Source organism: Buteo buteo, chromosome 5, assembly GCF_964188355.1.
Source record: "Buteo buteo chromosome 5, bButBut1.hap1.1, whole genome shotgun sequence".
NCBI lineage: Eukaryota > Metazoa > Chordata > Aves > Accipitriformes > Accipitridae > Buteo > Buteo buteo.
In genome coordinates this window covers 30,126,935-30,199,023 of record NC_134175.1, presented here as the reverse complement: position 1 = coordinate 30,199,023, position 72,089 = coordinate 30,126,935, and the positions used below count along the sequence as shown (strand labels likewise).

General features: G+C 39.3%; 1 protein-coding gene across 2 annotated transcripts; it reads right to left on the bottom strand.

Annotated features, from left to right (window-relative positions):
- Positions 1-32,547: 32,547 nt before the first annotated feature.
- On the bottom strand, positions 32,548-68,777 carry SP3 (Sp3 transcription factor). 2 transcript variants are annotated; one of them, XM_075028428.1, is made up of 8 exons: positions 68,161-68,776; positions 67,701-67,825; positions 67,406-67,522; positions 56,995-57,085; positions 55,723-56,889; positions 43,604-43,796; positions 36,584-36,780; positions 32,548-34,307 (listed from the first exon to the last, which is right to left on the bottom strand). In XM_075028428.1, exons 1-8 carry the CDS (start codon positions 68,165-68,167, stop codon positions 33,991-33,993), a joined length of 2,214 nt encoding a protein of 737 aa, XP_074884529.1. In that variant the 5' UTR covers positions 68,168-68,776; the 3' UTR covers positions 32,548-33,990. The 2 variants fall into 2 exon arrangements, with proteins under 2 accessions (XP_074884529.1, XP_074884528.1); XM_075028427.1 differs by having other exon boundaries at positions 55,723-57,085; positions 68,161-68,777.
- Positions 68,778-72,089: the final 3,312 nt, after the last annotated feature.

Below are 72,089 nucleotides of genomic sequence, written 5' to 3'. Positions count from 1 at the left end.
GGTGGCAAGCCTTTCCACTACCTTACTAAATATCTGCAAATTTGCAGAAAATTCATTGAACAATAAATAAAGAACGGCAATTTTATTCTAAAACATCTTACTTTAAACCCTGCATTTTCCCCAGAAGTTATTTTGCTAAAATAACTTTGAACTATTTTACTAATTAATTGCCTTTGGGGGGGGGAGGGGCTTGAAAAGTAAACTAGGAATTACATTAGGAACTGTACATAGAATCCAATTTTACAGTTACATTTATTGCCTCTTCATATGTAAGATTAATGTTTTGTGTGAAATGTAATGGCATTGAGGAAGAGATTATTAAGAATGGAATGATGGGAATGAATTTAGTAAAGCTATTAAAAATTGAATATAGGAAAATAAAAATAACAGAAAAATCTAGGTACCTTTAGTATGAATGGAAGAAAAATGAACACAGAAGAAAATATAACTGTTTATGTATATATATATATATAAAAAAATAGATATCAAAACAGATATATGAATTATTTCTATAACTAGCTATTAGAATAAACTTTATCTTTGCTCAGTTTGTAGGAGTGGTTCTGAGAGACAGTTAAGAATGGTGGCTGGAACAGCACTGTGAAAGACCCATATCATACCACTGGAAATCAGACTAGACAACATGCCCCCCCCCAGTCTTTTCAGAAGGTACGAAGTACTTGGGGGAGGATGGCGAAACTCTCTTAACTTGCATTAACCATTGTAGACCCATTCCAAAACACAGGACACTGGAATAGTGATCTGTAAATGTGAGGAAACACTTTGAAGTAGCATTGTGAGACAGTGCTGCAGTCTTGCAAGCGTCATTGGCCGGGAACTGATGCTTTTTTAGACATCCTCAGTAGCTCTTAAACGACAACAATGGATCAAAAAGCCAGTGGCACAAAGCTCCAAGGAAACCATTCGGGCAGAAAACAGCTGTCCTAAAGCACTGGACAACCATTGGTCATAGTTTCTCCACATACCCAAATAATTCAGAGATCTTGATGAACTGAGATGACAAAAATTCTTTTTCCTTCCATCTAGTTGTGCCTTTCAGTTAACATCACTTGGAAAAATTGCTATAGGAGGTAATCCTAGAAACTCTTAGTTGTTGTGTAACTGCCTTTTGAGGCTGTGACAATCCAGTTTGTTCCTGGAATTACTCACAGTCTTCTTACTATGTAAATGTAGTTATAATTATTCCCATGATACTGTGGGAAATGGCACTCAAGCTACCCCTTCTTCAGATGTCAAGTCTGCAAAAGACAAATTTCAGATGCCTTGTGGACAAATTCAGGAAATACAACCAAAAAGCTTATAGTGTGATTTTATATCATTTTCTCCAATATCATGTTTGCTGTATTTGAATATGTATTACCAGCAGAAACCTCAGTTTCTGGCAGTTTGTGGTTAAATATCCCATAGAAGCTAACTCACTTGTTCTATTCTGAACTCACTATATTCATGCTGACAGCCCAAATTACAGTATTTTATTATATTGCATCTTTACTGTGTATTTTATTTATCTCTGTTGTGCCTTCTAGTTTTTGGCATCTATTCAAACCTTTACCTGTGTTCTCCTGCTGTTCTGGGTCTTTTTTGTCACTTCTTTTGCTTTGTACTCAGAGCAGTATCTTTTACTTTCTTATGCTACGAAGTTCATTAGTTTAGAGAGCTTAAGCAGTCTCTCAATGACACCAGATTGTGCTTTTGAATTGCTACACAGCTGCAAAGATAGCCTCTGTATTAAATCACTGATTTTGACAACCTGTGAAACACTGCTCGTGAATATGTTCCTTATGGCATAAAGTCAGCTTAATTTAGCAGTTAAATTTTTAAGTGAAATGCCACAGTAAATATGTATATTACCTATAAGCAATTCAAAATCCATCTGGTTTGCGCACTGTCCATTTACTGTTTGTTAGAACCTCATGTCTTGGTTCTTTATGTCTCTTCACAGGTTCTGACAATATAGCATTCATAAAAATTAGAACTTTTCATGGGGCATCTAAGTTTGCCCCCTGCTGTAACAGCTACATTGACTTCATTGTTTCTGAATTTCCTTGAAAGAGGACATTTTTCCTAGATCTGAAAAGCTTTAACAATTAATGCATTCATTTGGCAATACATTCCATTGTGTAGCTCTTACGAGCTAAGTACTTTGTCTTCAATTAACTTTGGTTTTCCTCTAGAGTCTGAGATTACGGCCCAGTCTCACCATGGGCATAAGACAACATGCTTCTCTTCACTTCAACAGTTACACAGATACAAACAGTTAGTGAGCTTCATTCAGTGACATTTAACTTTATTATTCTTCATAGCCATTGCAAACCCTTGTCTTCTTTTTAATGTTTGCAAAGAGATTTTTATCAACAAATTTTTATGTAATTGTGTGCCTCTCTGGAAGACCATTTCTAAATAGTAGCTTTTGAGGAAAGAGTTCTTATCCATTTTTGTTTGGGTGAGATTTTATAAGGGTCATAAGCACCTGCATTTTGTAAAACTAAAAGGAATGTAGGTGGTAATGGCCCTCTCTTTCTTCTGAAACTTCCTACCACAGGTTTGAAATCTTATATATCAGAAGTGAATTAGAGAGAACTTGAATCTACAACAATTATGTCAGAGAAAGTCCTATGTTTTACTGCAATACTTTTTACGGGACTAGTGAGTTATTTTGCTGAACACATCTGCTGGATAAAAATCCATGCTGTAAAGAGTTAGCTTCTCCCTGCACCAATTACTTTCATCAGAATCACCCTTCTTCAACAGAGAGTACATACTTCCCATATTCCTCAGTCAGCCATATCCTCCTGTCAATCGTCTGCTTTCTTCCTCAACCACAGTACAATTTTCATTTCCCCCCATGTTTTCCTTTCCTCCCAACAGTTCTCTGTTCTGTCTTTTCTCCATTACATGTGGTATGTTTGTATGCTTATACAAACTCCTCCTACCTCTTGATTTTAAGATGCATCTACTTTTATATTTGTTGTACTTGTTGGGATACATTTGTACAGCGCTGACAGTAAACCTCTTCTGTCTCAGCAGGAAGCTGTTCCTCAGAGCAATTACACCTGATGGCTTGCTTTCCATTTTCCTTCAGCTTCTTAAGAAATTGTGTTTTCTGAAACCCTATGAGTTCTTCCTTAGAGTCTTACATAACTCAATGTATTCAACCATCTCTTTTCCATCCATCTTCTGTTTTCCATCATGTTTTTCATTTTGTTAGATATTTGGCTCATTTACTCATACATTATCTACTCTGATACTTTATATTTTTCCTCACTATTTTAATTGTTATTTTCTTAAAAGTTTCCAGAGTTTACATGAGATCAAGGTACACAACTCCCACTAATTTTAGTAACTCCCATTGACTTTAATGTGAGTTTTGTGGCTAACTCCCTGGCAACTCTGAAAATACAGGGTCTGGTGGGTATAATTTATTTTTTGTACCTTCTTTCAACAGGAGTTTAGAATCACTTATTTAAAAGAATAATCTTTTAAAAGCTTTTTCTGTTTTTGTGATCTCACATTATTACAACTTTTAATATCTGAGGGACCAAAGAAGACATTTTCATGTAAGTTAGAGCTCATGTATTAGAGCTCTGCATGTCCAGATTCAGAACAAATTAAGGAAGATTAGTCATTTTCCCTTGAGTCATAGCCAAATTTTGCCCTTGCTTTTATCGTTGCAGTCTATGGTGGTCTTCTCTTGTCTATTGCAGATGAGCACACATCATGAATAATGAATGAGTTTGCCGTCAAAAATATGCAAATCTTGTTCTTCATTTCAGTATTTGGACATATAAATTTCAATTTCCTAAATCCTCTCTTCTAACTTGAGCTATTAATGATGCTAAGACAATTATCTAACTCTACCAGACTGCCTATTGTTCATCCAACGGAAACTCCTATTTTTACCAGAACGTCAAACTATTTCTGTAATTTTTCATGTATAATTTTCTTATTCTTCCACAGAGTTTCTGTATCTTAAGTAGTAGCCAGGGTGTCTACAGCTATAAGACAAGGAAGCTTTGTCTGAAAAAGTAATGTATTCTTATAGACCATCTGATATAACTAAGAATAGGTGAGCTTTTAGGCTCACACTTCACCTATATCTTAATCTTGTGTTCTTTCCAACAAGACTAAAATCCACTGTCACACTTCGGTCATCTAAAAAAAATTGTCCTTTTCTTCATGTATCTCTAAAGGCAGTTTCTCCAAACCTGGGTATTTTTGTACCCATTTTTCATTCCAGACATCAAGCCGGTTCTCACATAGCTACAATTTCTAGTGCAATTGAAGGCAGCAGGTTTTAGCTACTTGTTGTATTTGCTTTTAAAGTCAATCCAGCAGTTTACAAAATATGAAACTGAACATTAGAAATACCTACCGTAAATGAGAACGTGAAGTCTTTATTCAAGGCCAGACTGTGATTATCCTTTATGTAATTTCAAGGGAAAAAAATAATGGAAGGATTTTATATCATAATATACTGGCAGCCAACTGCTGCTGTGGTCCTGAATACTTCCTATGAAGCTAAAGACCAAGGCGTTGGCAGACCCCTGAGTCACCTTCCCAGACCAGTAAGGAAGCTGGCCATGGAGAAGAGAATTCAGATTCCAAAAAGGCCAGTGTACTTTAATGCATAAAACTTTTTGCATCCCATTTCAGAGAGGTAATACATACAGTACCACTTACTGTAAGCAAACAACAGGATTACATTCACTGTCTACCATTGCTTCTTAGTCCAATAAGCTATGATTAGAGTCAAGGTCACCATACATCCCTCCATATAAAGGGACTTGCAACCATAGTGACTGATATGCTATGCATCTTGTCTTCAAACTACTGCAAGGTTGTGTTCTAAACAGTTTTTCAGTTATTAGCATTGATTTTAGTTGGGGCTGAGGAGATGTATCTCATTTGTCCATATTTTTCAGTCTTTCTTTCCCTACTTTTTCTTTAATGAGGAGAGATTTACTCCGTGTGAAAGAAAGCTTTATATAAAGTTGAGAGCATTTATCTGGTAACAGAAGTCTTGGGCATTGAAAAAAGAATATTTGCCAAAATTATTCATTTCCCAATATTTTGTATTTAATTACATGAAGGCTAAAAGCTGCACATGAACCAAATATAAATAAATTTTAAAAATCAAGCTATACAAGTACAAAAAGAAAAAAAAAAGATAAAAACCCAAACCTGTAGGTGTGGAAAGCAGGCTAGCTGCAGCATGATTTGTTTTTATTCTGCCACTCTTATTCACACTATGTCAAATTTTAGCTCTGAGTCCTGAAAATTGCTCAAGGCAGCTAAGTTTTCATTGGAGGTCTGCCTGGAGCATTTTTCAGGATCAGGGCCTGCCTCATCAGGTGGTCCTACCAACATGGATAACACTAGTTCAAAGTACAATTCTAATACAAATTAATCACAGCACGTACTCAAATATTTATCAAAATGCTTCCCAACCTAGTAATTTCCAACTATAGAATTTTGAGATATGAAATAGATTAAATATTTTACCTTAGAAACAGATTCCAGTCCTTTTGACTCTTGAAATGCAGGATTTAATATTGTTCCTAAGTGGTGACCATTCATCTGCCAAGTGAATCTTACATAATGAGTGAGCTTCCTGCATTACAAATGTATGGAAAGTTCTATCTCAGAATTCAATTACAAGTATCAATACTTGCTATTCAGAGCAACAGCTCCAAAATAAAGCTCTTTAATTTTAGATTATAATTGAAAGTGTAACCAAATTATTGTATATTCTGTCGCTTTTGGCACCACTGACAGATACAGGAACTAATCCTGCACCTGCTACTCACATTAACACTAATGCAAGTAATCCCATTCAGATTAAGAATGTGTAAATGAAGATTATTCTTGTAAGTAAAAATTACAAGATAGGGTGGATAAATCCCCTGAAATTGAATGATACAATCCATTTATTTAGTTTCTTTCTTTAAGGTATATGGTTTCACATGCCCAGTTGAAGCTAAAAGTACAACTGAGAATACAAGACCCTAAGTAACAGATACTGCACAAGGTGCAGTCAGCAGCCCTGACACCAGTTGTTGAGCTTGTGAAAAAAGCAGCTCCAAAGACCTCCCTGCATCCCTCAGTTCATGTTCTCCCACATGCTCATAGTCTAGGAGGCTTCTGACTCAAGCATAGGGCTCAACCTTATGAACTATTACTTAAGCAGGTAGAGCCTGCTGCCATGACCAGTCCCATTAGAGGGAATGAGGCAGAAACAAATGTTGGCAGGATTGCACCTAGAATTTTCTTCTCTATTTTTCTGCCTCAGTTTAGATCCTCACTCCACCACTACTCAGTTACAGCACAGGTGACTTACCAAGAAATGGTATTAGAACCAAGATAGTAACATCAAAGGAGCATTTGAGTAAGAAAAAGTTTTAAAACTCATATCACCATTCCTCTTAAAAAGGGCTGAATAAAAATGCTATGGATAAAAACCGGTTAGATTTAGACTAGTTTTCCTGGTACTTTCAAACATTTGCATTCTTAAAATCTTCTCATACACAGCTCCACAGTCAGTACTAGACCATTGTAACCACAATCCTCCTGCTGGATAGCCAGGAATGTAATGAGCACAGCTGAGCTGGCAAAGAGAGGAATTCACTTGTGTAGACCCAGAGCTTACTTCCCAGTCAACTTCCCATGATTTCCACTCACCCTGAGCCATCAGTCATGCCTCGATCTGCCTCTGTGGCATGGGGACTTCTTGCCAGCCCTTACTAACAGTCCACTGCTGTGTGAAATCATCAGTCCTTCAAATGGCAAGGTAAAGGCAATTAGTTTGTAAAGTTAAAAGTAGAGTTTTGTGGATTGACTCCCTAATCCGTGTCATCGCTCTCAGAAGGCTAAGTATTTTTATACAATTTGTTTAAAAAATAAGCAAGCCATATCTAGATCGAGCCTGTGTCTTCTGTGCAAGAGTAATAACCACATTTCACCCAAAATTAAATAAGTCCATCGTGTAAATGAAGGACTCCCTAAGCACACATTAGCAAGAGAAACCATAGCAATCTATCATTTAAATGATCCCTGAACAACAGGATCTGTAAGTAATTTTGATAGAACAGATTGTGACAGCTTCATAGGAATTATTACAAGTTGCATAGGCAAAAATCTACAGAATAAAAGGAATCAAAATAGGATGTAGGCTGTTGTGTCAATTCACATATGATCAAGCATTGAAAGTAGCCTTGCTGAAATCAGTGAAAGGGTTCACTAGAATAAAAAGACACAGTGATGGTACAGGAATGACTAAAGGGTCACATATGAGCTAACCATACTAAGAAAAACAAATGAAGATTTTGTTGTTAAATGAAAATATAAATAAACCAAACAGATTCTTCTCATCTTTCAGAAAAAGCAAAATTAAGCACTGTACTCCTCATCATGTATAAAAACAGTATGCACATATGTGTATTAGCTTGACTGGCCTCCCAGTCAACCTATCAGTCCTGTGATTTAACTGTGTAAGAAAAGAAAATCTAGATTTTAAAATTTTTTTTAGAAGAAAATAAGTCCAAGTTATTAATGCATGGCATGGTCTGGTACAGGTGGAAGTAGGTGTGCTGCCATTATTTGGGCTATAAATCTTTTACCCTCACCTCCTTCATTTGTCCTTGTATAGCATCTTACACACAGATAGTCACAAGAAATCTGCCAAGTAGGGCAGTGTTAGAAAACTGTACTAGCCTTCCCCTTGAGGAACAATTCTGGTTTTAAGAAAATATTTCTCCATTTTACAGAACTCTCAAACAAGACACTTAATGAAATACTTCAAAGATAGCGAGAGAAGATAGCAAAATATGGCTCTCTCCTCTCAACTTCTCTGCAAAAGAACTAAGAAGTTGCTGTCTGTGAAAGTGAATAACTGGAATTTATCTGTCCGCCCATACCTAGTGAATAGTCAGAAAAGAAATAATTTAGAATAGTTCAGAAATGTTTGTCCACGGTAGTTTAGCCTTTCATGTCAACACTTCTTTTACTACTGACATTAGTGTATCTTGTCAATAGAAAGGTGTTTACATTTTGACAATTTTGCATGGGTAAAAAGAAACAACAGAAAGTTAAAAAGGATGAGCTGAAAGGAAGAAAAGTTAGTATGCCAATGACCTAGCAAAAGGCCAGTTTTGTACTTACAATGTGCTGCCTAAATTTCAGCATCTTGATGTTAAATAAATACTTCATTTATGTTCCCTCTCCTCTGCTCAGGGATCACTCCATGTGTAAAAAACAAAAGCAATTCAGACAAAGACCATTTCATCAGTACCTCATTGCGCTTGACAAAAGCTAGTGATTGAGCCTTCCTCTCCCTCCTACTAAGTTCAGTGGGAGCTTTGCCACAAAGTTCATGGGATTTAGAGGTGTCTCAATTCCCAGCACTGCTGCGAGGTACAAGTATGGTTTACAACTTTAATGCATTACAGGAAACCTAGGCCACAAGATGGTGTTCTGAATGCACATTAGAAGCCAGACACCCCAGATCCCAACACACGTTGATAATGACTGATTTACCTAAATTGTAACACCTCTTTTCCACATTTTTTTGAAACTTTGATGTCCCTCAGTGTTACTATTCACCAACTTCAAACAACTTTTGTAAAGCAAACTGAAAAAGAAGAAAGGCATATAACTTAGTAAAATATGATAATAATTAAACAACATGGTACACTGCATATAACAGTTGCTTCTACAGAAAGTGCTCTATGGAAATGTTACAGCATTTGTATTTTCTAACCCATTGTAATCCAGTGGGCTGTGTTTAATTTTCTGTGTTTGCCTTCCAACGCCCATGAAACTCTTCCCTCATGCAGTGAACACCTTTCCTCTCTGACTCCCAATCACTATCTTCTCCAACTGAGAAGGTCAGTAGCTGGTGTAAAAAGCTTTAGGGAACAGCAGAAGAGTCTGAGACATCAAAGCTTCTTCTATCCTCTTTCACCAATAAAATGTTTAATTTTGGTGACTTCAGCAAAAGTGACTCCAATCACTGACAGCGGCTTCATTCATGTGCCACTAACACTGGAAAATGTCTTTGCTTTTTTTACCCAAGAAATAGGTGTGTTTGCTAAAAAACACAGATTGAGACAATGCAAAAATGACCACCCAATTAGTAAACAGTTTGGGCTAGCTACAAAATTTTGACTTTGGTGCCATTTGTAAAATAGCATTAGTGTTGGCAACCTACTCCTTGTACCTTCCATCATATAAAAACTAGAGCACTCAGTCAAGAATTTGCAGGCATTTGAAGTCACATATTTGTCCCATACTTGCCCCCTTCAGGGAGTGCCCTCTCTGAGAATCTTTTCCCCACTCTCTCCCTGGGCTTTCAGGCAGAAATTTCAAGAAATCAGTTGTCCTTCAATAACTTTTCTTCCATTAAGCTATCAAAACTCAAAATTAATTTTCCTAATTCAGGCAGTCCCCAACACATTTACAAAATTTAAATACAATTGTAATAAAAACAAAAAGCAAAAAAGGTGAGTGCTGTAGAATGCAAACCTGATAATGTAGTGATTTTATCCTGCCAAAGAGAAGGGATTACTTGGCACCAGGTCACAAGCTCAGTGCAGAGACAAAAGCAAGACCACAGCAGCTAGGGTCAGACTCAAGAATTTAAGTCTTCACTGAAAATCCAACTGTGTTTGATTTCCAGACACAAGTTCTTCTGCTCTCTGCTTCAGGGCAGTCAAATGCAATTCAGCTTTGGTCCAGAAACCCCATATTGTCACAGCGTATATTAGTTCAGGAAAAAAAGAAGCACTAAAACAGCTGTGGAGGTTTTGGACTGAAGTTGCCTTCTGTCCAGAGCTCAGAAGAACTTGTGTCTGTTAAAATCAGTCTACACAGGCAGAGAGTGCTTGACTCACTTATAGTTAAATGTTCTTCTTCCCTGATAACTTTGAAATTAATTTTACTGTACTAAAGCTACTTTTTTGAAAACAGACCATAGCAACAATATGATTATGGGACAATTTTGATTGATCAAATTTCAACTCCTGCAAACAAACCATTTTCAAAAGTAAAGTCCTTCTTCCCCGTAACTGCTAATTACAGCCAAAACATCTTGGCTTTCCTTGTCTCAGCTGAACATACACATTGTTTTTCTGACAATTTATGCAGCACAGGGTGGACTATGTTCCTAGTCCACTGCTTTTTTTTTATGTCTTACATTTAAATTTTATTTAATTTTGTATACGGTTTAAATATTACAGTGATTACACTACCCAAATATGCAGCAACATTTCAAAAATTTCATTAAACTGAGAAAATACCATTGCAGAAGCAAAGTCCCACTGTTTAACAGCTTCCCCCTTTTCTAGGGCTCTAAGGAGTTGGCATCCTCTAAGTATAAAAAACATTCTTAAAACTTCTGAATGCATACACTTTGTTGGACATTTTCGATTCCTTCTTCTAGGTGTATTTTGAAAATCTCTACATAAGCTTATTGCAATTTCTAAAAATACATGTAATTATTCCCATAAGTTTGAAATCTTGCACTTCTGTATTTCAAAATATAAGATTGCAGTTAATCATATAGCTGTGCAATATCAGCCTGTGATAGTGATGATATCCCTGTAAAATAAACAATGAACAAGTAAAAATTGTTTTGCTCTTCAGAGCTTGATGTATAATAATTAATACTAATTTTGTTCTAGCAGGGCATGAAATACAGAAAAACATATAAATCTTGACAGAAAAACTGACCAGAGATGCATGTCCATTACTATGACAGTCAGGGCACATACTTAGTGATATCAAGGAGATCTGTGATGGAGTAAGCTGAATAAATAAAACAAGTTTCTAGAGCAGGAAGGGAGGTAGAAGCAGTACCATTTGAGGCTTTGAGAAGGATCTTTCGTATAAAACCCCCCATGGATTGGCATCAACCTGAAAGTATTTTCTTTCATTCTGAAGATTTTTATCCTCCTTCTTTTTCTAAATAAATGAAAAATGCCATGCAAGAAAAGGGGGGGAGGAGAGAGGGCAGAAACCTTTTTGGGGTTGGTTTTAATTTCTGAAAACAGAGCAATTCAGCTTAAAAACAAACAAACAAACAAACCAAAACAAACAAACCCCCCCACACACACAAAAAAAACCAAAAACAAAAACAAACAAAAAAAACCAAAAAAAAACAAAAAACAAAACCTATGGTCAAATATTCAATATCAGAGGTTCTGACTTTTTCCCAACAAAAATGTTTGCCAACATTGAGCAAAAGTTAGGAATGGTTTGAATTTTTCAAAGATCCTTTTTAGATGAGTACACTATGAACAGTAAAAAACATCATCCTACCCTTAGAGCTATCTTTTCCTCAACATCGTGCAAGATGTAGTAAATATTTACATCCTCATGCTTCACTCTACTCCCCTGTATAATGATATGCTGCCATACCTACACTGTCTTTATCTAAAGTCTGATTCATTAATGATTGTAAGGCACACTAAGAGGCTCACTTAAAAGCATAGTATCAGAAACAGCTTTTGCAAAGAGCATCATAAATGAAGTGTCATTATAATAAAATTCAACTTTTCTATAAGAAAAGGTACAATTACATTCATATGTATTTCTTAAACACTAGAAAGAATGATATCGAAAGTTTTTAATCAACAAAAATGCACTGCTATCCACGTTTAAATACAGAAAAGATCATTCAGTAATGATTCTATTTTTAACATCTCATATTTGTGATCTGGAAGCCAAGTATAAGAATAGGCTTAAGCTGATCCTTACCAGACACCAGATAACTGAGGGTTAAAATCTGCATCTCTGCTTTGCTCCTGCTCTCCTATGCCAAGGTGCAACAAAGAGGCCTAGCTCCAGGTGATTCGATGTGCCATATGTGCTGCATTTTCTGCACACGCTAGGAGTTGAGAACAGCATTTCCAGGTTTACAGCTAGTCTGATTTTCTTGCTTTTTGTCAGTTTAAGCCTGCCCCCTCCTGTTATTTATACATCTTATTTAATTTGTGCCTTTTTTTTTTTTTTAATACCAAGAACAATTAAAACCATACAACAAAAAGGCACAGGAAGGGAAGATGGAAGTATTCCCTGAAAGACTTAGAGCCAAACTCAGCCCTTTGGAGAATCTGCTCACAGAAGCATGAAATTTTCACAGATGTCTGGGTAGTGCAAGGGTAGCATGACTGACATGTTCTGCTGCCCTTGCTATTCAGAATATTTTTGTGGGTGGCTCTGGGTGTGGGAGGGGCTTCTCTTTCACAGTGTTTCAAAACACAAATCAGCATAGCCATTTTGAAGACATATACTGAAAATGCCGACCCATATCCTGGGCTTTAGTCTCTCTGAGTGGTCCTGCTGACTTTGAAGGAGCCATCCATATGTGAAGGTTACAGCATTTGGCATGGGCTCAGTTGTGTGGTCAGATTTTAGGAGGTAGACAGCTTTGCTGAGGCACCTCAGGCTGATTAACTAGTTCTGAGCTCTGCCATGGAGGGGCAACAACGAACATGGGAGGCAGAGGCACTGTGGGTCATGCTGCAGCTGTGCTCTACAGAGCTTCAACAGCAGTGATGCTGGCACGGGAAGGAAAAGAACAGGGAAACAAGACCATTCACACTACAGTTTTGAGGCTATTATTATAGCTGCCATGCAGCAGATCTTCTGCTACAAGAACATCCTACATGCAAATGGTAGTTCCTCACACACAGACTCTTCATGGAGCAAGCATATTCACCCAGGTTTGGAGAGGCAGTAAGATGAGAACCACTGGCAGTAATTGTCCTCCAGCCACCACTTCCCCTTGGGATTTGGCACGATAATTGTCTAAGCACTGCCAGAAACAATGAGGTAAGTCCAATGCTACAGACTAATCACTTCTCAGATTAATTTGGAAAATAAAAGTCTATGAAGCAACTAGCATTGGTAAACATTTTGCATTTCTTACAAGTACTGTGAACCATATTTCTCCCTCTCCAAATATCTCTATCCAGATCTCCCCCCAAAAGATCAAAACATGTAAAAATAAATTCCATGCATAAGCCTATTTTTAGCAACCAAGTGATGTGTCTACAAGAACAGGGCTCAGGGTCAACAGTGCTAATCCAAAAAACACTGCTTGCCACAAAACAATATACTTAACATCACAATCCTATTCTATTTCCACATTCTGGTCAGTAAGACTGTTTTCTGACCACATCCATGTAATTAAATAACAGTGAATCTCATTAAATACAAGGCCTGATTCTCATCTCACAGGAATTGATGGCAAAGTTGCTAGCCAAAGTTTGGAACTGATCACACTGTATTTATATCTAACATATATAACATGCTAAGTTTTTGCTGCCTTTTTTTTTTTGGCCTTTTTTTTTTTTTTTTTGCCACAGGAAAAAGATCTGACAGTGTACATCTGTTTCACAGTAAAAACAAGATATTAATATTACCCAGTAATTCAGCTGCTTCCCAGCCTTTGGGCAAACTTTGGTGAAGTGAGCAGACTCCCTGTTTTCATACTTGTTAATTCTGCCAGCTTCTTCCTGAGGAATTTACATGAGAATATGTTCATTTTCATGCAAGTTAAGAGTCTGGGGTTTTTTTTCCAAATAGCTTTCCAGAGTAATAAATATCTGGTTGTAAAGCTACACCCTGCACTATGAGTTAGGTGCTGAGTGTCTGTTTAGTAAAGAAAATATAGTAAACCAATATCATAATTGCACTAAGTGGAATCCAGATACAATTCCAGCAGGTTACATTGAATGCCAATCACTGGGGAAAAACAAATAAATCTTTCAGATGATACATTAATAACTCACAGCAACATTGGCAAAAATAATAAACTGTAAATTGCTTTTTGTACTGAACACATTCACCACCAAAAGAGGAGGAAGAACTTTCTTGTTACAGAAACTTACACTGCAGGAAATTTACCTTCTGGAATTCCAGCTTAAAAACAGAAAATGAATGATATTTTCCATTTCTCTCAGGAGATCTCTTTAAATTATCAAGGTAGAGACTCAGTAGGAAGCTATTTAACATACGAGTTTTATCGATCATACCTGCCTTTGGAGTGACATTGTTGTCCTCAGCTGCCTTGACTTCAGCCGCTCCTGGCTCTCCTTTTGCCACTTACCGACCATTCTTTCAGTGTATCAGCACAGGTCAGAAGATGAACACAGGCTTACATGCACTACTCCCACGATTCCAGTTCAGAACAGGCTAAGCAGATGCAACATTTATACTGCCAGGGCACTGGAAAAGGGCCTTTGTGTAAATGAAATGCAAGTCTTCAAGTTATGGCCTAGGGAAGACTTAAATAGTGCTGACACCTTTGAGTTACCTTCCATATGTATCCTCAAACCATTGACTGAACTCCCAATGTCTTGTCCCAGCACGCACAGGATTCAGAGTTAACCCTGGAGCTGGCTGCCTGAGAAGACTGTTGTTTCAAGCTCCTAGTCAAGAGTTTGGAAGTGACTCTGACACAGTGATAGATCCCGAGAGCCAAAGGTTCACTCTTTCAGGTGAATGGATGAAAATCTCTTCTTGAAACCAGGACTACAGATAACCTAAAACATTCATCTCTCTTAAAGAAGAAAAGAGTTAGTGTTCTCTCTTAAATGTGAGAGTGCATACAATAGAAAAAGAAAAAAAAAAGAGAGAGAGAGAAAGATTGTGTGTGAGATATTCTGGGATACACAGAGTTAATTGTTCGACAAGAAATTCTATCACTGTTCAGAGATGATCTACCTAGTTCAGAGTATAATGTAATATGCTCCTCTTAAAGGAAGTTGTCAGTGTCTGATGGGTTTTTATTACAATTGCTCACTATAAAACGCACTATTTAATTACTAGCATGAAAGTGATTCTAGCATAAAGGAAGAAGGGGAAATGAGACCTCTCCACCTTTTCAACAGTTAATGCACTTATGCACATAAAAATACAATGCTTTTTTGTATGTATTTTTAATGATGCATTGCATTTTCTTAGATCTATGGGATCTAATTTCTCTGTTGGTATCCTTAGATATGATGCAATACCTAAAGCACTATATGACCACAATATATAATTTAAATAAATCCAAAATTCTTAAGATACTGGTCAAGAAGAGATTAGTGATTTTGTGCCCAACTGGACAGTCCATTAAACGGTACATGGCTAAGTGCTCAGCTTCTAAAATATACTATCTTTCCTAAGATAGTTCATGTTGAACTTCTAAGACAACTATTTCCAAAATGTTGAATTAACACTTCTGCAATGCTGTCTATAGTCTGGAACTTGACTTTTTTTTAACCAGCTAACCAGATTTGAAAACATCCATTCTTGACGATTATACAGATACTGTAATAAAGTAATTGTCAAAATAAACAAACTAACACAGAACATAATGACTGAAAACACAAATATTTTTAACAGTGAGCCTCAGGTTTTCAACAAAGCAGAGTACAATTCAGAGTTTCTGACAAAAAGAGGGGGTTTTGTTGTGCATCTTAGAATCTACAAACTGTAAGTGTACAGGGCCATTCAATATTTATATGCACTATCAAAGAAACAGCTGAATGCAATGTGAATTTTCCTTACCCTGACTGAAAACTCTTGTACCAGGACAACCATATCCATTGGGAAAGCAGTATTATTTGGAAAGAGGCCAGATCAGACAGATGGCAGAGAAAAGGGGATCAGTGAAATGTTCAGTGTTGAAAAGTTTCAGTAGCTATGTAACATTTTAAAGGACAAAGAAATTGGTCGGTCTTTTCAGCTTCTGATATTACTAAAAACAAAGAAAGGTATGGCACAAACAAAACATACTTTTCTAATTTAAACCCAATAAACACAATCACTTGTGTTTTTGAGAAAAAGATCTGAAATATTTAGTGAAACTAGGCATCAAAATGTATACATTCTCTTCATATATAATCCAAAATATTTTCCTGTGTTTTCCAAATGAGTACACACTGTATAAAAAAAAAAACAAAACATGCCTCTTAGCTTCTTTAATTTTTAAGGTTTTGAAATGAGGGTAATTTGATCCTTTTTATTTTTATGATCTGTATGACCACCTGTAACTTTCAACTTTTTAACTATGATAAAAATGTGACAGATTCAGCTCAGGTGTGTGATCAATAGGCTACACACTTCAAGTCACTGCTCTTTATTTGATGCAGTGGTGCTCACAAAAACCTGAGATTAACAGACACAGTCTGTTTTCATGTTTCATGCACTGAGCTTATGGATGCCCAGTGAAACCCTAAAGTAAAGATTCAACCAGATCTAATCAAGCTATCAATGATTCAAGCAGATCTGTTTCTGTTGCCAACAATACACAAAATGTTGATGTGGCTCCAACATGCAGCCACTTTGACTCCCCACCTGCGTGACTCCGGGACATTGATAAATTTGGGAATGAAGTTCTGACTCATACAACTGCATGCATAGTGCTCAGGGAGATAGGTGGCAGTTAATAATGCAACAAGCATCTGCTGAGACATTGGGGGGATTCCTGGCGAACTACAGTGAAACCAGTTATCTTTTGCAGACCCTCTGAACTGTTCAGGGGAAATATTTTAGATAGCCACACTACCAGAGCTCCTGCAAACATTTTCATATTAAACCCAAGTCATGTATATGTACATATTCTCTGTATTGGCTCCTATCCAGCTCAAACACATGGGCAATATGGATCCCACTGTGTCAGTCATCATGTTATATAATGATTTTTATTTGTGCTGCCATAAATAAAGAAATAAAGATAAAAGTGGTATGAAATCTAGCTTTTGTTGTTAAGATTACTTTCTTGCCCAGTGACACCATCCTGATCAAAACGATAATTTGACAGGGGTTTTTTTGTTCAACTCATGACAATTTATCCATGTCAGTGTTTATTATCTTACTGTCATATAAGCTCCTATGCAGACTGCCAGTTCATTATCTATACATGAGTTTAAAGCAGTATTTTGCCTGATCAGAAATGCCAAGCAACTTATCATTTTGCATTTGCCAAAATTATTTTGTAATAGGTCACTGTGTTCTTTTTTCTTAGAAAGCAATCTGTACTGTATCTTTTCTTAAAATATTAGATAGCCAATGCATCTACTGGATTAGTACAGTTTCCCTGGAGTGCAGTTCCACAGTTTCAATGGAATGTAACTTGGAACAAAAATTTTGGCTAGTTGTAATGAAAATAAGTATAAATTCTTAACTGTATTTTCTATTAAACACTTTTATAAATTCTCAGATGTTGGTTCTTTTGTCCACTTACAAGAATATAAAGCTGGGAAAAAAAGTGGGTTTATTATTAGCAAAACACCAAGATTCATAAATGCTGAGTCTCAGCACAAATCTGAACATTTTACGTACTACTCTGGGAAAGTAACAAAAACACAGCAAAATACAACAACAAGGATGTAGCCATGTAAAGAAATACAGAAGACTATACTAGTGACCAGTGTTTCAGTTATGAGGGAATTGGATTTGTGGCTGCAGCTTGTTCCTTCAAATTTTAAGATGTCCTGTCTTTAAAAAACCCTCTCAATCCCGTTGAACATTTTCCTAACTACTCCCAACCCTCAGTATGTTCACGTTCATGTGATATTGGAATGTACTTTCTAAAGTTGTTTTCATCTTTTCGGCCTGTAATTTCTCTGAGGTACACCAGCCCCTTACCCACTCAGTCAACCTCAACAGTCAGCAACACTCTTCTTGATGCCCTATTCTTTCTTGACTTGAGGTTTAACATTTTCTTTTACTTCTAATATCTGTTTGTCTTTGCAGGGGCTCTATGGAGAAATCCCTGTGATTGTACCCTCCAGCTTGCCAGCTCTCTGTCAGGTATTTTGTTTCCTTGTGCTCTCCTGTCTGTGTCTGAAGTCTCTAATCTTATACCTACACTGCAACTTCTTTGGGCCTCTGTCCTTAGTTAGTCTTCCCCCTGCCACCCCCAGTCATTACCTCTTTTGACTTCAAACACAAATCCCTCTAGTGCACCCACGCCAACACAAACTACCTCAGTTCCCCAACACCTTCATCTTCCTGTACATACATTCTCATCCACTCACTGACAGCTCCCTCTGGATCACTAGCTGATGATCAGTATGGCTGAAACAGAGCTGTTAACTCTCCCCACCCTTCTCTCTCTCCAAGTTAACCTTGCACAAGGTCTCCTGTCATAGCCACAGTGGATAGTACTGCCATCCTGACCATCACTCAAACACATAAACTAGACATCATCTTCAACTTAGACTTCCCTATAGGTCCTCTCCTAATAGCTATATACAACTATTACAGAGCCTTGCTGTTTAGTGTATGAAGTAAAGTTTTCCCACCCACGCATATAGATAAAAGCCTTCTCCAAGCTCATCTCAAATCTTGGTTATTCCAGTGCTGTTTCTTCCAATCCTGCCAAATGCCACCTTGTCAGATTGTCAAATAAGAACACATATACTTTATCCTACACTGCCCTTCACGCTTGGGAGGAGCTTTTCAGAAATACCTGTGCAGAATCCTGTTATCTTTGAATCCTTCCTTCAAACTTCCCTTTTACCACCATGTCAATTAAATACTGAGAAAACTGCTGTGCTATGCTCCCAGACCCACACTGTCATTGGGTCCTTCTGCTTCCCTGTCTCCGTGTCCACCTGCTGCCATCTCTCATTTTACACCTACACTGCAAGGTCTTTGGGTCAGGGACAACCTCTTTTGTTTGTATAGTGCCACCCAGATCAAAGCCCACTTTATGACTAGGACTCCTGGAGAACATAGACCAGTACTGCAAACCATAGCAAAGCATCACTGTGGTAAGAGCGGCTGTCTCTGTCAGCATAGCTTTCCCTACTGCAGAAGGGAGAGAAACCCCAGCAGACCTTTCTTCCCACACTTGTGTGCTTGCAGCTTCTCTTAACAAAACAGTGTCTGCTTGACTTGGAGGCAGTCTCTCCAAGGGACACATCAGTGTCTCACACTTTGAAGCCTGTCTAGCAGTCAACCAGTCCTCTTTCCCTCATCAGAGAAAGAATAAAGTAAATCTTAAGAGATACAGCAAACAAAAACAGTGTCAAAACAAGCAGAGGCCAGATCCAGAACCTATTATATTGAAAGCAAATGCTAAATTTACTTTAATGGGCTTTGACAAAGGTCCGCTGTTATAAAGAAAAACAGGCTTTTGCTGAAATTGGTCGAGTCATCACAGTAAGAGGCAGAGCTCTCTTCCAGTCCCACCGAGTTATTCAGCCATTCCCAGCCACCTGCTGGCAGTTCACACTCCCTCTCCGGGCTGCCTTCCTGTAAAACTAACATATTCCAGCTGTTCTGTGGTCCCAGGCCTTAACCCTTGCCTCCCCTTACTAAGTACTTACTGTCTTCCTCTGCGTCGTCCCTTTTCCCAAGCAACTTTGTATCATGCTCTTTAAGCAACTCTGTAATGAGGCCTAAGAGAAAGGTGAACCATTTAGATTGCAGAGTAAAACAAACAAACAAACAAACATCAAGACCCAAATTAGGATCTTCTTCCTTTGAATTCAAGCATGGGAATTCTGGAAGGGTGAATAAGATAAAAATAATAATCTGTTCTGGATCTGAATATTTTGCAACCACTTGGTATTTTAATTCTAATGAGAACATAAAAATAAATGATAAAACAGGTCTTTAGCATTGCCCTTTCAAATTCATATTTTAGGAAACAAAATTAGTCCTTGCCACCCAAGTTTTATATTTATAGTCCATATATACTTTTCCCATATATATGGATATACACTTCCTTATTCTAGTTCTATAGGAAATTTGCTGCCTTGTTATATTTAAAACATGATATAATAGCAGATACAGCCTTAGTACTGTTGCCACGTGTTACTGTCATCATGAGAACAAAGTCAAGGAAAAAAACCTACAGTTTCTTTATGAAAAGAAAAAAAGTCTTATTTTTATTTCACTAAACTAAACAAAAAAGTATTATGAGAATTTCATATGTGTCTTCTTGTCATCCACTTCTGTTCCCAGAGACTGTGGTTTATACTGATAATCAGATACAGCACACAGAATGAGTACTTATTCCTCAGCTCCGTCTGCGGTTCCCACCTATTAGAGGAAGGGTAAATGAGTTCTTGCTGCCATTAATTCTTCAAGAAGACTGCTTTACTTTGCTGCTTTTCAAAATACATTTTCACATCCTCAGGCACTGCGTGTGGCCAGCCATTGTAACTGTTTCAGTTGGAAGGAACATCAAGTAGTATCTGTCAATAAGTCAAACACAGGGAAATAATTGAGGTTCTAAAATGTGAATCTGGGAGACGGTGGGTGGAGAATACTTACACTTCTGAAAGAAACCTCTCAGCAATAAGAGGTCTACAATGACTGTACAGAGACCAAGATAACATGGTGGTATACATTTAAACCCCTCCTCGCATTCCAGCTGTTCACATATGAAGAGTTAATTTATATTCTGTATGTTCTGTCTATTTTGTGACAGGACATACACAATTCATATTACAAAGTCATTAGCTGATATACCTTATTGCAGGACTAATGTACTCTGTCAAATTCCTGCACACAGAAGCACTTGGGGCTGAAAGTAAAATATCTATGAGTGGTAACATTGACTTGCACCTTATTGGAGGTATTTACATATGGCAAGCCAGCTGTTAAAATGAGAAAGCTGATTCAGTGTTCTCTATAAAGACTTAGGACAGTTTGAGAAACAGCCTCCGTTATTAAGAACAACAAGGTTTTGGTGATCATCAAACATACTAACAGGAGGCAAAAGCGCGCCTGGGCCTACATCTGAACTTTCATATAGTTGAGAGTTCTTATCAATAAACGAAAAAGGATTGGAATAGCATTTTTTACTATAGAGAAAAAGAGCAACAAATAAAGTTCGTTACAATTTTGTATTTTTTACTTGTAAACAGTGATATATATCTACATTCTCAATCTTTAAAAATAGTTTTTAAATTATATATTACTTCTAAGGGCATCAGGAACTGTACAGCATGGAAAGTTTTTAGAGCATTATATATCCATAGGAAGTACTTTAACAGATAGACGTAGAAAAAGACGGATGAGATAGATTACCCTAAAGCATGCAGGAATCGGTTCAGAGATATTTCAGAATTTTGCAACTGAATTCTGAAAAAAACAATGAGCAAATATGGGAAATCCTATGCAAACCACAAAAAAAAAATTCCTGTGGATGAGGACTCATCTCCTCTACTGAGCCCATATCCAGAGGCTTTTCACTGCCCCTAAGGAAGATAATCAATGAGATATGGAATCTAATTTGGATGTTTATTTCTAGATCAAGTATAAATTATTCCTTGCTTCCTTTTACCATTTGTAATTTGGGGTTTTTAGATCCTGCCTCTTAAGCCTTCTTAACTCAGAGTCCATTTAAAACTTTTCACTATGAGTACCTTGTGAAAGAAGAGCGCCGGTAGTGTCTACCAACCTAGACTACAGCTGACTTTCAAGACAGCTAAGATGGCAGTCACATGGGTTTTAGTATGTGCTTCATTTGCAGATGCTAAAATTATATGTCTGAAAAGTGGGAATTTGAGAAGAAGTATTGATTTTAACCCTGACTTTCAAATCTCTCTGATTTATTTTTCTATTTGACTCTTTAGGGAGATTTACAGGGAAACTGAAAACATGAATTTCCTACTCAAGCTTCTTTTTATTGGAATTGGTATGCTAGTAAAATAGCCTTCATTTTCCACACTCTTAAAATGGCTGCAGGAAGTCCAAGATATGGGGACACAGGGCAAGAGGCATAACTTTGTTCTACTGTCTCTTTACCATTTTGAGCGACTGGTGCCCTTACCATAAACGCTAGGTTTATGGTGATGATTATATCCTTCTAATATACTGCACAACAAGAAATGCTTTACCAAGCTCTTGCAAAACAATGTATCAACTTCCAAAAGCAAAAGTTCACCAATCTTTAAAAGCATAGTGATTGCTATTACAAGTTGCTAAAGTAAGGTGTTTAAAAGTATTTAAAAGACCTGATCTCTGGGCAAACTGGTATTTTTCTAGAAGATATTTTCTAATTTTTTGTCTTACTCAGATGGCTTCAAATGGTGATTTGGGCAGCTGGAACCTGAGGGCATATTTGCTTCATTACATACATTATTTTGTCAGCTGGAGCTGATTTTTTGTTAATATACAGATGGACACGGAAAACCTTCAAAGACCTTACAAATATATTTTGTTTTAAATGTAAATACACCCTGGTATCATTAATAGTCAAGCTAGCTTGTTTCTCTTAGCATTCTACGATTTATATGCCAATAATCTCAGGGCTTTATTTTGCTTGATATAAATTTTCATTAAGCCTGAGGAGGGCTCTTTCTGTCTTTCCTGACTGATTCAGGTTTAATTGGCCTCTAAGGATAGTAAGCTGCTTGAGGGTTCTTTCAGAATCTGTGTTCCTCTGCTTCTTTGCCAAATATTTTTTTTTTTATTTCATCTAGCAATTTGTTTCTATCAGCTTCTTTTCTGCATTTTCCTTGTCAGAGACAAAGCTGCTACATTTTTTCTCTCATTATATTTTATAAGCATTCCCCCCCATCAGTGTTCTCAGAAGAAACACTGTTTTTCAGGTAGCTCCACCTTTTCTTTCAAAGTCTATTTTGATATGTCCTAAAAAAAGGTTTAGTCAGAAGATTTTTGCTATTTGTCCCTACCTCAGTCAAACTGAATCTCCATAATAGATGTGTGGGCTGACCATGCCATTTAACCTCTTTCAAGCAAGGCCAAACCAAGTGTCAGGAAGTCAGAACATAATTGAATCTAAGAGATAGCGTGGAAAAAAAAAAAAAGAAGAAAACCCAAAAAACCCTCATATATAAGGAGTTCAAAATTATACAGAAAAGTCCTTTCCTTTCAACTTACTTTCTCTTTCTTAATAATCATATAGAATTCTTGGAGCTTTTTTCCTTCTTTCCATCAGGGAAGACTAGGATTCTTACATGATGTCCCTTAAACTTAATTAAGAGTTTTGCTAATTGTGCATTTTCCTGATTTTTCATTCTCTTCTGTGTGGATACAGAAGCCTCCATTTCAGCAACATATTATTTCCATAAACAGTACTGAATCTATTATTTGCTTGCTGTACCTCTAATTGTGCTTTCACGGTTTCAGAAATAGTCCCATTCTGCAACAGTAATTAGCAGATTTCTAAGCTGGTAGCTCACAGTTTGCTTTTTCAGGCTGCCTTTGTAGCCAGTACTCCTCTGTTCCTCTATGCAGCTTTATTTATTTGACAAATTTCCAACCATAAAGTTTGTGGCAGTCAAAGCCATCTCCCTTTTCATAGATATCACAACATTCAAATTAATGGCCATTTCATTTGGCTGAGTACTCAGAGACCCAAGCTTAGCCTGAGATGGATTCTGATCTCTCACAGATGATTCTTGGTTTTCAGAAGTGTAAGCTACAAATTTTGAACCATGACATTCTTAAATATGCTCTCATGGTCATGTCATATTCTGATGTTCAAGAGCCTTTAAAAACGGAAGAGACAACTATTGCAGAATTTGGTGAAGTGCTGGATAGTAAGACCAGAAATTGTATCAAGAGGAGTCTAGCAAAAGTCAATAATTTACAACATTTTTTTATGTCTAAGAACTAAAAATTGCACAGAAAAGCTAAAAGAGTATAGTTTCTATAACAGGGATAGAGGACAGAGGAAAGACTCCAGACAGATATAGAAAGAATGGGAGAGAAATAATAGGGAGGGGATAGAGAAATAAATTGTTAAGATAGAGAGATGAATGGCAGAAGCACTCTGCTTCTGACCCAAATGTGGTGGATGCTTCCCATTAAAGCAGCTGTCTCAAATTAACACCTTGAATGAAATTCTGCATCCACTGAACATCAAGGGGGGCAAGATTCCATCACAATCTTTGAGATAAAAGCAAGTAACTGGATAAATGTTTAAGACTGCCATTAGAATGCTTTCTGTAGTCTTTCTTGAAATGAAAAGAAAGAGAAGAGCATGGAAGTAAATAGTTAAACATTTTCATGCAAGTCTTTATGCTTACCTGGCTGAAAAGAAGCAGGAAAGCATGTTCTCCTAGCTCAGATGTTTGCTTGTTACCAGTCTCGAACCCTTTCACTACTTTTGTCTTCCTCAGAACATGCAAAACTTTCATGCTCCAAGAAATAGGAATCTAAGATAACAAGCAATAATATTTCTTTGCCTTAGTAAGTTTACATATCCAAAGGCTATATATTGAAGGATACAAGATCTCTTTTATAAATGGTGAAGCCCCGCATTACCCGATAAGCATCAAATACTGTGCTTGTATCTCAGCCTGGGTTTGAAGTCCTGGGATTGCTGGACCACATTTCCCTTGTCTGCATACACTAAATTGACAGGTCACAAACTGTGCTGCCAAACATAGAAACTAAACAATAAAAGATTAGAACACCTCTGGTTTTGTCCAGTTATTGCTACTTCAGGTGTTCCTTAGATTAAGTGCAGGTTAAAATATATTCAAAGAAAAATATCATTTTAAATTGCCAGGATCACTAATATGATCTGAACAGTGCACTTGAAAAACAAATCACATTTTGCATGCACTCACCAGTCTTTAAACATTCAGGTTGCAAACTGCTTATATTTGACATGTCAAATATGTGGGGGTTTCAGTGTTGTTTTTTATTAACTTACATAACTTTATTAATCTTGTTGCAATCTTTTACAGCTATTTACATGATCTGGTCCTGAAATCTGAAATCTGCAATCCCTTTACAGTATCTGGTGCTGAATTTCAAAACTAGCCTGTTTCTGAAGTACGAAAAAAGTCATGAACATTGGGAGAAAATTTATAGCCCTTACTCAAAACAGTAAAAGTGTTTCACTTGACTCATTTTTTGTAGCGTAACACTGAACCAAGCTTTACTGTGGCAATCCCTCACTTTTGTCATAAGAGTAGATGTGATCCTTACCAAAACAAAAGCATAAAACTTGTTTGTAAGCAATAAATTATTTCTGAATTTGTATATTTAACTATATTTTTATAAAAGTGAGAATGAGGGGTTTTTTTTCTAATTGTATAAGCTTTATTGTATGAAATTATATTGGTGGGACAATACAAGCTTGCACGGATTTTAAAACCTACGCGATGACTGGACAAGAGACATTCACAAATAGCTCTTTTACCTTATTTAACATTCACAGATGTAAAGGTCCCTTGTGGTGACACCAGGCCACCATTAACTCTGCCCCCTTTTTAAGTGTTCAACATTCAAGAGCAGGGTCCTCAGTTTGTTTTTTTCACCCTCTCTCATAAGCAGGATGGAACAAAGTTTTGACCATTTCTACCCCAAAGCTTTCTGCCTCCCACAAATAGACAGGAAACATCTGTTGGTCTAGCTTGAAGAGGCAGGAGGAGCAAAGGGGGTTCTAAGAAATTTGGAGCTGCGGAAGAGGCATGTGTTACGTGAGGCTGAAAATGAAGGCAGTGAGAGGATTATTGCTGGGAAGTGACAGTTCACCTCCCTTACTCTGCTCCTGAAGTCAGAGCTCATCCACGATTGCTCTGTACTCCCATTCACCAGTGTTTGCTATTATACACATACCAAGAGGGAAAAATGTAAAATATGCCAGATCCTCCAATCCTCCAGCATTTGAAATATTTTTCATAGCTATTCCTTCCTCTGAGGACTATTAAGACTTCCAGGGAAGCTAGAAAACACCTCCTGCTCCAAATCTCAGATGAGCAAATACATAATTGGACATATAAAAAAAGCTAATTAGCCCAACTGAAAATGGCACTATTTTAATTCTTCAGGTAAATACGGATTGGGGGGGGCTTGGTTTTTTTTAAGGAAATGCAAGAGAAGTCCCAAAGTGGCATTAAGTATTGATATAATTTTAAAAGGTGTGTTATTTACAGAAAAGACTTGAATAGCTCCTTTGGAAGCATTTCAAGCTGTTAAATAATTATGTATTTAGGACACATTACATTTAGTAAAAACATCTACAAATGTACATGCAAAAATTACGACTAAATCCCATTATCTCAGATGGCAGCTTTGGCACGGATAACCCCAGACGGAATTACAGATTTAAGCCAAGAACACGAGGCACTGGCCTGCGTATGACACCCCCCTCACAGCCGCAGTGACCCTCCTCACTTCTTACCAGCATGGCAGCATGCTGACCAAACGTCACTTAAAAACGAAGCCCAATGCTGACCCAAGGTCGCTTAAAAACAAAGCCTAATGCCACATGATCGCACGCTTGGCCCACACCCCCACCAGACCCCCGCCACCCTCAGCCTGCTCGCCCTTTCCCTCCTCGGCCCCACACGCAGCTTGTGTCGCCTGATAATGGTGAAGGGGCGGGGGGAGCTTGGGGCCATAGTGCCCGCCCTACCACTAGGCCGTGGATCCCCCGCCGCAAGCAGGACCCCGGCCAGCCCTTTGGGCTGGTCTCCAAAATAAATAACGTTACTCCAATGGCGCTATGTGTCTGTGTGTGCATGCCCGTGAAGGTGGACGCAGCGGAGTTGTGGCCAGGGAGCCGTAGGGCTGCGGAGGTGTGTGGAGGTCTGTGGGTCCTCCACCTGGCACGAGCGTCCCCATGGGGCCTGGGCCTATGCTGCCATCACAGGCCGCCTACAGCCTTCTTATATGGCAAGAGAGCCATGGAGACCAGCTCTAACCACAGCAGGCAAACAAAGCTTATGCGGCTGGGGAACTGAGAAATAACCTTTTTCTCGGACAATAAATAAAGCCAACGTGCAAAAGAGCCGTGAAAGCGAAGAGGCAAACAAGCTTGATTTTGCCACAGGATCAAGCCCCTCCTTGTACTTAGTTCCCAGTCCAGTTCCTAAACCCTGGTATCCCTGTATTTAAAATGAAAGGCTGGGATTCAGCCAAGACACTGCTCAAGCAGCAGTCCACAGTTCAATCTTTAATGCATATCTATTTTTCTCCATCATAAATTGCCTTCAGTAGCGCATATTGTCAGATATAAGCTTTATTAGTCCTCAAGCAATAATGCATATCTATGGCAAACCTCAGCCTAGCATATGCTCTCTTGCTGGGTTTGTGGTACCTGGTGACCCGGCAGGAGAATTACAACAGGAAGAAGAGATGCACAAGCAGTAAAGAACCAAAAGGCAGTAAGGACTGCTATGAAAGCATCATGAATGCCAGAAAGCTTTATGCAGCACTCAAATTTTGCCTTCTGGCCCCCTTTCCTTGCTTTATTGCATGTCGTCCAATCCATCTACAGCCCCCCTGAATGGCTGCATTTACACTTGTCTGGAACCTGGACTCCAGAAGGTTTCAGTGGGGGGACCAGGGAGTAGGACACATGAATTCTATCAACTGTTACTGTTGTGCGTCTCCACAGCCTTCTGCAGCTCTGCTCCAAGTCACTTGTCCAACCCATCTGTTCCTACCTCTTTCCTGCCACCCTCACTTCATTCACATGTTCACAAGTCTTCCTACAAGCCCATAAGCTGTGCCACAAGAGCAGTCTTCTATTAAATGCTTGTTCAGTGTCTGGTACTAACAAGCTGCTTGTTACCAGCTCACTTAGCTCTTCTTACCCACTCCCCACTGCTGCTCTTGAAAAACACAGCAAAGTGCTGCCATACAGCCCTGTATCTGCTCCAACCACACTTGAACATTAAATGTTTCTTTATGTAAGGCTTTAGCAGAGGTCCCAACAGGGATCCAAGGCTTACGTAGTAAGGGATACGGCTGTGCCAGATTAGCTTGTGCTCAACACCTCTGAAACACGCAAATAGTGTGACCAGAAATAGCTGGAGCTCAGAGAAGAGGAAGGGCTGGTGGAAGGTCCCAGAGCAGGTCACAACCAAGCTAACAATATAAGACATGACTTGTTCCCTTTCAGGAGCCATCAGTTTCACCACTCAACTTTCCAGCAGTACCATTTGTAGTACTAGAACCAGACTCTAGTACCAGTGAAAAGAATGGTTCACAGAATACAATAAAAGGTCTCCAAAACCCACAGTGAGCAGAAGCAATAGGATTTTTTTTTTTATTCAGCTACCTTCCCTATGTACTGATAACGACTCATGCAGTAGCCCAGACAAAAGATAGAAATCAGAAATCAATTTAACCAGTAAATGTAGATCAGTCCCATCAGAAACATCACCTTGATGTCTCCACCACGGGTCGAACACATGCACAGAATCCCAGTGATTTTCCCTGCAAACCTCTACTATGGTGTCATTTCTTAGCACAGCAGCAACAGTTGCTTGCAACATAATGGAGTAGACTGTTCTCCTAAGTGTTTGTCTGTCAAATCAAAACACAACCTGATGGAGGAAAAAAATCCAGTTAAGAAGCATCTGTGATGAAGTAGCCATTTGTAGGTTTTGTGCATGAATTATGTATAAAATTCTGTGAATACCTTGCAGAGGGGAATAAATTCTATAGAAACAGAAGGGAGAACTTAATGTGCTTGGGTGGGTGGCCCAACATATGTGAAAGTCAGGGACTCCTTTGGATAACATAAGATTTCAGTGATATTTTGTCCATGCCTGGAACTCAGCTCAACCATCTCTCTGATGACTCTTTTCTTGTCAGGGGCCAAGAGGCCCTTGAAAGACCTTTCTGGAGAAAGGTGCATTGGATTATATGATACCACTTACCAACTCATCATTGGTGCTTGAAAATTACTTGCTGCGGTGATCTAGCAGCCTATAATCCTTGCAAAGGTATTGTTCTTCAGGTAGTTTTGTGAAAAATGCAAATACGTTTTAAGATACATAGAGAAGTAAATCTTGTTCTATCTGTAGGCATGCCACTAGCATGCACAAGATTTGAGCTTTCAGAGGGAACAGGAAAGCTGTGCACAAACAATAAATAGTTCCGAGTCTTGCTTTGGAACCTTTTCCTGGTGGTGCCCATCTCACGTTGAGTTCAAAATCTGTGCAACTGGGCTTTTTGACTAAAGAGAAAGCATAGCAGGGGAAGGAAAGTTAATTCCTTGCAGATAATTTTCAGAGCATTCTTCTGCCAACTCAGCAATGATAGGACTTGAGAATGTGTACCAAATTGTCCAGACAGGGGCTCAGTCAGTGTCAAGATACGAAAGTGAGCTCTTGAGTTACGTAGAGACTCCAGTTTGTGTCAGAAATGGCTTTGCTTTGCTTTGCTTACTTTCAAGATTAAAGAAGGAAACATATGTAGAACCCCTTGTATAAAGTGTTTCCTTTTGATACGATCTTTAAGAAACCAGAGCACAGAAAAACCTGATGCAAACCACCAGTATCCCACTGGTGTGGAAACGGATACGATTCCTGTCTAGTAGAAACACTAAGGGATAGCACAAGGTCTTTCTCTGCCAGGCGATCAGAGAAGAAGAGCTGCGTATCATTACTTTGCAGACTTTATGTTTACCTTAATTTCAAAATATGCAAACTTTAAACTTTCTTTGTGTACGCAATTTTAGGTCCCAATGACCACCAAACTATGGGATTTACTATACATAGTTTGTAGTTAGCTGTGACTGTCAGAGATAGCGGAGACTTACCACTGAGGTGAAGGATAGGTTTTCACTGTCAGGAACATTTCTGGCTTTTGGGTCAAAATGAAGAATCTTCAAATACCATGTTAGCTCTCTACACACACATATACAGAAAAACGTATGTAAATCTTATATACAACACAGTACATCATGTATTGTGTACCTAAAAATTAAATTATGTACACATTTTATAAATAGTTATTTTCTACGCACAAAGGCAAAAAAGGCATGCAGCACAATTCTAAGCAAAGGGACAACTTGAATCTTTGGACTGCTGCAAACCCCCAAAAATCACACTCGGGAGCTTTTTACTCTTGCTTTTTTTTTTTTTTCTTTTTTCCTGTGGCCTCTTGGACATCTCAGGAATTGGGAAGGACCAACGTATCTGGACAAGAGGTGGAAGGCTCCCACAGACCACTGTTTAACTGCCAGGAAGAGGTATGGTCACAGGTTCTTGTGATAAATTACTGATCCCATTTGGAGCAATACTTGAGACTACATAAAGCCCCTACACATCTGACTAAGATTCTAACAGACGTCCTACAGATACAGATTATAGGAAAGATGTACAAGAATACACTTAAGTAGTAATGAATGGCAATTCTGGAGCATCAAATGGAGGTGGTCTTTTTACAGAAAATATCATCTGCCAGATAAGATCTGAGTCAGCCACGTCAGCATCTTCTGCCCTGTTCTACAGTGCATGCTCCACACTTCTGGTGGTAACAGTGGTGGTAAAAAGCTAAAGGAAAGACAGCCACCGGCTCATTAGTTCTTTACTTAAAGGAACTAAGAACCATTTGACAGGTTACTGTTAGCTCCATTCACTCATTTCCCAACACCCAGAACAACTTGTTAGAGAACACATCAGAGCTTTCCTGAAGCCATTCGGAAGGCTTATCTTACTGATTCCAGCATCTCAAAATGTCTCAAACCAAAGCCTGGTATTTCTTGTCCAGACAAGCTGAAAGAAAAGCTCTGTGGAGTCCCTTCCCAGAGGAAAATTTGACTCTTCAAACCAGAAATCTTGCTCCTCACAAGTGTTTCAGTGATTATATCATTCTCCTTAGTCATATTGCCCCTTGGCCTGGTAAGTAGCAATGATTAAAACCTCTTGTTCTCTACAAGAATTGGTAGTAGACTGTAACTTGCAAGGATCAAACCATTAGTTCATTCAGGAATGAGCCCAAGAATACTTAAGATTATCGCAAGTATACGTACAGGCCTTGTATGTACTGAAAATAAGTATCCTGACTGTTGAAATTGATAACATGGGCTGCTCTCAAGCTCATGCTCCCTTGCAGAACCAGTTTTAAGGTGATCTTATTCAGTGATTACATCAGACTGCGAGAGATACAAACCATCCAAGGATCTAAAGGCTACCGTACCAAGAAACTATATGAGCAAGGAAGCCTGATGTGAAAATAAATATGTAAAATGCTACAGGTTGTACCAATAAGAAGCAAGAAGCACACCAAGCAACCATCATCCGGAACCCATGAAGAACTGATGTACAGATAAACTCAGTAAGACTTCTAAAGAATGCACAATTTTGTCTTTGTATTATGTGAGTTGCTAGAGTGACCACAAAAGCAAGCCATGAGGTAGCAACAATCCTAGGTATACCAAAGATCTTATACTTGGGTTCATGAACCTTCACCCTGGAGGTGAGCAGAGATCTTTAAAAAAATCACATGTGAACACACGTGGCAGCATTCTCAGGTAACACAAATACTATGGCTGTGAGCCCTTAGGCCAGATGGCCCTTGGACTGCAGGCTTTCCATCAGACTTTTTCCTACACATTTCTAGAGTTACCGTCTTCCAAAATTTCTACCTTCTGAAGCTTAACAACAAAACACCCTTTTAAAAAATGTGCCACCTAAACATTAAAGTAACCACTTGATGCACTGAGCACTAAAGTTCTGAGAAATAAAGCAATCTCATCTTCAGCAATGAGGCATCAAAACCCTTGGCACCAAAACACCTTCATCCACAGATGCACATCAGTGAAAGTGTTGTTCCATAAAACTTTTGAAAAGCAGTTTCATTAAGAAAGTAGCCCTTTTCCCTCTCTCTTAAAACAATGCACTAATATAGCTACAAATGGCTAGAGAGATGAGAAACAGAACCTAACTATTAGAAACAGAAGTAATTTATACTAACATGTTCTGGGAACTAAAACAGCTTTTGGAAACCAAGCCCATTCACCTGTCTAAAGAAAGTGGATTCAGAGTATGTTAAAATATTGACAACATTCATGGAACATTGCAAGTCTAAGCAGAACTGTCTTCTCTCTCAAGCTGCTGCTCTTCTGACTTCCCAATTTCACCCTCTTATTAAATAGAAAATTAAGCTGATGGTGAATTAACTCCCTTTTCTCTGTACCTGTCAATTCCTGTTGCTCTGAATCTCAAAAGATTTGCATTAAATTTTTTTTCCCTTAAACTGCAAATGCAGAAAATCTTCCCTTCGTGACTTTTTCCAGTTCTCTCTCTTCTAGGCTGAACTCTACCTGGTTTATCCTAAATTATCCTGGTCTGTCCTCTGGCCATTTGATACTCCAAGACTTTAGACTTCACAAATAAAAGCTTTTCAGTTTCATTATAGCATCATATACAACCATCACTCTTTAATCTCACAGTTCTCACTGGTCTTTCTTAGTCCACCTGAAAAACATCCCTTTTAGCCACAGTTCCCTATGAAGACTATCTGTATTGTGGCATATAGGTGTCAGAGGACTTAAATGCTACTTTATTTTCATATTCTATAGGATAGGGCCTATGTTTCCTTTGTGCCTGCTCAGCATAAGGTCAGAAAAGTTACCACTACACCAACATAGTATACAGCACATGCATGTCTGTGCACATACAGATGGGGGCTGAGAGAGAGGAGGTGGTGTATTACTATCTCCTTGCCCGTAAGGAAAGGAAACACCATTTCTACTTCCCACCATCCAGTGCAAAATAAAAAAACATCTCAGGCTATCAAGATGTATTATGAAATTACAACTTTTTAGTTAACAAGAATTACAGCAAACTCAAGTCAAAAGAAAAAAAAAATAGTGTTTTATTAACTACCACACTGTTATAATACACTTTAAACGTACAATAAGGTAGCCTTTAAATTTGAGGTGGTTTTAAGAATAACAAATGAACAGATTTCCAAATGTTTGTAAATAGGTGAACTGCAGTAATTATTGTTGTACATTTTTTGAAAATGGTATAGCACTTACAGACTGGCTATATAACTTCATTTTGTACATTTTTCTATAATTGAAAATATAAACAGTAATTAAAAAATAAAAAGAAAATTCAGCATAATAAAAAACATATATGTTTATCAGTTAAATGTACTGGATACATACAATTTTTAAGGGAAGAAGCAAAAAAGGAAAGATGGCTGATATTTAAATGCAGATTGACTAACCAAAAACTAAACAACAAACAAATAAAAACCTCATAAAACCCCTAGTTCACTATGACTATATCCATATGTTTGGGAGTACTGTCAATATGGAAGTGATTTTTCTGTTGTATTTGCATATGTTATATTTTACTGGTAATTTACATGATGGCTTTTAAGGCCCTGGCAGACAGATGGTTTTTTTGGAAAAAGATTTGATAAAAATCACTGCTGAGACGCAATACACCTTATTTTTGGTCCTCCAATGTTCAAAAGAAGGGATATACCTCACTAACATTTGCCTTACCACCCAAATGCCTCAACCTATACATATTTTTTTTTTTAAACATTTTAAGCTTTTTAAACATTGGTTATATTGCCCACCTTGGTTATTGAAAGAATATTAACAAGACATCATTTTGGCAAATTAAATCTTAAACATGGCTTTTCAATAGGATTTAAAAGGTGACTATCCCTAGAGTTCCATGTTAAAATGTAGTTTTCAAAATCTTACAAGAGTAATGCTTAAAATATTGTACATAGTTAACCTAATTAAAATAATTAGCTTCAAAATGACAAGTTGATGAGCTAAGTAAAGCCTATACTATGTAACATTTGCTTGGAAACTTGATTTGTCAGTTATGCATAATAAAAATTCCAGTCATCAAGAAAATTACAAAATTTCTTTTATCATAACATGATTTCTTTTCACCCATCAACTTCTTTTATCTTACAATAGATAAATACCAACATGTTCTCATTTTTTTACACTAAACCACACAGGATTGATGCATTTGGTTAGACTACCATTTCCATTGTTAAATTCTTTTTTTTTTTTAATATAACTTGGTAAAATTTCATCTCTTCTAGATTCCAAAAGTACCTACAAAACCCATGCAATTTTACCATTTTAATATACTATGGAATATCATACAAAGTAAGGCATTTCAGTGTCATGTATAACCAAGTTACTGTCAATCCAAAAATTTTTGCACATCAATAAAAAGATATCTAAGAACTTAGGAACAATATTCTTCTCACTACTGTATAAAAATAACCACAATTAATAGGTATCTTGTGTAATATTTACTCCATTGTCTCGTTTCCCGAAACTGTGACAAGCTGTAAAGGTATTTCAGTGTTGGTAAGAATATCCTGATTGCTGGTGCCAGATGTATTAACAGTTCCTATTCCTGAAACAGAACCTTGTTGAATATTTGCAAGGATAAGTGTTGTTCCTCCTGCAGTAATCAAAGTATCATCAGGCGTTGCTTCTACTGATGCCAGCACTGTACTGCTAGAGTGAATACCTTTTTTATTCTGATGTGTTTTAATGTGTTTGGCAAGGTGGTCACTTCTCATAAAGCGTTTTGAACATTCTGGACAGACAAATTTCTTCTCACCTGTCGCAGAAGAGAAGAAAAAAAAAATGTTTTCAAGAACATTAAAAATATCACACATACACCAAAACCTGGGATAACTTACTGCCTTTTAGAGTCAGAATTCTAACAACATCTATACTGAAGAAAAAAGTGTTCCAACTTGATAAACTTGTGTGTTAAATTTCTAGACATACAAATCCTTTAAAAGAATTGATTTATTTTTCTGTGTCTCCCTGAGTTTGGGGAGATCTTTCAGGCAAGCTAAAGAGTATTGCTATCTCATATCCTTAGGCTGCTAAGTTTCACTGCAATTATTACCAATAAATAACATTTAAGAGGAGAACAAAACCTGCCAAATGATGGACAGGGAAGACTATATAAGCTCCTGCAGAATCACACTTGAGACTGACAAACAAGATCATAGGGTAATTCAGGTCTGAAGGGACCTCTGGAGGTCTCTAGTCTGATCTCTCTCTAAGCAGGGTCAGCTATGAGGTCAGACCTGGTTGCTCAGGAATTTATCCAGTTTGGTCTTGAAAACCTTTAAAGATGGAGACTACAGAAACTCTCTGGGCATCCTGTTTCAGTGCTTGCCTGTCCTCACAATGAAAAAGTTTTTATTTATATCTAGTCTGAACCACTCCTGTTTCAACTTATGTCTGTTGTCTCTCATTCTCCCACCAATGCACCACCATGGAAAGTCTGTCTTTGTCTTCTTAATGGTGGCCTTGCAGGTACTAGAAGGTTGCTATTATGCTCCCCCCTGCCCTTACTGTTATCTTTGTGCAGCTGAATAAGGCCAGTTCCTACAGCCTCTCCTCATAAGGCAAATGCTCCAACTTCCTGATCATCTTGGTCACCCTTTAGTGAACTCAATCCTGTTGATGAATGTCTGTCTTAAATTGGGACCTGAAAACGAGATGCAATATTCTAGATGCAGTCTAACCAGTGCCGAGAAGGGGAGGATTATCACTTCCCTAGAACTAGTGTCTCTGCTTCTGTTCATACAGCCCCGGCCATCTCTGCTGCTGGCTCTTGCTCATGTTCTGATTGTCTATCAAGACTCCCAGGTACTTTTCAGTAGAGCTGCTTCCCAACTAAGTCAGTGCTCAGCCTGTGTTTCCGCAAGGGTTAATTTCAACCCAGGTGCAGTACTTTGTGTTTATCCTTGCTGAATTTCATAAGGTTCCTGTCAGTCCATTCCTTCAGCCTCAGTCCCTCTGAATAGCAGCCTTGCCCTCAAATGCATTGACCGGTCACCCCAGTCTGGTGTCATCCGCAAACCTAAGAAGAGTGCACTCTGTTGCCTCCTCCAGGCCAGCGATAATGATGTTAAAACACATCAAAGGATAGATCCCTGCAGTTCTCTACTTTTTATTGTTATGCAGGTACACGAGGAACCATTAACCAGACCCTCTAAGCTGGATCATTCAACTGGCTTCTGTTTTTTAAACCCATCTGGCTGTCCATCCAGACAGACCATAACATCCCAGCTTGGGTTCAAGCATCCAACACGTCTAACAAAAGCATGCCATTGGGTACAAAACATGAAATATTTTTCATAGACATTGCAAAGACAGTTTTCTAAGCAATGTAAATGCGGATAAGCACATAAATTATTTATCTGTTGTTACGGGGTTTTTCAAATAGTCTAATTTTAAAAGGTAAGCATCCTGCAGAATGTAATTATGGGTTCAGTTTGTAGGAAAATAGGTAATACAGACAATAGATTTGAAACAAACTGCTCCTTGAAGAGGTGAAAGATCTAGACTAATTTCTTTTCTTTGTGTTAGACAAAAGGAGAAATGTGAACCTGGAGTCCCTAACAGGTGGTCTAACCATGAAACCAGAAGATGTAGAATGATGCACCATCACATGCTCTTCCTTGATTTTGTGAATGACGTCTAATCTCTTGGACATCTAGCCCTCTATTTTTATTTCTCTTTTTTAAAATGAGAGAAAATTATTGAGGTTTTAAGCTGGAACAACAGTTTTAATCTGTTTCAAAAAAAATGAAATGCACTGCTGAACCTGAATCAAAGGATTCTGATTAAGCTATATTAAATATTAGCTTAAATGTCAGTTCTGAATCAAAAAAGGTAGCTGTTTTTCCTCCTCAAACCTACCAAAGAAACTAAAGTGTATACATAGCTCTAAATGTTAACTGATTTTAGAAAGGTCATGCTACATTAAAATCCGTCCAATACAAAGATCTGTTCTCCTCTTAAAAGTTTTTTATCCAAGCCCTCTCCATGACACGTCTTTAGTTAAATGCACCAGAATCAAAGACTGAAAACCTGTGTGCGTTCTTCGGTGTCGCTGAAGCTCATCGCTGCGAGTGAACCTTTTGCCACAGAACATCCAAGTACAAACAAATGGACGCTCTCCAGAATGCCAGCGGAGATGAGCTCTCAAATGTGAAGTTTTTCCATATACTTTGCCACACCCTGGTATGTGACAAATGTGTTGCTTCTTTTTTCCCAAGTTGGAGCCTCTGTTAAAAAAAAAAAAAAAAAAAAAAAAAAAAAAAAAAAAGTTATTCATTCTAATACATTCCTCCTAAATACCGGTCATACATATAAGAGGGGCTATATATGCCAATAGATCTGCAAACAAAACTGAGCAGCTTCCCATTTTGTTTAAAATACAACCAGAGTCCAGTACACTCCATAAGAAGCTGGAACTAAACTCTGTAATACTATCCTCATTCTGCAACTAACTATAAATTCAACAGCAAGTGAAATTTAAATGATAGAAGTGTAATCTTTAGCAAGCATACATGTATACAAAGTTGGAAATACAGTCATTACAGCAGCTTGTACTACTTTGATGCTGAAGTGCCCATATTTTAAATTTCTCCTAGTTTCAGTTTTTACCATACCAAAGACAGTTTTGGCAAAGAAAAACACAAATGACTGCAATTGCCAAAATGGAAACGAGATTTTGGCAACTGGGAAGAGAACAGATGGGACTTTTGGCATCTTGGGGAAACCTAAGAAGCGGTTGAGGTTGGAAGACAAGCTTACTAACCTGAATATTTCTACTAAAAGGAGTGGCAGTGAAACAGCTGATCTTGGTGACATTTAAATTAATTCCTTGGCATTTCAGAAAAAAAAATCCATCAAAATGAACAAATAATTCACGGATAGTATAATCCATACTACTGAGCTTGATGCCTATTTTACGATGCTGCCTCACTGAAATGGTAGGTGATTGATTCAGGGAAAGCACCTTACAGAAAAGCCTAACTTTAAAAAAAAAAATTTATTTTTTTAAATAAAACCACCAGAGAGACGTAAAAGCGTCTGAAGACCCAGAGAAAGAGATCAGTCTGGCCAGTGCAGGGCATCATGATTGATTTTAGCCAATTTAAGTGTTTGCTGCTGCCGAAACGGGCACTCCAGGGAATAGATCTGGCTGACAATGCAGCTATATGAATGGTAAATGCTGGTATGAGGGAGGAGATTGGAAAATGCAGCCAAGGATCAGGCCACCTTATTCATCAGCAATGTTAACTTAGAACAGCTTAAGTGGGTTCTGAAATCACAGTCTTGGGCACTCCATTCTCCATGACTGATTATACAATTTTCAGTTGCCGCCTCAAGGTAATTTTTTTCCTTAAATTGGGTGCTCAACTTCTGCTTAACCATCCAGTGGCTGAAGGATTTGCCAAGCAACTATTAGACCTAGATTCTCATCCCTACATTCAGAACAATTCTGGTTTACATCTAACGAGGGTTCAGGGTAAAATGCATATACACTTTAACAAGCTAGCACTTGGAGCAAGCATTTCTGAACAGGCACAGAAATTAACTCACTCTAAAAACTCACAGCATCTAAAGGGAATTCCAACCTAAGGATATATGAAACTAAAACATTTCAGACAGTCCAGAAAAGTAAGGAGATAAAATCTAGTTAAGTCCTAGAAAATGTTTCTAAGAAGTCTCAATACAGAGCAATCTTCATAGTGCTTCATTAGTCATTTTGTCTCAGAAAAAAAAATCTATCACTTTTACATACTAATTATTTGTCATGACAATGTAGGTTTTGACTTCAGAACAAATTCAATGGCAGTAGAAGTAGAGAGTCTGGAAGGCTTTTGACACTGCTGTGGTAGCAGTAGACTCATTATGAGCCTATGGATATGGTGACAGAAGACATTCTGCTTATCTATCTAATTTTTTTTCGTTTTATTGCCACCCGTCAATCCTTAGCCTCACAGAAATTCCACCTGTCTGTTTCATCCAGCTTGTTTGTAAGTTTCATGCAAAAAATTCTCTGACATCTGACCTGACATCTTAAGCTCTTCCATCATTATTACGCTTGGCAAGAATACTTTTGACTTAATTTTCCTTTTTCAAATATCCCAAAAGCAGATCACTTCAGGCCACGACAAACACTGCCTTTTTTACATCTCCTACCTTAGCTGAAACATCTATTTTTGGTAAGCTTTGCTGCATCTAAACTGTCAGGTTCACACTCTTCCATGGCCTTCTGTCAAGCCAAGATTAAAAAGCAAAATTAACTGTAATGTCAGGCATTTAACTTTGTACCATGCTACCTATAGAAAAGCTTCACAAGTTTTGAACATTCAGCCAATCTCAAAGGCATTTAGCAAAATGTCTTTAGATTGCCCCCTTTCTTTTCTGGTTTCTCAGCCTCTGCAGATGGCTAGGCCACCACACAAAACTCACTGTACCTGTAACAGTTCCAATAGCATTCATCTATCAGCTCAAAACACCCAGCTCCCCGAATTCCAAGGAAGAAATTTTTGTATTCCTCCTTTTGCCTTACTGCAACCAGTTCCACAGGCTCTATGTTCACCTTCATCTAATGATTCAGTTCTAGACAGCTCTACTTCAGGTCCTCTTGTTTGGTGGCTCAAGGCATCCAGCAATTGCAGTGCAAGGCAAAGGAACACCCATGGCTCTTTCTCCATTATATAGTTTTAGTAACTGAAAGAATTCTCCACTGGATCCCACCATCCTGTGTCTTTATTTGCCTGTCCAAATCCATGTAACCCTAAAAAGTGCTCAGCCTGCACTTATTATAACAAAATGTATTTCTGCATTTAAGAATGTATATAGAATATTTTTTTTGTATTTGGTATTTCATCCTCACACCTCCTCGAAATATACTATAGTCTTCCCCTTTACAATAATCAGTACAAATATTTTGTAACTATGCATGATACAATACATAAATGTGACACAAATGACATGAAATCACATCAAAATTCCCTTAGAATAATTTTCAGATTCCTAAGTCAATCATTTGAAATTGCTTAATTGCACCTTTGGTCTAGACTGAAGGAAACCAAGGTTCAACTCATGGTCAGCTTACTGTGCATAGGCAATGTAGCATACATAATTCTAAGCACCTCACCTAACTGGTGACAGAGTTCCTTAGTGGACTCCGAAGTTCAAAGTGAGGAGGAAGTTAGGGATTCACAGAACAAAATCTGCAAGAGTACTGTGAACGACTAACTACGTGTATTTATTCTACACAGCTTCATATAGGCACCTATCTGCATGTTTGCTTCATGTGTGTTCTAAACTGACTGGATATGAGCCGAATTCTATCTGGACGCTTTGCAGCTGTGACAGTCTGGCAGTATGCCCTAACACGTCATGCTAAGAAGCCTTTCGTGCTGCACTGGCCAATAACCATCATCACTGAGTAAAAGGATACGACCCAGGCCTACTCCTCGACTGGAGCCTTCAAATCAATTACTATTTAAGTATTTTCATAGTACACTTTAGCTTTATAAAGACTGGAAACCACATTTCTCAGTAACCATGCAGAATGCAACGGTTTCAGCAGGAGACACCTTTATCCAATGAGTAACTGGACTTTCAGTCCAGCAGTGCTTCCAGGAGGAACATCAAGTATTTCAAGGGTAAAATTAGTTATTTTCAGAACGTGTATTTTAGAGTTACGTACCTGAAATGGTACTTAGAAGCACTGTTCCTCTATAGATCCAGACAGTAGTAGTTACATCTCAGTGTAATTCCAGATGTAATTGAGAGGAGGGTGAAATCTCCACATGTAACTGAGAGGAGGGTGAACTTTCCACCTAACTTCAGACACCCTAACTAGAAGCCTAATACAGCCTGTTTGGGATCAGAGTTATCTTTTGAGGTACGTCTCTCTCTCCGCCCCCCCTCCATTTTGCTTATCTCCCATTTACTATATAAGATTGAGGCTATAAGGTTTTAATTTACATATCTAACACATCATCCTGTTCCTTTCCTACCTTCCCCCTGCCAAGTAAGGTAAAGATAATAGTGGCTTCTTACTTCACAGGACTGGTATGAATAGAAATCCTTTCAAGACTGCAAAGACTAATTCTGTATCGAGCGTAAAAAAAAAGCCAACAAAAGCCAACAACAAAAAGCAGAAAGAACCCCTCAACTCCCCTTTGCATCCAGAGAACAGAGAAGACAAGAAATGCCAAAACTAAGGCTACACAAAAGATGAAATTATGATGAAGTCTGCATATATGAAGCCATGTACCACCTTCTCCTACCCCATTCAGTTCATAGGAAGGATAGTATTCGTTGAGTGAAATGCTATTCAGCTTTTTCATACTGATTTAATGTGCTTTTCTTGTATTACTAGTTACATATTATTTAAGTATTATCTTAAATACAGAATTATTCATTTCCCCAGGCTTTTCTTTTCCTCATCATGGGTACTCACAACACTCACAGTGTCTAAGCAGTTCACAAACATTAATGCATTTATCCCCTTGCAACACTCCTGTATAGTGAACTTGAACTACTACAAACATTTCATACATCCAAATATAAGGTAGAAAGAGATTAAGGCCAAAATTGTGAAACACCAACCAGCTTGAGGTGTCAAGTTCAATATAGCAGAAGCATATTTTCTCAGAGTACTGTAAATGTTCACAATTCAACTCAATCAACTTCTTTACAGGAATGAACTCAGTACTTCTGCAGTGGAAAAGGTGGGGCGGATAGACAAATACCTCCAAAACTTCAGAGCCCTGTTGCTGCAGTCCCGTATCTCATTCCCTAAATGCCTTCCAATTTCTGCAATAAGTGAAGCAGGTGCCAATCATTACACAGCCCTGATTCACTTGCTGTACATCCATCCTATATGCTGAAAGGCATTGGGGTCATATGAAAAAAACAGTATGCAGTCATGTAATTAGAAACAAAATTATAATGCATAAGCACAAGGGATTAAATTAAAGTTGCCCAGGATATCTTAACTTTGGCATTTGCCAACTTCCAAGTTTTCAGTTTTGCAACCTTAACATCATTTTAAGAATTGTGGATGCTATCTGAAGAAATTTATAAAACCAAATGTCCTATTATCTGAAATTCTATGAGTCATCAGTGGAGTTGAAAGACAAATCAAAACTCAGAATTACAGCACTAGAGATAAATAAGTAACTGTAGCAGCTATGGGACATGATCAACATGTATCAGAGGGAAAAGGAAAATATTCCTCCAAGTGGGCTTACTCCTTTTTGCTAGACTCTGAAGGAATTCTACACTACAGTGGGAAAGTTGCTCTAGCAACTGTAGGCACTTTCACTCTTTTTCTGTTTCCCCACCATTGTCTCCTTCATTATCCTGTTTCTATTCCAGTTCTAATTCTTCTCACATCCTGACTTCCTGTCCTAGTTTTCCCACTTACTTTGTACATTTGATGTGTCCAGTCCTTCCTTTACAGTGGATTTCAGATCCTTACCTATCTAAACTCTGTCCTAGCACTTATCTCAACTCCTTCCCAAATTCCTGTATCCGAGTTTCAGTCAGACTACGCTTTTCTTCAGGCTTCATCAAAACCATCTCTCAAAAACATTCTCTCTTGGGCTTCAACTTTAAAATTTGGTGTTATAGCAACTCCACTTAGAAGGAAGAGGATTTTAAAGTAAAGATGTCTCTAAATTAAAGCCACTGTAGTTTGGAACAGAGCATGAGGGAAGATGGAACATGTGAAATCTCTGTGTTTCCTAAGAGTACAGCCAGTGCAAATCAACATTTTCAAAGTTTTCTCCCAGCCTGAAGCAAATCTCAACCCAGGGTGTACTTTGGGCAGATCTTCATGGCAGACCCAAGGTTCACCAAGTACTTAGAAATGTCTGTGCCAGGTTTTGGTGAACTACACATAGGAATTTAACAAGAGGAAGCTGATGGACAAAGATGCTGTATAACCTTAGCTGCAGATATTATCACTAGCTTCATTTGTGATGTAAATGTATGAAAGTGTATTTGTCTTAAACACTTAATATTTACTCAGCGTGGCTGCCTAAGATATTATCTCTCTGTGCTTGCAAAGAAGGTATGTAGAATATATAGCAAAAAACCCGCAAGAGACTTGACAACAGACATATTCAGTCAGTACTATTAGAACTCTTAGAGCCATAGGACACTGACAGGTTCTTTAAAGAGAACTCAGTAATTTACACTGTAGTTCTCACATAAATAGAGATTTCCACTTTAGAGAAGAAACTATTATCAAAATGGACAAATTTTAGTGTACTGGAAAGAAGCCCCTGCACAATTGTATCAAGCACAAATACACCTAAATATTTTCACTTGTAAAAGGCAGCCTATTATCCCTACTTCCTCTCTTATATCCATAATCGAGATGTTTAAAATGAAGCGTTTTGGAATAGAATAAAATCTTTATAGTAACAAAAAGCTGAAGAATACTTCCATGAGATGTAGAATAATAAAACATGGCTTCCTATGCAGCCCCGAAGTTTTACTTAGTACCTCTTTGTTAGCCAAATCTCCACTAACTTTGACTGAAAACAATCAGCCAATTCAAAATTTGGTATTTAGAGTTATTATACAAACCTTGTTTTTCTTAGGAAACCAGTGAATAAGCAAACCAGGATAACTGTATTTCTGTAACACTCTAAAGCAATCAAACTGTGGAAAAATGCTCAATCAGTAAGGAAATGCAGGAATGCAGAATTTAATCAAGTCCTTGACATATGATAGAAGCCAATCATGGATGTGCATATTCCAAAATATTTCATTTTCATATTATTTAGGGCAATGGTCTACCCCCCTCACTTGTACTAGGTGGCATCTAACTCCAGATTTTTCCTGTTAATCTCAATGCAGTAACTCAGAGAGGATGGAATAATCTGCTTGTCCATCTGCAAACCCAGAAATAAAGGTGGCAGTCCTTTGTTGCATAAGCTCTTTTGCATAAGCCTCTAGTTTTCTCTCACTGCTGACTACTGCTGTTAACTAAGGCTCCTTTTTTCCTCACACATTATTTGTTTTCATCATTACATCCATTACATGATACTAAACTTTACATACCTTCCACCACCTTCTTTGCAGTTGGGACATGTGCAAGCTACTCGTCTCAGTCTTTTTCCCTCTTGATGTGGTTGGTCCCCTTCCTCATCTACCACCTGCACTCTCAAATGTGTTAGATCATTGGTATTCAATGTAGAATCACCACTGAGCTGCCACTCTTCTGGATCAGGCTCCTCTTCTTTAATCCTAATATCTGAGGAAAAGAACAAACACAGATCCATAAGTAGCCCATTAAATAGAGAGAAGGAAACCATAATGATCAAATCTTTTTACTGTTGAGAGCACTATGTCAGTCAAAAGTCAACATCCTTCAGTGCATACTGACATTGCTTCTGTGCCCTTGTAACCTGTAATGTATTTTAAAAGTTTATCTTACTATACATTTCAAAGTTAAAGACAAGCTATAACGAAGTATTAAAGTTTAAGTTTGAACTGTTCTTGGTAGGGATTGCTGTCACCAGGAGGATATTGCTTGCTTGAAACTTGGGGGGAAACGGAGGAACCAGAGGTTGAACAGAGGCTGAAAAAAAAACGTAAACGCATGTTTCAAATGATCCTGAATAGCCATTTATGTTTCCACAGGATTTCTCAATTAATGTGACATGTAGTAGAAACAGCTTTTCTGGATGATTTTCAGAAGTTTTCAGTAGGCACAGTGATATATGAAGTAATATGAGAAATCAACTAAATAAAAGGTTTTGACCTAAGAACGACCAAGATATCCAAGGAAAACAAAAAAAATATTCATGGCTTTGTTCCATTTTCCCCTTCTCATCTCAAATTTATGCTTTTTCCACTACACATAGAGAAGAAAACATTTAGGGAACAATGTAGAACAAACTGCAGTTATCATGTAGATTGTATCCTTAACAAACCCCACTCAAACACTGAAACCTTAACTGAGGACTGTGGCCACTCTAAATTCTTTCTGGGAGTCAGTGCATCAGCCATCATCTGTAAAATGAAGACAAAGCTGCACAGATTGCATGATAAAATGTAACAAAAACTGTGCTCGGTCAGATCATAAACAGCATCCTACCTCAGTAGAGATCAGGAAAAGACATTAATGATAAAACATATAAAGAGTAAGTTACCTGGTCTACCTTTCAAATCATGTCCAGCATTCATCTGTTTAGAGACAAAGGATGTAGCTACACACAAAAATTTGCTTGGTGCTAATAAAGTTTCCGTCCGGTCTTTCCCAACACAACAGTTTACCTTCCTTTTACTTGCACATGTATAACCATTTGCAGGACTGTGCTGTAAACCACATCACTGATGTAACTAAAGTTAAAATAATTCTCTAGGAAACCACCACATTGGCAAGAGCATTCCAGGTCAGAAACAAGGAAGTCTAGAATATTTATCTGGTTTGGCTGCAAAAGTCAATGCTAGAAATGAAGTCTGCATGAATATGACAGCCTCTGAGCTATGGGAATCCAGGAGCCAGCACACTCACTTTTGCTGGCTCTTTATGCATGTGGTAACATTCAGCAGTACTACTGTGGTAAGCTTGTCCCAAGTCACCTGCACACTGAGCTTCACTGTTACCATAAGAAGTTCAGAATTTCAGACAGCCAACATAACAAGTATCTTTCACACAAAAACCTAGAAAACCTCTGTGGTGACTTCTAGTCTTCTATATTAGCCATCAAACTAACTTTCCTGCCAAATTAAGTAATTTTCTGAGATTCACCTATGAAATAGTTTTATTATCTATAATAATTTGTATATACTTTTTATATATAAAATTCATTTTACATTAGCAAAGATTAAAACACTACACAGCACACAAAGAGTTTATAGAATTGATCTTTCAAATTGGATACTATTAAGTATACTAATACATTCACTTACAGCAATTTTAGAATAAGGCAAAAGCCTAATTTACTCTTATGCAATGGGCACATAACAGGAATCTGAATACAGCAAAGTGGCAAGGCTGCCAGCACAGGCCAGTTCAAGCCTCCAAGCAGTCCTTTAGGACCGGATATGTTATGCATCGTACTCAAAATTCTTTTACCAATCAAATGTTCCACAAAACATACATTGTATAAATTCTGGTTTTATTTAAAATAAGAATTAAAGTAATGTTAATAAAACAAAACACTGTATTAAGAAGATAATTTCATTATGAACTTACTAACGTTAGACACTGGCATATAGTGAGTTTGTAAAGTCAGCAGCTGAATCCAATTAGCACTGCATACACATACTTCAAAAGAGATATCAACATGTCCTAGCAAAGATCAATGGATCAAATTAGGGTATGGATCTGTGCACCCAAGACCCAACTCCACTACTGAAGTCAAACATTCCATATAACATATGATTTCTCCTGTTACACTGACACACCAAGTTCACACTCTAATAACAGCAATACACCTAACAATAGAAACATGTCCCAGATGTCTCTTACTGCATATCAGTATCCAGGACTTTATACCTTCAACTCATTCAATGTTTGTTCCACTTTGCAAACCTTCATTATGAGTTCCTTCCACTTTTTGTCATCAGCATCTCTCTATTCGCAGTCCCTCCCAATCACCACCACTATCGCAGCAGCACAAAGTCTCATAATAGTTTTATAATGGTGGAGACATAAATGAAAAAATTATTTGGACAAAAAAAGAGGGACAGACAAAACACTCCTAAGAGTTGAGGATACTGGAATAAATAACAATTTGCATAGACATACAACAGTTTATGGTATTATTTTTAAAAATGCAAAACTGAAATGAAGTCAAAGTAGTACTGTGTATGTAATTTTGTGCTCTTCCTGGTTATCTTGGTAAGGCAAAAAGTGTAGCTATTGCTTTAGGTATTCCTCAGAAGGACCATCTTCTACTCCAGGCACACAGAAAAGTACAATATGAACTGCCAATTTACAGACAGGACTTTTTAATACCTAATTATGTAGATTATACTTTAAACAAAACAAAAATAAATAAATACCAAAATATGAAGTGTTTATCTAGCCTCTCCAGGATGCAGTATATCAGGGAGTGGACTGTATCAAATCCCGTAGCGAACCTGATTGCCTTAACAATGTCCTTAGAACCAATGAGTCTGTTGCCCTCCAAGTAAGTTTTACATTATTGCATGAGGGAAAATTCCATCACTATATTTGGGGGGAGGAGGGGATGTCACTGTAATTTAAACAGTAAGAAAATTAAGGAGTAGAAGGGGCAAACCATGGAGAAGAGCAAAAGATAAGAGTCTTCTCCAGTGCAATAGAACTGGAGATTATGCAAATTCATATAGATAGCAACGATTCCACATTTCTCCCTTGGTGTTCCTCTAGACATGCTCTGTTCTAATTCAGCCTCAACTGACAGAATACTAGGTTTTACGCACTCTGCAAAAAATTGGGCCTAAAAAAATTTGCATAATCCCTGAAGTCATGAGAAGCCAATGCAAACACTGGTAAATTTGAGGCAACTTTTGTTTTCTACCAATAAAACACAGGCTAAATGAAGGTTACATTTTCTTTACTACTATTTATTTTCATGCTTTCAAATTTCTGTATACCCTTACTTCTTAAGTTCAACACCTAGTACTAGGTAAGTATGAAAGAGAAATTCAGACAGATACTGTTTCAAACTGCCTACTGATTCTGAAAACCATATATTCTCTTCAAGTTCTTCTTGGTATCTAGTGAGCTAGATTTGTTTTAGGCTTTGCTTTCCTCTAGAGCATGGAAATTGGGATCTTGGTGTACAATTTTCTTCCAAAGGTAGTATTTCATAGTCACAGAAAGCCCAGAGCTGACTACAATATGCAGCAAGTTCAAGTGTATTTGGCAAATAAAAACAATAACCAAGAGATTTGTTTAAAGCGCTTCAGAGAAGAATAACTAAACTGACAGGATGAAACTATGCAGATGTAAATACAGCTTAAACTATTCTTGAGTACATTTCAACTATAATCTAGTGTGGAGAGAATTACTGCAGCCCACTGATACAGCCAGCCAGGTCATTTACCTACTTCACCATGTATCAGATGAATGCAACAGTTAAGCTTCATGTTCTATCTTGGTCTGTTTCATCTAGGACTTGAAGAAAATGCCATTTTCTTCATCTATGACAGACCAACAGCCACAGAAACAGGGATAAACTAGGAAGGGAGGAGGATGCAGTGCAAAAACGCTTCATTTGAGAACTATGCCACCCCTTTAATTTTTTTGATGTATCTGCCTCTGCACAATGTCACATAAAGGCACTCTCAACATTACCTGTAACTGTCTCCAAACTGCGGGCTTCCAGTTCAGCTGCTTTTCCTAGATGCTGAAAGCCACCCTGCCATTTCACTCAGCTAAACTTTACAAGTTCCTGATCTGAAAAGCAGAAATATGGCCTTTCAACTGAAAACAGATTTGCAGCAGCACTGCACATACCTTCACACAGATTTCCTCACAGCATCACAAATTGACTGTCTGCACTTTCAACATCTTGTAATCAGTCATGCCTATTCATTTATTTTTCCAAATAGATGCTTCCCCTCCCACCCCTCCCAAGAAAACAGATGTAAATTCCCATCTTTTTCTTGTTAATTTTGTTTTCAGTTTTCTCTACAGTGCAACCCACATTCCCTCAGTATCTTGACTCATCTTGCCTTAATCTCTGGATGTGAGGAAGCTTTAATAAAGATGTTCAACTTTCTTAGACACTCTCTTTATTCATTCCCATCTCAACTAAGCTTCCTAAACAAAACTATCTAAATTAAACTCTCCCTACTAATTGGCCAGCTGTGCAAGTCTTTCAGACAGGAGCTCAACAAGGTTAATGATTTCTACTCTGATTTGCTCCCCAAAACTTAAATGTGAATTTAGGCATTTTTATTATGTAATAAATTACAAGGCAACAGAAGATACACTACAGAATGTCATCTTGAAATACCTGTGAACCTCAGCTCAGAAGAAAAGACTATCATCTAGTTTCAGTAGCTCTAAATCAGATTTTAAGTTACTGAGGAAAACCATTGTTGTGTCCAAGCCTAAGAGCAGGACCTCACAGTACTAAGTATTTAAGCGGTACCAGCAAAATGATTAAAAATGGAGCTGTAGATTCTTTTCTTGCAAGAAATGCCACATACTGTACTTCCAAGTGATCCTATGCATTACTGTAAGCCGATTTTTTAAAAATTTGAATCACGAAAGTACTTAAGCCAGCGCTACCACAACACACAAAGAACAGTTACTTACCCCAGAGTAACTGCAGTTCTTTGAGATGTGTTGTCTACAGATTCTCAAGATTTTGGATTCTTATGGACAGTAATGCCTGCTGCAGCATACCCTTATTTTTTTCTTTTTTCCCATAGTTGAAAATATAAGAGGGGATAACTAGAGAGGGGGAGGAAGAGTTGGTCATGCTCAATACAGAAGAAGCCATGAACTGCAGGAGGACATAGAGAATTCTGTGACCAGCGGGGTTAAGTATTCCTACATAAAAGAGTATTAGACTGCTGCTAGGGTCAAACAACAGAATTGTCAGCAGCAATTCAGGAAGGCAGAACTGTTCAACAAGTATTTCTGTTCTGTATTTAGGTAAAAGCCAAATAACGGTCCTATCACTAGATGAGAATGAAAAGCTTTCCACTGACAGTAAGTCAGGAAGATGTAAAAACAGCTATTGAAATAAACACTTAATAAATCAACAGATTAGGAAAATTTTCATTCAATAATTTTAAGAGAAGGCTGAAGAGCTCTCTGCAGTTTTAATGCTGCAAGCCTTTGACCATGTGAATGCTCCAGTGGGTTAGAAAAAAGCTAGCACTGTGATAATACTGAAAAAGGGTAAAAAAAGACTCAAAGAAGTAGGGGAAGAATTAATGCCACTCAAAATGGGATTATGGGAACAATTAGATTCAAAAGTAATTTTTTTTTAAATCAATGATGACACCATTATTGATGTAATATACTTGAGAGTTCTGCACAGCAAGTGACTTATTAGGATACAGTAAAACATTTTGATTGAGAAAAATTAAGTACAAAACATACATGGAATACATGGATTAAAAACTGACATGAAGTTTAAATGCAGATTAAGAACTATCATTTCTGTATGATAAATAATGAGGACATGCCACTGACAATGTATTTTTTTTCCCCCTTTTGTCCTTAAAAATTACTACCTTTTAAAAAAACATGCCTTCTACAAGCAGCGAAAGACAACCCATCTACAACCCAGCCTTATCTTCAAGAGGGCAATCACAACTAGGATCCTGGTGAGCATTCCTGGCATTAGGAAAAGATTGCCATTGTCCTTGGTAGAAACTTCAGATACTGACAAGTTAGCTTGAGAGATCAAAATCAAAGTATGTGATCCTGCCAAGAGGTTCAAAAGGCAAGAAAACTGCACAGAACCTGAAACAATGGACCTAAAGCGCCGAGACTGCAAAAAGACAGAGGATGAGTTTCCAGCCTTCTTTTTAAGTTGAAGCAGTACTGGAAATAAAATCCCTTGCCTCTTTCACTTCATGGATACTTGCCATACATCCCCACAGGTATAAGAGAGTTTTCCTTTTGCTTCAGGAGTATCTTGTAAAAAGGGTATCTGAAAAATGAAAAAGGAACGAGTACCTGAAACTTGAGAATATAGTCTTTTGTGAACATCCTGAGGATATCTGAGCTTAAGATAACTCAGGCTAACCTTCTTAACCTTAAGAATCTAAGTTGCATCACCAGACACCCCGCATACATGACAGAATATTCACGTAAGAGTAACATACATACAACAAAGTTTCACCTCACCACCATGGGCTTTAAGAAAATGAATTACACTCTGAGCTGTTTTGGAACACAGAGCAGAAAAGCACATTAAGTACAGACACAGAGGAAGGATGTGACAATTCAATCTTTTAAAGAACTTGAAGAAAAACGCAGTTCTATTCCACAGCAGTAGATACTACATTAAAGTAGTAATCAGACTAACTGAAGTTATGCAAACTTTCTTACACTTGAAGTGAGATAGTTGAGTATATGCTGTTACAACCAAGATTGTGAAACACATACAAGCATGATTGTCTAATTCTTTCACAATTTATTAATTTCCTTTGAAAATGATGAGAAAATAAGGAATGTAATTTAAGCATGCTGAAAGCAAACTATTTACACAAGATTGGCACATGAATAGCTAATTCCTGCACTAACTTAAATTTGTCAGTTTCCAATTTAATTTTTCATATAAAAAAATAAAACAGTGAGGGAATTGTTTTTAACTATTTTGATTTTAAAACATGCAAACTAAATGCTTCAAATGTAAATGGGATAGCCCAAAACAGATGTTGTCAGATGAAAATACTTACTTAACATCATTGCTTCAGTTTACTTTATGCATTTCATAAGACTTTTTTTAATAATCAGATTCAATTTCATAACACCACCATGCCCTTCTCTCAAAATCTTGGTATAAAGAATGCCTTAGAAGGAAAAAGTGCATAACTGAAAGTAAAATTAATAAGGTTAAAAACTGGAACTTAAAAAAGAAAGTGAAATAACTAAGTTGTGTAACACTAAAAACCAGCCAGAACTTTTTATAAAGTTCTGGATACCAGAAGAAAGCTATGCTTTACGTAGCATTCTGCACTACTTCACCAGAAGCATTGAAACATTGAAATGACCATCCCTGCTAGTAAAACTGTAAATACTCCATCTTTAATTTTGTCTGTTTGGGGGTTTAGACTGTTTTACGTAACAGATGTTAGACCAAAGGCTCACAAGATACCAGCAGATGAAAGATAAGTTGTCACGTGGGCAACTATTTACCTTGAAAATTGTCAGCCAATTTTTTGGCCAAATTTAGAATAGCTAAATTACTTCAGCATGATAAAGACTTCAGGTTCTGGCAGGAACGGAATGAAGTCCCCACCACAAATAGCCAACCACTCCCACTCTATCAACTGGTATAAGTTCATCAACAGGCATGACTGTAAGCTTCAACAGCAGCAGGCAGATGAGTCCGTTAAGTAGCTGTGTATACTCCTGCAGAGGAGGAGGTGGGAAGAAAGATGCAGAAATGAAGAGCTTAGTTTTGCAGTGGCACTTTGAGTCAACTCTTGAAAGGAAACCCTCTGACTTTATTCCAACTGTAGACCAACCTGGAAAACTGTTCGTAGGTTTTTTTATTTTTAAATAAATGAATCTTCCAGCTGAGTGTGTCTGGGTTGATAAGCAGCAAAGTCCCTTCTCAAGCCAATGCCACTTTCTTTCAGGTCACTTGCTAGTTTCTTCAGGTACTTCTTTGGACTATTCCAGTAGCATGAAAACAAAAAATGCATCCAGCATCTTATAAAAAGTTAAGCAACTTAGACAAGACCTGGTAAAATTGCCTTTTTTCAGGAAATAACAAATCCAAAACTGGTTCAGTACATTAATCAATTATCTGAGACGCTATTACAATTAGATTTTGATTAACACTGTTAAGTCTCTTTTGTCTGGACAATGGCTTTAGGGAAAAAAAAAATCCAGTAACTTAAAAATTGTTTCAAATTGACAAAACTTATAGGATCAGAAACATTAAAACCAAGTTGGTACATTTCAGTACCCTGTATCTTTCCAAAAGGAATGCTACTCTATATGAAATGTTTGAAGAAGAAATCTATAAACATGCTAATAAAAATAAATACCTTTCTTGAACAGGTAAGTTGCTAAAGAGTAACGTGAACTGTGCGTGTAATGGCTTTTTGTTACACACAATGCAGTATTTTATTACAAACTGCCAACAAAAGGAGTAGACTACTAAAGAGCTTTCTCAGGTTTAACTTCCTCTCAAGACCAGAAGACTGAAGCCAGAACACAGGTGAGAAAGATACCTCTTTGCCAGTGTTTAACATGTAGATACTATTTGATATAGCTTTTTGTTTTGAAAAGCAATGCTGAAGAAAGTTTCAGCTGTGACTAATCAATACCCTTCTCTTCTCTACCACAAGGCAACACTAAGGACAATGAGGAGGAATATGAGCTCTAATAAACACTGTAAAATAAAAAAAAGCTCAGCCAAGACTTTCAGAACAAATTCAGTGCAATGGAAATCTCTGCATATGTATGCCTGGGTGGACATTTTGGTAGAAGCATAATTTCTGGACATTTTTCAAAGAAAACTGTGCATTTACTGGACAAAGCTATTAGCTTTGGTTTAGGGTTGTGATGACTTTCCATTATTTAAACAAAATGTAGGACCTAGGGGAGGACATTTTTCCCTCTGGCACACTCATGAAAACAGTAAAGATGTCCTCTGCTGCTTACCTGGGAAGCGAGGCTTGGTTGAACACCTCCCACACAATGGGCTGTAGCTACCAAAATCTAAAATCTAACCCACAGTTTTCATAGCTACACTGCTAAAACAGCGATCTACATTATTTGGACTTCAGATAATTACCAATCATCTCTGATTGAAGACTAGGAATATGTTCTTTTTATTTTTGCCTCAGGTAGAAAAGTTTTGCTAAATGAAAACACAAAATACAGCCCAATTGTCTTTGTTATGGAAGGAAGTGCGTCACCTGGGCTGGGGGGAAAAAATACAGGGAAACGTTTCTTATCTTGCTTCAAAGCTTGTTGGTAATTTGCAGAAAAGAGGAATCAAGTAGCCTCTCACCCTTTAGCTTTAAGTTCTCTCATTCTGCTGTCACTTCCACATACCTTCCTCATTCAGTTTAAAACTAAACTGTTTCTCCTCATTTGCAGATCAGAAGAGCAATACAGTTTTGACTGCAAACATTTGTTTTACAATTTAATTATCTGCTTCTAATTGCATATTTATTCTTCAGCCTCAAGAAGGGTGCCATACCATCTTGTAAGGGGTTATAAATAAGAAGGGGAGGAACATCACTGAAAAAGATTATCCCAGACAACTTCGATATAGACAAAATACCAGATGCATATGGAAAAGACACTGAAGGTCAATCAAGATAATTCAGTCTGATTCTGTTCGTTAGAAGCAGTTTCACATTGATCGTTACTTTGGAAAAGTGAGTTTCTTGTAACATAAAGGAGGGACCAATTAAATTCTCCCCAAATTTAGGGGATGGCAGTTTTAATACCTTCCAGTCCATTTACTCTTCCTAGGCAAGTAGGAAAATGTCACTATAAATCTCCACCCTATCTTTTATATAACCAGGTGTTTATAGCTATTCACTTCAGGCAATAGTTTCTGCTATTCATCTACTGCTTCTACCTATTTAATCACATTTCATATATCCCATTTACTCTGTTCCCTTCCCATGTGAAATTCCTCACAGGAAAATACAGTTAAAGAATGCTTGATGGAACTCCCTTGCATTTTATTATGAACCACCATTAAAACACTCTCAAGGACCATCAATAGACAAACTAATATACACAGCAGGCTCAACTTCTTCTTCATGTGTCTTTTCTTTTGGTTCCTCTCTCCTTTTCCTTTCTATGTTTCTTCTCAAGCTTCTGCTGTTACTCCACAAGCAATAACATTATCTACATGATCCCATGCCAAATATAAATCTCAGAAATAAAGAAGTTGTCATCCTCCTTGTATTTTGTATCAGCCACAGGGCCCTTCTTCCAAGAGCTGGATTCTGACATCTGAGTTTAGCTGTATTATCATGCACAATACCTGCTTTTTGTTACTAATGTCTATACCCCATGTCCTGATAGGTAACAAGGTGTGATACAGACAAACCAAGACTTTCTGTGGTCACTGGAAATAGAAAATTTAAGAATCAAGATTACCCAGCAGAGCCAATGCTGTGAACAGCACACTCATCTGTTTGGTGCCGTTGCCTACAAGCCAACGAGAAGCAGGCTTATCTAGGTCTGGGTAACTTTGCCTTGATTAAGTCCATAATACAGAAGTCACTTCCAAAACAAAATGAAGTAAAAAAAATCCCAGCTTATTATTTTAAATTCAAATTTCAGATTCCAAAGGGAAAGCAAGCTTCCTGACATAGACTATACCAATATCAGTAACTATGTAAGCATTATAATCAGTAGACTTCTGAAATAAACCCAGTTCAGCAGCTCCTCTAGGCACTCTTCACTTAACATTGCATTCTTCTCACATGCTGAATAGCCACACAGTACAAAACATTTATGTTTTACTTAAACATTTATGCTTCAGTATCTTAATGAACCAGAGCCTTGAATCACATGATTATAGTAAAACAGCAATTCCCAAGCTACTTTGTGTAGCAGTTCCCTCCCAAATTACCTCTACAGCTCACTCTGCCCCTCATAACTAGCCTGGGCACAACCCAGCAACGATGAGATTAAATGGCTTCCAGTTCAGCAAAATGTCTTGAACCTCAATCACCTCTCATTCTTTCTTTTAGGTAGCTACGCCCTGAAATTTGGAATGCACTTTATCAAAGTTACCAAAAATAAACAGGCATGTTTATTTTCTCCCCACATTAAGAAACACCTATTTTAAGAAAATAGCTTTTCTTCCTTGCTTACAGAGATAAAACACGCTGTGACGTTTATCATTAACAATTGTACATTCTGAAACATAATGCAAATAAACAGCACTGGAAATTCACGTATGTTCTTAAGCACAGCCTCCATTTAGATATTTACATGCTTGTTTCACTTCTGCTTACATGAGTTTTGTACATCATAGTTACACTGATATTAAATCAGTAGGAAACGAATTTAACAAAACGGCAGATGAACAACAGCACCTCAGGGGGTCAGGGGAAAAAAACTGCATCAACAGAAATATTTGGATTTTCCGTGAAAACGTCATCTATTCAGGAGTGGGAAGAATGGGTTATGCTAATGATACTTCTGCCATAGAAGAGTGGCAGTTGATAGTCAGCCTTCCTCCTTCTCAATTTAGTATTCACATCTTCTGTGTGGTAAGACTTATAAGCACCGATAAACATTGTATTAGAAGTGCTGTTAACTAATATGACCAGCTGGGAGTTACAGAAGCTTATACTAAAAGAAGTGAGGTGGGACTATGTTCTACTATTACAGCAGTTTCTAATGGAACAGTAGTTTCAAATAAAATCTATGATCGCTACACTCAACTCACTGTATTTTGTAGGCTTCCGCAGCAAGACAATAATGTTACGATTATCACCATTTAAACCAACCACATGCAATAATAAAAAACAATTTTCTGCAAAAACAGTAAAATAAATACCTGCAGGACTGCCAGCATTTTCTCCTTGATGCAGCTGAATACCAGCAGAATCTATAGAGTTTACTGTAACTGTCTGTAGATTTGGCAATTGAGCAGTGCTTAGACTAACTGGAGTTGACGTCAGCGCCCCACCTGCTGCAACTTGACCAAGTGTGAGAGTCTGCACAGGGGTTAGAGTTATTTGTTGACCAGGTGCATTCTGAATTTGCAAGTTCTGCAAGTTCTGAACTCCTTGCACTTGAAATGTCTGCCAGGTTATCTGCCCAGAAGGGGTCACTGTTTGTGCCTGAATTAAAAAAGTTCCAGGATTCAGCTGCAGTTGAAGATTTTGAAGAGCCTGTTGAGATATACTTTGACTTGCTTGCACACCGTGGATTGTCTGTTGCGCAATACCTTGTACAATCTGGGCTTGACTGGTTGGCTGCTGAGACTCTTGAAGCTGTATGTGTTGTACAATTGGCTGTGCTGTGGAGACCTGAATATTCTGAGCCTGTGTGTCATCAGAGACTGATGTTTGGATGTAATTTCCCTGAAGATCAGAACTATGAACTTGACCACTAGTTGTAGTCAAGTTGTTTGCATTTTGTTCCAATATACTTGAACTGTCTATGGTAACGGGCAATTGTGATGAAGATGATGTTGGCACAAATAAGTCATTATCAGTGGCGGTTTCTGTAATTTCAGGAGAAACTTGTTCACCAGTCCTTTCAGAAGTATCTGAACTATCCATGGCCTGTCCAGTATTTATCAAGTGCCCATCTGCATTAATGCCTGCTGTCATGGTTTGAGAACCACTGCCAAGTCCCAGAGAATCTAGATCAACACTATTGATGGGTACAAAAGTAATGTTTCCTGGCAGTCCAAGAGGGACGTTAGCAACTACTTGTGCTTGGCCAGGGAAAGACGAACCACCAATTGCAACTCCCTGAACCTGGACTTGACCAGACTGTGATAAGATATTCTGAATATTAGCTGAAGGTGTTCCAGAGGCAATGATGGTTTGATTAGAGCCAGGAATGATCTGAATTTGACCAGTTTCTTGATTTATACTGCTATTATCAGAAGAGGCTGCAAAGCCAAGTTGAACCTGTTGACCATCCGCTGTCTGGATCTGGGGTATTACTTGGTATTGTACGTTAGACACTGTACCATTCGACGAATCTGATCCTGGTGCAACAGAAAAGATTTGTTGATTTTGCAAACTCTGAATAGGAAGGACATACTGCCCACTTGAAGTTACTGTGGCAGCACCTGGAATCTGGACTATATTACCAGCTTCATCCTTTATAGTGGCAGGAGCTGCAGACAAGACCTCCCATCTATTTGGAGTTCCTGTTAATTGCACAGAAGCCAAATCCCCTGTCTGAATAAAAAGAAAAAAGAAAAGACAAAATTAAAACAAGAGACCTAGAGACTATATGCTAGAACAGTCATGCAGTTCCAACACTAGAGATTGATACACTACTAGAAAACATGCAGTGCAGCCCATATGAACAACAGCAACCGGATTAGAACTATGAAATACAGATTTTGTAAGTGAGCTAATGCCTAAGTCAGGGTAACCAACCTGTGGGTCGTGAGCTGCATGTTGCTCGCGAGCAGGTCAAATGCAGCTCCTGTGCCATGGCTACGTCAGGTGACCAGCAGCAGGGTTATTCTGGTGTGGGGGCTGCTGGGTAATCCAAATCCCTGGCTGTGGGAAGAAGGGAGCTGGCAGGGGCTGCTGGAGCTGTCATCACCAGATTACCCTGGGACTCAGCTACGCTCTTTACCTAGCCCGGCACCTATTGCACAGAAGTGGAGGAATTGCTGTGAAGCCAATGTCACCTGTATCTCCTGGAGCTCCACCGCCTTTTGACTCTGTGTTATATATGGTATAGATGTGCACATTGTTACTCTCAGCAGTACCAAGAGTGTTAAGAGGTGACTTAGTCACACAGTTGGAAAGATTGGATAGCCTCAGTTTAAGTTACACATAATACAAAGTCCTAGTATTTATAAGCTTGTATGAGTTACTGTTTCACTAGGGAAGAAGGCCTCTAAACTAAGGACTTTTACACTGAAATCACAGTTGGATTAGTCATATGTATCCATTGGGGGGGGGGGGAAGAAAAAAAAAAATCTATCTTCATGAAGTTGGAACAATAGAAAAGGTCAATGTTTCAGAACAGACCCCCGGATGGTTAAAGACTGAAGAACCTAAGGACTGAGGTAGCAAGCTTTTGTTTCTTATTCAGTAAAGAAAAGGTAAATTGCACTTACCTTTCTTTACCAAAGCGAGCTTTTTCAGAATAGAGTATTAAGAATTAGATTTAACATCCTGCAATGCTTAGCACAGATTTGTGTAGTCAACCAACTTGGTATTGTAAACAACCATCAATCTAAAAAAGTTGTAGTTAAGTTTCTCCTTATCTGTTTTATAGCACTACAGTAAACCAATGGAATAACTTAATATTTAGCAGCAAGTAAGTAACTTGTCTAAAAACTCATTCAGCTCTGTGAAACAAATTTTGTCTCTTTGGCAGAGTCCACATAGAGAAAAAAAAACCCTCTAGTTTGTCCTTCTGCACTGATCCTGTGATCACTCCTGGTAGGGAAGTTACCGGAGCATATTGCAGCTTCCTTCTCATGCTGCACTCTTGACGTCCTTTAGAATAAAACCTGGATATGCAAAATACAGCACACAGCTTATTCTTCTCCAACATGGCATTGAGACTTAGCCAGCCTGAATGAATCCTGCGGCATGCATCCGAGTGAATTTAGTCCACAGTGTAGACTGGGACTTTGCTACTTTCACTTTCTTATCCTATTCCAAGCTGGGACACTAAAATGTTTACATGTACAAGAAAAATACTCTATTTATGAAGACCGAGTACTTATTTCAAAAGTTTTACTGTGCTTGGCAAGCTTCATTTCCAATAAGGAAACAAACATCTTGGTTCTAAATTCCTCTCAAGAGCTGTACAAATAACAATTGTGAATAAAAAAGAATGCTAGCCTTCTTTTGCCCTCAAAGTTATATATAATCTTTCAGGTAGTTCATTAGTAAATAGATACAGCATCACCAGAACAAAACTAATTTTATGGCCTTAATGCTTCAAGGATCAGAAAGAGAAAGAGGAGTAATGGTAATTCCATTTTATTATTTTCCTTCTATACTCATTAGCTTTTCATTTAAAGAATATATTTAAATCCTTTAGTCTTTCAAGCTTATAATTTATGAGATTAGAAAAAAATATGCAATATTCAATATCACACCATCTTATCTAGAAAAAGGCAAAAAATTCCATTTTCCTCTGCTACCAGATTAGCTTTATACTCTTGCATTTAATATTGTTTACACATAGGTACCGGCTGCTGAAATGCTACTAAGAAAGTTCATAACTACTCAATTCACTACTATATAAATACTGCAGGTTTCATAAAGTATCAAAAGATCCATAAAAGTCATGGGTAAACATCAGTCAAAAAATACCAAAAGCAAAAATATGATTGTTGTATGTTTAATGTGTGTCATTATTAAATAAATGTATAATGTAACGTGCTGATAGTATCTGTTAGAACAAGAGAGAAAGATAAAGTAATGGGAACCATTACAAGTCTGATATAATTTCTCACCGATTTAAGACTATGTACAGGCAAATGTTGAATGTTTAGACTATAACTGGACTGACCTAATACACAATACTATGTCTATGTCTACTCATACGTAGTACATGTGAGTATCCTCCACAGAAATAGTTCAAAGGGAACCTGTCTCCTTCATGATACGGAGATGACCTACGATACTCTTCTCCTCCCCAAACATGTTGATTTCCATATTGCCATTCAATGGCCTTTGCCCTTTTCAAGTTGGGCACACATCTCTCCTCACCTTTTCATGATCTAGTGAAATCTTCCCTCAAATCCTGCTCGGTAAGGGTTTTAGCGCAATAGAGCCACTCTTTTAGTAGATGCACTCGTCAGTCCAGGCTAGCCATGCACATGGATATGAAGCTACTGCTACACATAGTACATGAAATGCCTGTTATTCAGATGTTGCTCTTACAGCTGGCTGTATCAGACACTACCAGATGAATCATGAGGAGGGAGGGGCAAAAAGAGGGTGAGGCTTTCAAGAAGCTATCTGGCAGCTATCAAAATTACTAGTATTAAAGCATGAAAACACCCTGCATGGCAAAGAGCATTTGCGGATGATCTCTAACCTCAACTGGTTATCAACCTGCCATAACAAGCTTGACTCTTATACCATTTCTCAAAGTCTGCTGAGCTAGCAGGACATTTCTTGGACTCCTTTTCCTACTAAAAAGAGTAGTAACCTTTCACTGCATACTCAATCAATTAAGCATTGTTGTAGTAACTCAAAGCTCTACCACTATGTATGAGCAGCAACATCTACAGCCCAGTCGCTTACTGATCTTTACAGTGCAGTCCTAATAGACCAGAGTTTTGTTTGCTGTCTCTCGGCCATCCGTGAAAAATACTTAGATGGTAGCGGTAAAGCAACAGTTCTTCTCCTTATCAACTGATACTCAGACAGCAGTTATTTGGAAGCTGCTCCTTTAAGAGAAGGCTGGATGGTTGCAATCCAAAGGCTCTGTGTCAAGATGAAGGGACAAAGATCTGAGGAAAGTTCAGCATTAGCACTACTCAGTCAAGGAGAAGAGAACAGGAAGCAAGGGGGAGTTCACTGGAAGCAGTATCAGGAAACAAGAGAAAGAGACAGGAACAGAGCCAAGAGAGTAGCTGGCACAAGGCATGGGAAGAATTAAAATCAAATGATACGTCCACCTGAAGAAAGGTCAAGTACCACCAAAGAGTGGAAGCAACAACCACTGTTCAGCCTCTCTTTTGATTCTTTGACAAGCCTTGTAGAACTTCCAGTGGGTAACATAAAGTGATCTCTCTGAGCCTAAATTCTCATCCCTGAAGAATGAGGGGTCGTGATAAATAAAAATCTAGTTAACTGTCTTGTTCAATCTGTTTATAGAGAAAATTAAAGCAACTTTAAGTCAAATGTGGAAGGAGATAAGAAAAATACATACAGAAGACAAAATACCTTTAAAAAGTGATCTAAACCATGTGGAGGGATGGGACTTGGGTTGAAAAAAATAAAACATCCTTCACCAAAGTAAAACTGGAAATAGCAGAAACATCCCTGTAAGAACTGGTGTATGTTGTAGGCACCTGCATTTCAACATGTCAAATGTGATCAACTGGACACATGCTATTAGCCATCAGTATTTTATTGCTAAAGAACTATCAAACGTTTATCTGTGCCAGTCTATTGTGGACTGCTTTTTGCTGCACTTTTCAGGAAGTCACTTTTGCCCCATTTAGTCCTGGAGCAAAAGCATCAGCAAAACGAGCAGAGGTGGACAGATAATGAGTCACGAGCTCCTAAACATTTAAAAATCACACACCTAACGAAGAAGATTGGCCACTGCCTCATCCAAATTGTTGTTTTATGAAAGAGTTAGGGCTCTAGTGCACGAGTTTAACATCATGTGTTTACCAAGCTACAGTAAACGATCTGTGCATTCTTAGGTCATTACAAATATAAGATAAAATGCACTTGCTTCAACTCTTTCATTAAGGTATGAGCTAATACATTCTAACTTGTATTTGCCATAGGTTAAAAACATGTTCAACATCAGTCAGTGTGGTTCAGCTCACACAAAGCTGCTTGTTAAGGCAAATTAATTTCTGTTGCATGTTTCAGCCCTCTGTCAGTGAAGCCACTCAATTCAGAGAAATACATTTGCCCAAATCAAAAGTTTAGAGAATCAAAGAATATTTCAGGTAAAAAGTATATCTGGGGCTGCTTAAAATGTTATTTTAAAAGACAATTCCAATCAGGTGAAACATATCTAACATTTAATTGTGTCTCATTTAAGAAACATCTACATCTTTTTGCTTGAGATGGACAACTGGACCCAAAACATTAATAGCTTGTTTTTAATCAGCAGAACTTCAGAACCTATTTAAATTAAGACAATACAATGTCCCTGACATTAGTAGAAACAAGAAAGCTGCAGTGTTAAGGAATGACACATGGCAACAAGGAGGCATTTTAAACTCGATTGTATGCAACTTCATTTGTTTATTAATTACTAATCTATGTATGTGTATTAATCTCTATATAACTGCATGCCAAACTAGAATTTTGCATAAAAGTTTGTGTGAAATGGCTCATTTTCCTCATGCCTTCAACTCTGGTGCTGAAGGCTCTACCAAATCATCAAGAAGGGCAAGAAAGAGGACTGGGGGCCAGTCAGCTTCAACTTGATCTTTGGGAAGGCAATGGAGCAAATAACCTTGAAAATAACCTTGAAGAAAAAAAATAAAAGAACCTTCACATAACCTTGGGAGGAAAAAAAAACAAAAAGAATATGATCAGAAGTAGTCAACGTAGACTTAGGAAGGGGAAATGATGATTAATTAAGTAACCTGACAACCTTCTATGATGAGACAACTGGTAAGGTAGATGGGGTTAGGCAGGGGATATTTATCGCTACTTTAGTCAGGCTTTTGACTCCATCCCGCATAACATAAGAAAAAACTACTTCTTTTTTTACCATAAGGGTGATCAAACACTGGAACAGGCTGCCCAGAGAGGCTGTGGAATCTCCATCCCTGGAGATACTCAAAAGGCACTGGACACAGTCCTGAGAAACCTGCTGTCGTTGACCATGCTTTGAGCAAGGGGGTTGGACTACACAATCTCCAGAGATCCTTACCAGCCTCAACTGTTCTATGAAATCTTACACTTCTTACTAATGTTTAAATATCAGAGAGAGAACTTTCCGTTTTATGCTGACTTTAAATATGGAAATGTTTTAAAACATGTTTCTTACTTTCTCTAAAACTGTAGAGAGAAATAAAACAAAATTTTTTAAGAACATCCTTAAAGCACCTGTAAAGGAACTTCTACACTTGGTTCTGATCCAGCACTAAGAAGACATAATTGCAATGCAAAAAGTATAAATCAGAGAGAAGCAAGACAGTCCCAGGCAGACTCTTCTATGGTGGCTGAACACATTCTGGTCCATCTGTTCATGTCCAGAAACTTAGCATCAGGAAGCTATATTATCACCCATAAAGGAGAAAATGAATGTCAGAATAACTTTGAGCTTCCTCAAAACCATCACATAGGACATAGAACTGAGAAGCACAGCTAACACTGACACATGGCATTCATCCATATTTTTGCCTAGTGGAAAACATGAAATTTAAAACACCTTCGTATTTCCCTATCAGCACTATTCCTATTTCCACCTAAACTGAGGTTAAGCTAGTTGCATCTCAGATGATTAAAGTAATGTTCTGAGGCATAAACAAACCGGAATTCCAGATTTTCATTAAGTTCTGTGAAGCATTGATACTCAATTCTAAAGCTCAAGATATGCCAAAGCAGTCTTGTAATACTCCAACCTTTATTTGTAAAAGATACAAATGCTTTGTCTACAGCAGAGAAACAATACTCATCTTCCCCACATTGCTAATTATTAACCTCTCCAAATGTTTTCCACATATTTTTGGTGAGCAACAACACTAATAAATCATTTCCCCCGCTTTTTTTTTTCTTTTTTTTTTTTTTTTAAAGACTATAAAGAATCAGTGCAGCCTGCAGTGCACTAGACGCAACTACATACCACAATTGGGGCAGTCATCTCTGTCAGGTCCCATTCAGAGCCAACAGTTTTCTCAGCCAGCCTGCCACTTTTCTCAATTCACCCGCCTTCCAGTCCTCCCACCCCGCACTCCCATCCGTCTTGCACTGTATCCTCACCTACCCCAGCCATGCCCAGCACAACCATAAGAATGGCCCTTGGGAGCATGATAGTTCCAGAGAGCATCTTGAGCTTTGCATTGCAATGAAGTTAAGAGAACATAAAAAACTGGTTATCATCTCAACTTTGTAGCTTCTTAAACAATCATCTGATCATGCAACAACCATACAACTGACCATCAAGACTTTGCTGGACCTAAATTTTAGAATGTTTCCTCTATTGTTTTCTCCCTTGTGCATGCACAGGTCTGCCACTTTCTGCTTTCCTTCTCCCTTTCACCTAATGCTAAAGTCTTCGCAGATGTTTAAGCTGGAATGAAACTAGAGTATTTATAAATAAATGAAAAAGAATCCTAAATATGAAAGTTTAAAGTTAAATTATTAGCCAATGATAAACAGTGAAAAAGCAAGACCCAGACTAAAACTTCTCAGACTTTAAATTCCCAAGAGAGGGAAAGACATCCAGAGAGGTCAAAACATATGAGCTGTCATTCTAGGTCAGGCAGTAGCGCATACCATCCCAGCAAGGCTTTCACACATACCAGCAGGCAGCAATATTCAAGGGGAAGTTTCCATGGCAAGCGTTTGAGCCAACCACAGATGCAGCAGTATGGCAACCAGGGAAAAGATTCTCGGGTAAGCAAGCCACAAACCCAAGACCATCTACATTAAAACCAAATACTAGCAGGCAAAACACAAAGCACTGGTGTCTGATGATTGTAAGCAGAATAAATCACGGTGTCAAAGCCTAAGCTGAAAGACTGCAGTCTCCATCAATGCACAAAGACAAGATCAGCAGTAATGCCTGCTAGTATTTTGTCATCCAAAAGTAAATATAGCTCTAACCAGAATCCTGGGCCGAGCTGAAAACCTTGCAGACTAGAGACAGCCTTCCCAGTTCATTGACAGGATGGGAAAAGAGGGTTGAGTTTAGTTCTGTCAACTGTCATCTTCATTTGTTTTCCATACCAAGCAGTTGCCACTTTCATTAGTCTTTTTATTTCCATACTAATTCTTTCAGTGGCATAAAAGTGGCATCCACTCAAACAGCAGGCTTGGATTCAGATACCACCATAGAATCATAGAATAATTTCAGTTGGAAAGGACCTCTGAAGGTCATCTGGTCCAACCCCTGGGCTCCAAGCAGGGCCAACTAGATCACAGCAAACACAATCACATTTGCTCCAGCTCTTCCCCAAATCCCAGACACGCAATATTCCCTGCGTTCCTATGGGAGTTTTGTTGTTGCTGTTGCTTTTAAATCATACTGCTGGTCTCTTGGGGAGCAGCTGCAGCATACCATTTCAGCCAGGAAAGCAGTGTGCAATAACTGGCTAGCCTAGCGTACTGGCTCCAGCCCTGCCAGTTCCTACCAAGCGAACGTCAGTAAAGCATTAACAAAATAACCCCCAAAACACAGCCCCGCTATCCTTATACATGCAAGCTCTTCAAATGCTTCTAAAAGGAAACGTCTAGTTTAACTTCTACTATCCATCTATATGGCTTAAGAGTTCTACCAGACATTCAGCAGTCAGAACTGTAGTCCGGGTATACAAGATAATGGGAGAGGGCAGCCTCCCCATTGCTACATTAGGCACCATCACCCATACAGAGATATCAAACTGATTCATCTATACTCCTGGGAAAGGGATGAGCATCACAAACCCCAGGAATACAATTTGTCTGTGTCAATGCATATGGATTTCATTTTCCATATGAGTTATGAGGTACCTACAATTTAAGCCTTTTTAGCTCCTGCCTCCTTCTTCTACCCCCCCAATAAGATACACTCAGGGGACCAGAAAAAAAAATCTTTACTGCATTAAATCCCTTTCGGCATTCTGTTTTTCACAAGGAATATATTTCAGGGACTTTAGTCCCTCCCCTCCCTTTATTAAGGTCATCTTAATTAACTCCAGTGTCTAGTTCAGCTACTGTATATATCTCTTCCAATTTATATTTAGTTTCCACCCAAAATATTCTGAATCATTCAAGAGCTATGTTGTAAGAGTGTAAAAATTACCAGAATGCTATAACCTAACTCACAGCAGGTATGTAGGAGGGGCCTATCTGCATGTATGAAAAGTAGTGACTGAGTTTATATTCATATTTAGATTTAACTAAGATTTTGGCTTCTCTTGAATTGCTTCCGCCTTGCCCTGAAAAGCCCCTTATACGTAAACATAACAGATGAATTTAACAGAAATAAAGAAGTACTACTTCAAAACCACTTTGCCTATTCTGAACTATAAGGAACCTTTTGTCCTGTACTAGCACTCTACTACCCCCTCAGACCTTGCATTGCTCATGCTAAGCAATCAACCCATCCTCAAGATGCACAATTCCAGCTTTGAAATGAGAACAACCTTAAGGTGGATATAGGAAAGCAAGCTATCATTTATGCATCATTCATTTTTCAGTATGTATGTTTACACAAGAGACAGATCCAACATTCTGCTTTTCAGCACTGTATGCATCTGGTATTATGAAACAAATCTTAGAGGTATCAGGCACTTAACAACATCCAGAAAGATTTTTAAAAACATGCTACTTAAGAAAATAAACAGGTTCAGCAGAAAGGAACACTTGAAAGGGGGTCAGAAGCTTAATAAATTTTCAAGCTCTGTCATTAGTCTACAACCTGCTGCGTGACCTCAGACAACTATTTTGCTTCAGCTTCCCTTTATGTAAAGTAAGCCGAAATGTACAGATGAAAAGTATTTTAAAGTTCAGCACTCAAGTATTTAGTAAACTTAACATTTATCATTAACATTTTGATATTTGTTAAAAGCTTGCCAAAGCCACTTCGTCCACCAGTACAATGCTTTGCAGTTTTTCCTCCTATCTGCAGACTCCTAAAAACATACAAGGCCGTTGTACAGCAAGTTTAAAAAACAAGACTTGCTTAAAAAGGGGGGGGGGGGTGGTGGTGTTGTTGGTGTTTTTTTTCTTGTTTTAGAACTTTTTTTGTAAAATAAAATTTTAGAGTTAATACATGTAATTTCCCAAGGACCAAGGCCAAGAAAGACTTTGTCATATCATTTTAAAAGGTATTTTGGAATTCCCTTTTAATATACCGGTATTTTTCGGTATCGGCTATTTAGAAATGCACCATCTCTTTTAACTCTACGAGCATACGTCAACAAGAGAGTTTAGCTAGACCAATTAAGGAACATCCGAGTTTCCATTAGGCTTTTGTTATGAAGATTGTTAAACTAGCTTCAACAAGACTATGTTTCTAGTCCGCAAGACCCATCTCATCACACAAGGGCCCAAGGTCATCACGGCTCCTTTCAGAGCCGACAGCGCGTGAGAGATAAGGACAGAAATTCGGTTTGCAATACGAGGGACTGCACGATAACCGCACCTAGAAAAAACAGCGTCGATACAGGAAGCAGCTTTCCACCACCGCGTTCGCTTCTAAACAGCCATTTTACTTCTAACTACATCCTTCCCTCCAGCCAGCCTTCATTTTGTGCTCCTGCCTGGGTGCGCGGTTCCAGGCTGACGGCTGAGGAGAGGATACCGGGGGTGCGCGCAGGTGGCGAGATGCCTCCCAGCCTCGCCGGGTGCCGAGCGAGCCGCTCCGGTGCCAGGGCCGGGGGAGGGAGGTTTCCCGCCTCCCCCCGGTTTTGAAAGTAAATGAAGGCGCCGCTCCCAGCGGCGGGGGAGGGGGGAGCTAGGCTCCCTCCTCCTCCCGGGAGCCCGGCTCCTCCTGGAGAGGCAGGGGAGCCCGGGGACCCCTCTCCTGGCAGGTCGGCCCTGCTATCGTCCCTCCCCCCGGGCGGGCAGTGCCGTGTGTCCCGTCCCTCCCCCCGGGCGGGCGGGCTGGCTGGCTGTGCTGTCTCTCCCCCCGGCAGGCCGTGCGAGAGCGGCGGGGCGGGCACTCACCGCTCCGGCAGAGTGAGAGGCGGCGGCGGCGGCGGCGGCCTCATCCTCCTCCGGCGACGGCGGGCCGATCTTGCTGCAGGTGGCCGCCAGCAGAGCGAGCGGTGACGGCTGAGCGTCCTACCCACAATGGGCGGGTTCAGGGAGAGAAAGTGGGTGGCGGTTAGTGCGGGACAGCGACCGGGCTCCTCGCAGACGCGCACACAGGAAGCGGCGGCGGCGGCACCGGCTCCCGCACCCGCTCACAACGTGTCACCCGGGGGAGGGGGGGAAGGCGCCCGGCCGGGCCTGCGCTTACCTGGGGGGCGGCCGCCCCGGCGGAGGCCGAGGCGGCGCCGTTGCCGTGCTGGAGATACTCGCTGTGGCTGCTGCTGTCCACGTCTAAGGCAGCCATTTCCTCTTGTTTCACGGGCTTCTCGGGAGCTGCGGGCACAGCGGGGAGGGGGAGGGGAGAGTCACTGACGGGAGCGATCACCCCCCTCCCTCCCTCTCCCTCCCTCCCTCCCTCCCTCTCCCCCCCCCTAACCCCAGCGCTCCCCCCGCCCTCCCGCACGGAGCCCTCCTCCTCCTCCTCCTCCTCCTCCCCGTGCTGCTGCCCCTGCCCCTCTTCTCCCTCCTCCCCCTGCTCCTCCTGCTGCTGCTCTCAGTGCCGCTCTCGCCTCGCTCGCACACGGACGCTCCGGGGCCGGAGCGGGGAAGCGCAGGGCCGGAGCAGGAGCAGGGAGCCCCGCGGGGCGGCTCGGTCGGTGCGTACGTACCGGTCATGGTGTGAGTGCGAGCGGCCGGCTGGCTGGCTGGCTGGGCGGGAGGCAGGCAGGCAGGCAGGCTGGCTGGCTCGCACACAGGCCCTGCTGGCTGGGGCTAGGCGGCTGCCGCCGGGGACATGCTTATTGTGCTCACGGGCTGAAGCGGCGGCGGCGGCCCGAGCCTACTCCGGGGTTTTTTTTCCTATTTTGATTGACGGTGCGGGAAAGCCGAAAGGTGGGGCTTGCAGCGGGAGAGGGGGCCCGGCCGACACCGCCGCCCGCCCGCCCGCCTGCCAGCCCGGAACTCCCGCCTACGCCCGCGCGCGCGCGCTCATTGGCTGCGCCTCGCCGCTGGCGCCGCTCGCACTGGCCGCCCGGCCCGCCAGTCACCCGCCAGGGCCGGGGGGGGCGCCCCATGCCGAGGCGGCTTCCTGTTTGCCAGGGCTTGTGCGAGGAACAATGAGCGGGACCGGCCGAGAGCCCGCGGCCTGCCCCGGCCCGGGCCCGCGCGCGGGGGGAGGCGGCCCCGCCGCCGCGCTCCCCCGCCGCCGCGACGGGGCGACGCGCGGCGCGCGGGGCCTGGCCGCCCGCCCGCCCGCGCCGCAGGGGTCGGCGCAGAGGCACAGCTGCGCGGCGGCCGCGCTCTCCCCCTCCCCGTTCCGTCCCCGTCACCCCCTCCCCCCCCTCCCCCGCCGCCGTGGTGGCGGCGCGGTGCGCGTGTGCCCCGGAGACGCCGGGCTGGAGCCGCGCTCGTTTGAACTCGCCCTGGCGGGGGTTGTCACTCACGGCTGGCGACAGCCGCGGCTCCGGGCCGGCGGCCGAGCTGCGCCCTGCCAGCAGCCAGCGCCAGCGCCGCCGCGCTTTGTCCCCGCCGGCACTAAGATGTCGGCGCGTCGTCCCCAGGGGAGCCGGCCCGCCCGGGCAGGCCCTGCCTGGCGGCGGCCCCGCGCCGCCGCCGGCTGCCGGAGCCCGCGGGGCAGGCCGCCCCTAGCCGCGGGACGGGGGCTCCGCGTCAGCGCCGGCCTCTGGCCGGCGGCGGCGCGGCCCCGGCGGCCACACCTCAATGGCCGACCCCGCGGGCCGTTGCATAAGCTTTCCGGCCGTCGCGGGCTCGCTCCTGGCTCGCCCGGGCGGGCTAAGTCTAAAAAGCGCCTTTGCCTCTTCTGTAAAGCAAAACCCATCGAGGGGATAAGGCCGCGCGTGAGGTTTTAACGCGACGCGTCCTTCCGACGGGAGTGTCGACGGCGACAACGTGCTCTGCTCTCGGCTAGGCAGCCAAGCCTTAGCACAGACCGAGCACTGATGCCAGCAGGTCTTATTTTAGCCATGTTAAGGGGAATTAATAAGCTTCCCCTCAGCGCCAGTTTGCTGCGCTCATCTTACGCAACACAAAGGAAACCGGGAGCTCTCGGCTTGCTGAACTAAGGCAGGAAATATGTTTAAAGCATTATATAAGTAGATGATGATACAGAAATAATTATTAGTGGGGCCTGTTTCTCTGTTACACCATGTAGCTTGCGATGGCTTCCCCTTCACGGGGAGCTACTTCAGCTTGGCCTTCCCTCACGTCCGCATGTACGTGCAGGGTGATAGGACGGCGCGTAGGCTGAGGCGGTGATTTTGACCCTTAAGCTTGTAAACTTCCCTGATGAATGAACTTTTCTTGGTTACCTTTCACGTGGTGTTCCAGGGAGTCTGTGAATGAAGCTGAAAAGCAGTGGACTGAAGAACTCAAGCCTACTTTCCTGTTACAATGTTTAATGTATTTATCACTGAGAATTACTAGTGAGCATAGTCTCTGGTATGTCAGTGGTTGTGCTGAGTATTTGAAGTCACAGGCTAACCTGATTGATAAACCCATGGAGAAGTTAGGAACTAGGAAGCCCAGGAATACGGTCAGGGTTTTCAACAGCTTCTCTGAGCAGAGAATAAACAGTGCTTTTTAATCAGTCCAGCACTATGACCTTGCAGTAACTGCCCAGGCTTAGCCTAGAAACTATTACAGAACAGGAAAAAACACACTGAGAAAATGTGAATTTAATATCAGGAAGTTATGATGGAGGAAGACTGCGTGCACTATCTTCCCTGTCGTGGAAGATTGCTCTTACTGTGTGTAGTCTTATTTTAAGCCCATTTACTTTTGTCGGTATGTTGAGAATGCCTTCAGGTGACTTTTAATAGTAAGTTGTAAATTAATCCCAAAGCTGTTTGTCACAATTCATTTTTTGCAGGGTAGTTAAAAAAAAACAACAAACCCCACTGCTGGTTTTAAAATGTCTGTGTGTGTTTACATAGTCTCTTGTGATTCTACTTTAGAATCAGTTTGTCGGCAAGTTAAATAACATAGCCATAAAGGAGAGGAAGCTTTTTTTGCAATTCATATTTTTTATTTTAATAACAGAACACTCTGAGAAGCGAAAGTTGTAGCTAGGGACAGAAGTCACATTTATTTTGACCTAATATAATAACGTCAGAAATAATTTTTAGCCAGTAAAAGGTAGAATACACAACCTTTAAAAATGAGCCGGTATGTATACGTTAGCAATTTTTAGGAGAAAATGAAAATGCAAGATTACATGATCCACAAGACTAGTGTAGTATCTAAAAAAAAGTCTTCTACAGCTGCTATAAAATCTGCAATTTGTTTTGCAATAATAGAAGTTGTTAGTGAAATGTATGATAGCCTGACATCCTGGAACCAGAAGTATTACAGATAACTTTGGACTTCCAATAACCTAGGAAGTGGTTCACTTAAAGATTGATGTGTAAGAGAAATCATTCTTGTTCATATGCTGGGAAGGTGGGAATGATGCTTAAAAACTGGCCCTTACTGATCAGCAGGGTATTGCCAAACATTATCAATGGTGTTTTGCTTTAGGAAGATTATATTGTCCAGGACTCAAACTAAATATGAAAGTCAGTCTTTCTTCTACAATTGGAGGTATGTTGAGAGAACTGTGACTTCAGCGAGATGTTGTCAATAGAGTAGTTTACCTGTATGGATCTGAGTGCAAGCTTGGGACATAACTGCAATGCTTTAGGACAGAAGGATTGAAATATCAATAATGGGATTAGTTTTATATATTAAAGAGTTTTTCAGTGCAATAAAACTCAAATGTAAATAAGCTTGACAACACTAGTTGAGGACCAACTTTTTCTAGTCAAGTACCTAAAATTAGGGGGACACTGATGGTCCTATTAAATTTAGATAAAAAAGAAGCAAAACATAATAGAATATAAATAGACTATTAAAAAATAAGATAAATTACAGGAAATTTGGGAAAAAAAAGGTATGCTATTATGAAAAAGAGTTGTAAAGAGGAGACTCAGTCAGAAATGTTAAATAGAAACTGATGGGTAATAAAAATAAAGTGTGTTTATTTACCACTTCCCAGTGGAGATTAAGAACACATGAGAAGCAAAAAAGATTCAAGGAAGAAAGGAAATGAGAAAAGACATTATTTGTAGCTTTTTGGTTATCAATATGCTAGCATCTAGACGTTCACTAGAAAAATCCCAGATGTACTGGGGAGATCATTGTATCCATACTGGATGGAAGTTCTGTTAGGTGGTGGTCTTCCTGCTGAGTTACCACTGTGCCGATATCCCCACAGAGATTGAGCTCCATGCCCAATTAGAGGAGCCATTGTTTCCTCTTTCTTGAGATTACCCACCAGATGTACTGTATCAGTATGTGATCTGAATAAACTAACCGTGACCAGTTTATTATTAAAGAGCCTTGCCTCTTTAAGCCCTTGCCTCCTGCTTCTAGGCTGCTTGTGGTGAACTGCAGGTCCTGGAATGAATTCTGAATCCACTTGCTGAAAATGGTGTGTTGTAATTTGAGCTATGTAGATATAAAGAAAGCAACACTGGGCTATACATACTGAGAACACCTCTACCAGATACCAAAATACAGCTATATCAGAACTGAGATACAG

Coding starts and splice junctions, on each gene's coding strand:
- SP3 (XM_075028427.1), bottom strand. Junction 67,523..67,700: donor CCGGGGCGGCCGCCCCCCAG/GTAAGCGCAGGC, acceptor CATTGTGGGTAG/GACGCTCAGCCGTCACCGCT. Junction 36,781..43,603: donor TGCAAAGAAGGTGGTGGAAG/GTATGTAAAGTT, acceptor TTTTTTTAACAG/AGGCTCCAACTTGGGAAAAA.